This window comes from Stegastes partitus, unplaced genomic scaffold (assembly GCF_000690725.1).
Source record: "Stegastes partitus isolate 25-593 unplaced genomic scaffold, Stegastes_partitus-1.0.2 Scaffold1920, whole genome shotgun sequence".
Taxonomy (NCBI): Eukaryota; Metazoa; Chordata; class Actinopteri; family Pomacentridae; genus Stegastes; species Stegastes partitus.
This window is the reverse complement of record NW_007579651.1, coordinates 42,839-107,678: the sequence shown is the minus strand read 5'-3', so window position 1 is coordinate 107,678 and position 64,840 is coordinate 42,839. Positions and strand designations below refer to the sequence as shown.

General features: G+C 39.7%; 3 protein-coding genes across 8 annotated transcripts in view; 2 read left to right on the top strand and 1 right to left on the bottom strand.

The window, feature by feature from the left end:
• Positions 1-6,180: 6,180 nt before the first annotated feature.
• Positions 6,181-33,223, top strand: epb41l4b (erythrocyte membrane protein band 4.1 like 4B; the record flags this gene model as incomplete). The annotated part of the gene is made up of 22 exons (XM_008303028.1): positions 6,181-6,285; positions 6,373-6,415; positions 6,803-6,881; positions 7,103-7,147; positions 9,094-9,146; positions 12,121-12,241; positions 14,851-14,938; positions 15,025-15,113; positions 17,660-17,729; positions 17,802-17,971; positions 20,445-20,554; positions 21,202-21,235; positions 21,495-21,528; positions 23,661-23,764; positions 27,707-27,846; positions 28,704-28,825; positions 28,926-29,039; positions 29,126-29,181; positions 30,651-30,803; positions 31,008-31,128; positions 31,278-31,411; positions 33,160-33,223. Coding segments are annotated over 22 exons (2,049 nt in total), but the record flags the coding sequence as incomplete, so codon positions are not given.
• A 4,158-nt stretch (positions 33,224-37,381) lies between these two features.
• On the bottom strand, positions 37,382-58,552 carry esrp1 (epithelial splicing regulatory protein 1). Of its 5 annotated transcripts, none has more exons than XM_008303021.1 (16): positions 58,225-58,552; positions 56,447-56,605; positions 55,131-55,247; positions 54,677-54,788; positions 54,175-54,318; positions 52,918-52,972; positions 52,710-52,820; positions 52,467-52,599; positions 52,295-52,337; positions 49,430-49,749; positions 47,104-47,328; positions 46,760-47,012; positions 44,158-44,341; positions 41,046-41,187; positions 40,512-40,601; positions 37,382-38,479 (listed from the first exon to the last, which is right to left on the bottom strand). In XM_008303021.1, exons 1-16 carry the CDS (start codon positions 58,354-58,356, stop codon positions 38,345-38,347), a joined length of 2,355 nt encoding a protein of 784 aa, XP_008301243.1. In that variant the 5' UTR covers positions 58,357-58,552; the 3' UTR covers positions 37,382-38,344. The 5 variants fall into 5 exon arrangements, with proteins under 5 accessions (XP_008301243.1, XP_008301244.1, XP_008301245.1 ...); XM_008303022.1 differs by having other exon boundaries at positions 46,772-47,012; XM_008303024.1 differs by having other exon boundaries at positions 38,394-38,479; positions 40,479-40,601.
• Positions 58,553-59,812: 1,260 nt separating this feature from the next.
• Positions 59,813-64,840, top strand: part of virma (vir like m6A methyltransferase associated) — a 27,178-nt gene continuing 22,150 nt past the window's right edge. For both annotated transcript variants that reach the window (XM_008303020.1, XM_008303019.1), the window contains exons 1-3: positions 59,813-59,875; positions 60,358-60,470; positions 63,598-63,684. In XM_008303020.1, the coding sequence (XP_008301242.1) occupies positions 59,813-59,875; positions 60,358-60,470; positions 63,598-63,684 (263 nt within the window). The remainder of the gene's footprint in view (positions 59,876-60,357; positions 60,471-63,597; positions 63,685-64,840) is intronic.

The following is a 64,840-nucleotide window of genomic DNA, read 5'->3' as shown; positions in this document are numbered from 1 at the left end:
TAGAAAAAGGCTAAATTCTCTCATTTCAGCTTCTTAAATGTGAATATTTTCTGGTTTCTTTCCTCCTCTGTGCCAGTAAACTGAATATATTTGGGTTGTGGACAAAACAAAAGATTTCAGGATGTTATCTTGGGCTTTTATCAACATTTTATCACTTTTTTTCTGACATTTTAGAGACCAAATGAGACATATAGCTCATAGCAGAGCCAAATTGGCCAAAGTGATTAATCGATTAATCAGTTTGAGTCATTTTTTTAAAGAAGAAAATGAGGAAATTCTCAAATTTCAGCTTCTCAAATGTCAATATTTTCTGGTTTCTTTCCTCCTCTGTGACAGTAAACTGAATATTTTTGGGTTGTGGATGTAACTAAATGAATTTTTGACCGTTTTAAAGACCAAACGAGTCATCAAACAAGAAATCAAACCGTTAACTTCGGCGATTAATCGATTAATCGTTGAGGGATTCTGGGTTCTCGGATGTGAACACATCTTCATTTCTTGTTACATTTGGACTGTTGGTCAAGCAAAACATCTCGAGCATTAATTTTTGTCATCTTTCACTAAACAATCGAATCAATGACTGCAACAAATTGATCAATCCGTGCAGTAAGTTGCGTCCTGAGTTCAGATGTGTGGCACACATCTCCCCAGAGTTCCCTGCCTGGTAGTGCCACAGTGGCCTACATAGTGGAGAGTCTCTGGGTGTGGAGCAGCAGAGGGACGCAGCTCCAGATGGTGTTGTGATCCGCCGATTCATCACGTCGCTTCCCGGCTCTGACTGCAGGCAGCTCAGACGGACCTGAAGCTGCCGCCTCCTCCTGTTTGCAGCATCTCTCTCCTCTTTATTCGTCCTCTGAGCATCTCCCCTCCGTAATCTTCTTTTACGCTCCCTCCGCGGCCTCACCGTCTCCCGCCTTTTTCCCCCCCTGATCTGATTTAGCACCGCGGGGACTCGAGCATCAAGTGTGTGGGCACGTGTGGCCGCTCGGCTTTTGTCGTCGAGTCTTTCTCCTCTCGTCCTGCGGGAAGGTCGGAGCGGCGGCACAAAGCTTCTCCGGAGGTTCAGAGTGACACCCGGCCGGTCGGGGCTTAGTCACAGGTGTGACTGGAACAAGTTTGTTCATGTGCTCTGGTTTTCCCCACAGGCGCCGATACAGGTGCGCTGAAACTCGCCTATTAGAGCTCATTAGTCTGTCACTTCAGGCTGAAACACAAAGCAGCAACGGGAGGAGCGGAGTAATCACAGGCGCCGAGGCGATCCGCGAGATTTCAATCAGCTTCTGAAATCTGTCGCTTAGTTTCTCGAATGGTTATTAGCTGTTTGGGTCAGAAAATGGTGAAAAATACTGTCAGAGAGGAATAAAAAGCTGCAAAGAGTCACATTCAGAAAGCTGCAATTAAAGAAATCACACTTTTTCTTCTTGCGTTCATTAAGTCGTTGACAGAAACATGATCTGCAGCACTTTCAGTGATTAATTGGTCATTTAATGATTTAATTTTAGGACAAAAAAGGCAAAAGTTAACAGTTTCTATAACTTGAATGTTTATATTTGCTGTTTTTTACACCAAGCTGATTAGTTTTGAGCTGTCAGATCGTTGTTTGGTTCATAAAATATCCAAAAATGTGAAATTACTGTCACAGAAAAGTAAAGAAACCAGAAAACAGTCAATTAGCAATGAGAGAATTTTTTTTCTTCTTTTTCTTCTTGCGTTCATTAATAGGTTGATTAGAAACATGATCTGCAGCAGTTTCAGTGATTTGATTCATAAAATGCCCAAAAATTGTAAAATTACTGTCACAGAAATGTAAAGAAACCAGAAAATGTTCACATCCAAGAAGCTAAAATCACAGAATTTAGATGTTTTCTTCTTTTGTTCATAAGTAGGTTGTTAGAAACCTGATCTGCAGCAGTTTCAGTGGTTAATTTGTCATTTAATGATTTAATTTCATGACAAAAAGGCAAAAGTTAACAGTTTCCATGACTTGAATATTAATATTTGTTGTTTTTTTTTCTGCCTAACTGATTAGTTTTGAGATATCAGATAGTTGTTTGCTTCGTAAAATATTTTAAAAACTGTGAAATTACTGTCACAGAAACGTAAAGAAACCAGAAAATGTTCACATCCAAGAAGCTGAAATCACAGAATTGAGATGTTTTCTTCTTTTTTTCATAAATAAGTTGGTAGAAACTGATCTGCAGCAGTCAACTGTCACGTAGTTGTCTGGTTTCTAAAATGTCAAAAAACAAACAAACAAAAAAAAAAACAGAGAAAAAGACAGTCACAGAGTAAATTAACCAGAAAACATTGACATTTAGAGAAGAAGCTGCAATGGCATCATTTTGACTTTTTCTTTTTTTGAAAAGTGACTCACAGATTAATTAATTAATCAGAAAGGTTTATATTTGTTTGTTTGTTTATATTTGTAGTATAAAATGCTCGTTTAAAAAGATGAAACTAACAATAGTCTACACTTACATTTGTGTGCTTTTACATCCAATCAGTAGAGTGTATATGATATATATATATATATATATATATATATAACAAAACGTGTAAAATTTAGCAAAAATCATCAGTTTATTAACCAACTGATAGAAAACAACAACAGTTTAAGTGGTTAATTAGTTATTGAAGTATTTCTTATGGCAAAAAAGGCAAAAATGTAAAATGAACACCTTTAAAATGTTAATATTTTTTTATTTTTTTTCCACTGATTTTATTAGTTTTGGGTGTTTGAACTGTTGGTTAGTTGTATTGTTCATAAAATGTCAAAAAAAAGAGATGAAAAATACTCACAGTGGAGGACAGAAACCAGAAAAGATTTACAGTCCAGAAGCTGGAATCAGAGAAATTAGACTTTTTCTTCCTAAAACGTGACTCAGAAATATTGACTAGTTACATATGGAATGGTTAGTGTTTAATTTAATAGTTTAATCGTTGCAGTTCTAGTGTAGAATACTAGTTATTTGAAATAATATTTAATATAACTACAAATAAAATACACATAAAGCAGTACAGTTTATCTGAATACAACTAAATTAAAAATAAAATTGATCAAAAAATAGTCAATTTATGAATCAGTTGATTGATCTAAGTGATGATTTGGTCATTTAAATATTTTTTAAGGCAAAAAAAAAAGGAAAAATCAAATAGTTTCCACTTCTTAAATATTAATATTTTCTTTTTTTTAAATACTGAACTGACTCTTGGACTCTGTTTTTGCTGATTACAGATGCAGCTCATGATTATTTTAATTCTGGATTGTTTTCATGATTGTTTAGATCCATGCAGCGGAAACACAAGGTAGATAAAGAGGAGCCAAATACTCACAGACTCTGTGCTACGATTTCAATCAGCGTCTCTAAACTACGAGCTGCAGAATGAGCAGGAGCGACTTCTTTTTTCTTCTCCCTTCTGTCCTCAATCCCTTAATACCGGCGATTTCCTCCAACATTCATACGCTCACCAGGAAGTTTCTGCCGGTTATCAGCATCCAGAGTACAAGGCTGTCATCTCCGCTCACCCGCTGGTCTCTATGTGGGTCAGGCTCGGGTCGCGTCTTCACACGGGGCGGCCGAGTCCAGATGAAGTTCAGGAACGAAATGCTGCAGTTTGTGCTTCACCGGCTGGGATTCTTCTTCTCCACCAGGCCTCCCTTATCGAGGTTGCCTCAGGGTTAACTTCAGGGTTAACTTCAGGGTTAACTTGAGTGCATCTGGTGAAGTCTGAGACAACGGTGTTAAAAGAACAGACCCCCACTGACCGGCCGGTTGTCTTAGAAAGCAGCTTCGCCAGCCGTAGAACATCCTGTGGAGTTAGAATGAGGTTCTCTGAGGAGGTCACGAGTGTTTTGTTTCCCTGAAGAGCAGAAAAATGAGCCATATAGATTCTCAGTGGAGGAAACTTCACTTTATTTTTTTCCCCTGTTGACTTGAAGAAGTTTTTTTGCTCCACAGGCCTTTGTGGAGCGATTTATCCCTAAAACAGACGAATAAATGACTGAGCGATCCTGAGGTTTATAAGACAAGAAGAATAGGCTCCATTTAAACAAAACATATCGGGAAACACAACTCTATCCTGATTGTAGTCGGAGCTGCTCGTGCCTTGATGATGGTTTTATTCACAAGAAGAGCTGCAGAAAATTAGCAAAAACTTCCGTTGCAATGTCGTGTTTTTCTCCGATATATATGTAGATGTGACCAAATACAGGAGTTCTCACAGACTCATGACTTGCTGATTGGAAGGAATTATTATTTATAGAACGATGGGAGGATTTTGTGCATCTGCATCGGAAATAAGTCATATAAAAAAATACAATTAACTGATTGACACTCGTGATGCATGATGTTAAAATTTCTGGCCGATACCGATATCCGATGTCAGAATTCTGATATCGCCGATAACCGATGTCACCGATGTCGATATTCAATTTTCGTTCACACCGACAAATGAGTATACGTAAGCACTGTGAGAACATGAAAACTATTCAAAAGAAGCCCATACCCAGCTAGACCACATAGTCTACTTGATTACATAACAAAAGTAAACCATATTTAAACATATTTTAACATATTTAACGTTCAAGTCCATTTAAGTAAAAACATCTGTGAAATAGCAACAATATCAAATGTAGGAATGAAGGTGCTTAGTCATCGGTTTTTCACATCGACTACATTTGTTCATTGGACCAGAAAAAAACGTAGTATCGGCCGATACCGATGTGGTCGCCGATATATCATGCATCCCTAATTTAAACTCTTTGATATAATGGAAAACACAGCTGTAGCCCGATTATAGTCGGAGCTACTTGTGCCTTCATGTTGGTTTTATTTATAAGTAGAGCTGCAGAAAACTGGCAAAAACTTACGTTGCAATAACTTGTTTTTCTCTAATATATATTCAGACATAAAAATACAGGAATTCTCACTGACTCATGACTTGCTGAAAGAATTATTAATTATAGAGTGAGTGCATCTGCATCGGAAACAAGTCGTTTAAAATCTAATTAAATAAAATTACCTGATTAGAACCTACCTCATATAGTGTTACAGAGGAACAGATGTCTGAGCTAGTAGAGCTGCAACCAACCACTATTTCTATCGTAGATTAATTAGTCAATTAATTGGGCAAAAATCACACATTTCCCACTTTTTTAATATTAAAAATTTCAGTTGGTTTATTTTTTACGCTGAGTTGATGATATTCGTTAGTTGTTTTGGTTGTTAAATTTTCGGAAATTGTTGAAAATTTTCGTTTTTTTGTCCTCACCCCAAGGTTTTTCGTTTTCTTTTCTTGGGGGGGCAAGGAATTCGGAAACCCTTCCCTTTTAGGAGGTTGGGTTCGGGGATTTTGGCTTTTTTTTTTGCCTTAAAGCCCAGATAATCGCATGATAAAATAGCTGATGATTTATGAAAATAGTTGGCAGCTAATTGGTTAACCAGCTAATTATTGCCTCTTGAGATGAGAGAAAGGCTAAAAGGGTCTGAAACGCCGACTTATGCCTTAAAGATGGGCAGTGATTTGATTCATTTGTTAACCTTATAACTTTTTTTTTTTAAACTAATTCCTTTATTGTCGTTGCATAGTGCATCACAACGTTAAGTAGCAATCAGAAGCATTTATTTAAGTACAGTAAGAAAAATGCAAATATAAAATATAAAGACCAGTGTAAGCTACAAAAACAGCTTATTCTTGTAAGAGTAGCACATCTGGTGTATTCAGAACTATTAAACCAGCAGAGTGTTGCACATTTCTGATCATAAGCAAAAATAAAATGACTTAAAGTGGCGCCAGAAGAGGTGCACATGAGGTGGAGGAAGGTGTAGAAGCTGTAGATGGATTTCCTTATGGACGGCTTGATTATATTTTTAATTTAGGACCATAGTTTGTTCTTTTCGTGAGGAATTCTCGGCTCCATGTTTGGCCACGCTTTGACGTGAACCTTCAGAACCAGATCCAGCAACATTAGCTCAACTTAGGTAGTTGATAACCAGCTTATCATGACTGTTGGGCTCACCGACGCCACATAATGAAAAGATAACCTGAATGTGTTTCCTTTGCTGCAGCTTTCAGACTCTTTCATGCCTGAATCTGGCAGCTTCGCAACTCCTAACTCAGCTTGTACATCAGAGAAGATCTAAACTAATTCCCTTTTTTGTTTTGTTTTCTCTCTTATAGAGCAAATCCAAAGGCCAGGACCTGTTCGACCAGATCATGTACCACATAGATCTGGTGGAGACCGACTACTTCGGGCTGCAGTTCATGGACTCGGATCAGGTCTCGGTGAGCAACCAGCTCCTGCTTCTCTACTCCGCCGTGCAGCTGATAAAACCTCATTCTCACCTCCTTGCTCTTGTCTCTCGCTTTCAGCACTGGCTGGACATGTCCAAGCCGATAAAGAAGCAGATCCGAGGTGAGTTCGGGCGGCCTCGGACCGTTTTCTGATTAGACCTGTTTGTATGTGCATGTGCGAGCAGGTAAGTGGGGGAGCAGGTGGAGCGTTATCGAGTGTTGACACGGCGATTAGTGCGTGCATTAGCAGCCGCGGCCTTGTTTGCTCTGCAGATTGTAGCGGAGGGATGAATGGAGCAGTGACGGATGGATGTCTGCTGCTGGGTGGCTGGTGTTCAGGTGGAGCTGGGAGGAAATATAAAAGTAGAGACGTACGAGTGGATAAAGATTTCTAGCCTGGTGATGGATGGAGCGGATGAAAAGAATATACAGTGGAGAGATGGGATTAAATGCTCGAAATAAATCATAGGAAGGTCTCCCCCCTCCCTCCTTTTGTTTCTTCTTTCAGATGGTTCGCCATACCGACTCTTCTTCAGAGTGAAATTTTACTCTTCGGAGCCAAATAACCTGCGTGAGGAATTTACAAGGTAAAAAAAAAAAATCATCCACAGTTTCCTCTGGAGCCTCCGGTGTCGAGGTCCAAAGGGGACGTGGGGCTAATTACTCTGCTGCTGTGGGCAGATTCAAATCAAGGCCGGACGGACAGAGACTTGTTAAAACAAATTACGTGTCAGAGATGAGGAGAGGCTCGTGATACATCGATTGATTTATGTCTCGCTCACGTTGTTTGTTGTTTGTGCGTCAACAGGTATCTGTTTGTGCTGCAGCTTCGACAGGACATTCTGTCTGGCAAGTAAGTCTGTTTTTCACACTAAAGACACAGATTGACACACACGTCAGCATCATGTATACGGTTAAGCTGTAAAATTATTCATACATGTGCCAAATTTTGATTTATGGTGAATTTTTATTCAACCAACAGCTTCTTTCTAGCTGCAAATGACATAAACGAGTTAAAAAACACAATAAAATGTTGTGTTAGCAATGTTAATTATCATTTTTAACAATTTATATGTTATTCTTTGCATATTTTTACTAAAAATGCCACGACTAGAGAACTACTGCATCAGCTGTTCTTAGTTTATGGTGTTTTGGAACGCTCCAGAACACGGTAGGACCGTTTGGAATCATGTAGAAGCTGCATTTTCTCTAAACTTCATTTGAAAAAACATAGAAATAGTTAAAATTCATAATAACTTAACATAACATCTCTAACACAGTGTCTTACTGTCTTTTTTTCTGACTGGAAATTACATAAACGAGTGAAAAACACAGCAAGATGCTGTGATGAAGATGTTAATGATACATTTTTAACTATTTAATGTTATTTTTTAACATTTTACGAAAAAAAACACCACATCCAGAACTATTGATCCCCTTGTCAAATATTTTTGAGAAAATGATGCATTTCCTCAAAAATACACAATATTTGAATAATTTTGGACCAAAAAAAAAACAGAAATACTTCAAGTTCTTCATTAACACCTCTATCACAATGTCTTACTGTCTTTTTTTCTAGCTGGAAATGACATAAAAGAGTGAAAAAAAAACACAATAAAATGTTGTGTTAGACATATTAGTGATAAATCTTAAGTATTTCTATGTATTTTTACTAAAATGTCATATCCAAAATTGTCCAAAAAAATGAGAATATGCAGCTTTTGTACCATTTCAAATGCTCTTAGTAATTTAAATCATTTTTGCCCGTCCAGTGGCCTCTCTCAGTAGCAGACCCGTTATCCACTCTAGAACATGGTGGGACCGTTTGGAATCATGTAGAAGTTGCATTTTCTTCAAAATGTGCAACAACTTCATGGCAGTTTTAGTACAAATGCAAAAAAAGACCTCACAGAAGTAGTTAAAATTGATCATTTTACATCGCAAACACAAGAATTGCTGCCCTTTGTTGCTTGTTTATGTCGTTTCCATCCAGAAGAAACCTGATAGTGAAATAAAAATCCACTAGAAATTAGTTTGCTTTGCTGTGTATATGTATATATATATATAGGAGTTTGCCATCATTCTCATGTTTAGTTCAGCAGGGAGGAAACAGCTGCAGTTTCAGCTTTTAAAGTTCCTTATCTGTGCTATGTTTGCATTAATTTCTGTGCTTTTGCTGCAACACATCCAGTCAGTGCCGTTTATCTTCATAAAACTACACAACACAATGTAAAGTCGAGCCAAAATAATTAGTTTATTATCCACCTGATGGATCTGCAGCAGTTTCTGGTTTTTAAGGCTGAAATAGCACAAATGAAACACTAGCAGAGGAGTTCGCTCGTGTTTAGGAAGCAGCTGCAGCACAAAGAATCAAATCAGAACGAGTCGGTTCGAGCTGCTTCGTTTGTCCGGAGGTCAGCGTCAGAAGCACCTGTAGCGGCGCAGCAGCAGCAGCAGGTCACATTCACCCGAGTTTTCTGGGACTCGTGCACGTCGGCGGGCGGCTGCTCCTTCCACGCAAACACAAACCCCCCGCCTGCACAAACACACACTTCAGCCGCCTCCCTCCTCCTGCCTCTATCTGGGCCACGGGTCCCCAGAGTCCAGCTCTATTATAAAGCTCAAGATCAAGAACAGCAGAGGGCTGCTTATTTTAGGAAGAGGGTTGCTCCTCTCCTCCTTGACACACACAGACACACACAGTGGAGGGCATTCAGACACTTCCACATCCAACACATGGTACACATGGCATCATGGAGACGCTCTGACAAACAGCCCACTGTCTGTGTCCTCCGTCAGGTTGAAGTGTCCGTACGACGTGTCAGTGGAGCTGGCGGCGTATTGTTTACAAAGTAAGTAAACTTCTTCTCACTTGTGTTCATTTATACTCTCGGCAGAGACTTTTTCACGCCCCCTTCTCTGTAATCGCTTCAGGAAGCCATTAATCTCCATCGATCCCACTGTGGTGTGGAAATTATTATTCATTTTTGGTGCAAATGCAGCTACGTGCAAGAGCTGCTCTGACTTCTCTGATTGGAGAATCTGCTGCCAAAAAAGTACAAGAAATCCATGATAATATTAATAAAAAATCACCTTCATTTATTCCCAAAACAAGGTTTTCAAAGTGACTTACATGTTAAAAACAGGAAAAACAAAAGTATGAATCATAAAAACAAAAAGAACTCCACATAGAATAAGCAAAAAACAGAAAACATTGAAATAAAACATCAAATTAAGAAGAAAAACTGGCAACCAAACAGTGATACAATTAATATAGAGTCACAAGAAGGTGAGAATAAGGACAAGATTTAAAGAAATAAAGAAATAAACGCTGTGATATCCTCTGATTTTAGGACCTCGGGGCCTTTGATGGAAAGACGGTCAGAAATAGAGCTTTTAAAGCCATCAGGAAGATGTCAAAGGTCCCCTATTGATCTGCTTTTTAGCAAATTAATGAAAGTCTCACGTCTCCAGGATGTGTTTCTCAGTTTTAAGCTCAAAATCCTGCAAAAATTATTTATTCCAAGTCATTGTTCTGAACAGAGTGAATGTTTTAGGAAGAAGACTCTCTCTGCATCTTTGGTTGACAGATGGTGTGTGTGACTCTCTGTTCTTCTAGTTTTCTCTCTGAGCGATCACAATAATCACAATAATCACAATAATCACAACAATCACAACAAGCATGCTACGATTAAATAAAGAAATGATGTGCGTAATCAGAAAATTAATATTCAAAAACAAAACAAATATGCTAAGAATGACTTTGTGGTCTCATGGATTAAATATGTCGTCATAAAACTGGAATAATGTTGAATTTTAAAACTCGTAGCACAAGCAGAGGAGACTCACTCTGTCAAAGTCACTCAGCAGCACGACTGCATGAGGTGTGCTAACATTAGCCACCATTAGCTCGTATCAGACCCGATAAGGCTGGAGAGAGTGTTGCATTTAACTCTCTCCCTGTTTGTTAAAAAAAAACTAAACTACATTCTCGCTTTAAACAAGTGAACCAGCAGCAAATGATGTGCAGCTGCTCTGGTGTGTGAGCTACACCAGGGCGGTTTGATCAGAAGTGATTTAGCTTTTATTCGTCATTATTAGGTCATTAGGTTTGTTCTTTTCTTTTGTTTTATGGCATCAAGAAAGTTTCTGATGTTTAAGAAGAAGTGATGAAGTTTGTGATGATGTGCTGCAACGACAGCCTAGGAAGATGTTTCACCGTGCTGAGTGTATCTTTCAGTAATTTGTTCCTCTGTGTTCGGTTTTTGAGCCGTGCTGCATTTATTTTATTGATTCACTGTGTTTTATTTTGCTTTACTTTTTAACCCTCTGAATCCCAAACAGTTTCTTTGCTCCTGTTACGTTTTTATTCGCTTTGGGCTCATTATTCATACGATATAAAACCCTGCTCCCAATAAAACAATATATACTATTTGCATTTTTAAAACCTCTACAACCCAGTAGACACGTCTGTGAAGATTCTCAGTCATCCAGGTCGTGGTTATTCTGGTAGATTAATGGTAGCAACTGGACTTGCTTGAGTTCCTTGAAGACGTTCCACCTCTCATCCAAGAGGCTTCATCAGCTCTGACTGACTAGTCTGGAGTTCCAGATACTGATATCCTTGAGGAGCCATTAACACAGGACAGGACTCAGCATCCACCTGCATCTTAAGGATAAAGGACACTCATTTGAAGACAGTAATGTACAGATTTTGGCCGGTGAGGACAGATGGTTTGAGAGAGGAGTGAAAGAAGCCATTTATATCAAACTGGAAAGACCATCCCTCAGCAGAGGTGGAGGTCTGAGGCATCACCTCTCACCTGTTTTCAGTCCTAAGATCTCTCCCCAGGAAGATAAACCCATTCACACCTAGCCACAGAAGACCCTAACGAACCCCTTTGTGGCAGGAGGAGCACTAACGACTCACATAATGAGAGGGAGGAGCAACAAGCCCCTGATTGAAACCAAAACTCAGGTGTTAATGGCTCCTTAAGGATATCAGTATCTGGAACTCCTGACTAGTCAGAACTGATGAAGCCTCTTGGATGAGAGGTGGAACATCTTCAAGGAACTCAAGCAAGTCCAGTTGCTACCATTAATCTACGAGAACTACAACCTTGTAGTGTTTCACTCTTCTCAGCACATCAACTCTAGAAAGATGTTTCACCATGCTGAGTGTATCTCCCAACAACTTACTCCTCTGTTTACTATTTTTAACTGTCTTGATTTTTTTAACCCTTTATCTTGCTTTCAATCACACCAATTGTTCCCATCCATCATCTCTCTCCTCTGTGTAAACACTACCTGCAGTTCAACCGAGAAAAAAAAAAATCAGGATTTTTTTTTTTGTTTTTTTACTGAATCTAATGTAAATTGTTCATTTTTCAGGATTTTCTTAAAATGAGATGAGAAATAAAATTATTTCAATTAAATATTACAATTTTAAGCAGATTTTTGGCTGTTTTTGAGAATGGTATGACCGTTGCAAAGCATTTTTTTCAGTTTCTTGCTCTGGTAAACTGTATAATGAAGGTGATTTTTTTTTTCTTTCCAGAGCAGCCGGTGGGTTTTGGGGTTCAGACAGTAACGTGGATATCTGATGAATCACTCTCATGCATGAATCACACACCAGTTATAGCCCACGTTCAGACGTGATCCACGATGAGGCAGACAAAGAAAAATAGAAACGCGTGACGAAAATAGCAAATATTTCAGAGACGCCCCCAAAATTTCACAAGTCGTGTTTCCAGGGGAACTCCTGTCTTTGTTACTGTTGACAGTAGCCGTGGTTTGTCTTTCTTACTTACCTGAACTGTGTTCCAGGTGAGCTGGGAGACTGCGACCCGCTGGAGCACTCACCTGAGCTGGTGTCAGAGTTCCGCTTCACTCCCAAACAGAGCGAGACCATGGAGGCGGACATCTTCAGCAGGTGGCTGGACCTCAGGTGAGAATAAGGCTGCAGTGTTTATCCTGCACTGTAAAAAAAATCAATGAGTTTTTGGTTGTTTTGTTTTTTTTGAACAATTTACTGTTATGTTACAGATTTCAGCTGTTTTGTTAAATTACCAACAGTCACAGATAAATAATAGCATTATTTATGTGTTAGCTGTGAAACAAATGGGCCACAACTGAAAATATTCAAATCCAAATCAGCACTTTTAGAAATGGTCATTTGTTCTTTCACAACATTTGACCGTCAAACTATACTATTTTTTAAACTTTATTTCAATGAGACAAAAATCTCCTCATTTTCAGATATTTGCAGTTATTTGATGGAAAAAGTTGGTGTCCTGAGTTTTGACATTTTCAAAAGAATTAAACTTTTATTTTACACAGAAATTATTTGCAAAATTGATCGGCTGGGTGTACACTGTAAAAAATAACTTAAAAAAAATGTTTTAAAAACATTTTTAAAAACAATTGCCTTTTATTTTACTGTCTTTTTTCATGGTTTATTAAATTACTAATAACAACTAGAAAGAAAATATAAATTTTTGTGTTGTTGCTATAAAAAAAAAAGGCGTAAACTGTACACAATATCCACATCAAATTGTATATTTATTATTATTATTATTATTATTTCTATAAATGATCATTTGCTCCTTCATATCGTTTGACGGTAAAATTACACTATTTTACTGTATTTAAATCAGAAAAAAAAGCGGTTACTTTACAGATATTTATCTTATCTGAAAGAGAAATTAAAAAGTTCAAAATAAAATGTCAAGTCATTAACTTATTCAAAAAAATATATATATCTTTTTAAAATTATTTTCTACTGTAATGTTTTTGGAGCTACTTATTTTTTTGGACACATTAATAATGTATGTTTTTACAAAGTAATTTGTTCTGTTACAATGTGTGACTGTCAAATTTCACCTTTTAACTGCATTTAAATCAGCTGAATCTCATTATTTTGCAGATGTTTGCTGTTACTTTCACCATTTCATACAGTCTCTGAACATCACAGTATTCCACTGTGGTTTTTTTAATCATATTTTCTGGCATCTTTGCTGTCAGATTTCACTGTTCTTTTAAGTTCGAGGTTTTTTTTTTCTTTTTGTAACAGTGTGGACAGTTAAAGCCCTAAAATAGGAACCTTCTTGTGCACTAGACCCATAAACATTTGTGCTCAGCCATCTGCACTAGTTAACCACAGTACTTGTGCTGTTTCAAAGCAGCTTATTGGAGGGCGTCCAAGCAGCCGGCAATTTGACCCGAGCTGATTTCCCTCCTCGCCGGGTGGAACAAGTGGGGCAAAAAGCCGAGCGCCGAGCAGCAAAGGAAGTCATTCTGCTGTGGCCTTTCAGCGCCGGCGTTTTTCACTGACAAGGGCGTCTAATTTCCCTCTGCGCTCTCCTCGCTGGTCTGCGTGAAGGATTATGGGTTTAATCCCTGAGGGGTCTTGATTGATTCCAGGCAGTGTTTAACCCGGCAGCGGTCCTGATTGCTCCCATCTCGGATTAGATTACAAACACGTCGGCCGCGCTTCGCCGGACCGGCCGAGCCACGCAAGGGCAGTTCACAGTCATCCTGCACACCAGGCCAAGGCTGAGTCGGGTCGCAGCCAAACCGTCGCTCGCTGAGCATCTCCCTCTGAGATTACACCGATTAGCGGTCCAGGTCATGCAGCAAGTGTCTCTGATGCTTTTCTGTCTTATTTGATGTCCTCAGAGGAAAGAAGACAGAAAAACTGTAAAAACAGAAACAACCTTCAGATTTTCAATCTTCTGTAACATTTAGTTCTGTCTGTAAAATTGACCAAATCTAAGTTTAAAATCATAACATTTCAACAAGAACTCGCTTTATTCTGCATGTCTTGTTTCAAAATATGTACATTTTGCGCTAAACGTCCTCTGAAAAACTAAACATTCTGAGCTTCTTGGTGCAAATGAGAAATCTCGAGTGACTCAACTGTGGAAAAATATTCAGAGGCTTTTCGGCTGAACTGCAGGCAGTGTTTCCACAGAGCAGAGAGGAGACAAGTAGGGACACAAATTAAACATGTAAATAGATGTGTAGTATGTAGCTCCACCTTTATTCCTGTTGTGGTAACGCCTGTGGACACTTTGATGATTGTTGTACATGTTGGTTCTGGATTTTGCACATTCTGGCAAAATAACTAGTTAAATAAATTCAACTTTTTCCTTCCTTTAATGGTATATGACATGATAACTGTGACATACTGCACAAAAGACTTCTCTCTACTTTTGGTCGTGGTTGTTCTGTTTCCATAGAGGTGCTGGACTTTATATTGCAGTGAAAAACGAGCTCACAGTGAGGAAAAACGTTAAAAGGAGCAAAAAAACATCAAGAATCTGCCTCCAGTTCAGAGAGTTAAACTGTAACCTGACTTTAGACTGCAGCTTTGTTGCTCTCTAGCGTTCTGACTGTAGTTTTCGTAATGATTATGTTCCCCTTAACCCTCCTCTGATGTTTGTCTCAGTAGAGTCACTCGCTGAGCGTCTCCCTCTGAGATCACACCGATGACCAGTCCAGGTCGTGCAGCCAGTTTAATCTCTGATAGTTTTCTGTCTTGTCTTCTGTCTTCAGGGGAAAGAGCCCGTCGCAGGCCGAGATTTCTTTTCTCAACAAATGCAAGTGGCTGGAGCTTTACGGCGTAGATATGCACTTTGTCAAGGTGCGTATCATAAAGTGTCATTGAGTCACTGCATCACAGGTGTGTCACAGAGCTAAAGATGTTGTAAATAAATGTCGTGTCTGCAGGGCCGAGATGGAGGAGAGTATGCACTGGGTCTCACTCCGACGGGCATCTTGGTGTTCGAGGGCTCCAACAAAATCGGGCTTTTCTTTTGGTACGTACATCCAACCGAAGATTAAAAATGAGGCAACAGTTATATAAACTACAGACTTATATTACATTTTAGGACAGAAATGAGCCCTGAACATCAGAATCTAATTAAAAAATATAATACAGAAGGAAGTAAAAAAAAACTAAATAACATCCACATCAAATGTCAGTGTTTTTATAAGATTATAATTTTTTCTTTTACAATGTTATGAGAATGATAAATAACACGGTTTGAAAAATTGTCACAGAGCTTTTAAAAAATATATAATTTTTTAACGTCACATCTTCATAACATATCACACATGATAAATCACAGAACATATAATAAAATAACACATCTTTACTGTATTTAAATCAGCTGAAAATATTATTTTACAGGTATTTGCTGTTATTTTCACCATTTGTTTAGTAAAAGTATTGGAACATTACAGTATCCCCATGTTGTTTCATCTCTAATATGATGTGATTCCCAAAATTTGTCCAATTTTTAATAAAATGTATTAAAAACAGAGGCGGCATTTACATAAACTGCAGTCTTATATTACTTTTAATGACACAAATGAGCACTAAACGTCAGAATCTCGTCAAAATATCAGAAATTGTGCCGTTATATGGCAGCATCACACACTTACAGACACTTAAATACAGTTCCTGACTGTTCCAGCAACTGTTTGTATCAATTACAGTTAAAATTCTGAGTAGATTAATTAGGTGATTGGCAGAAAATGATTTGGATAATTGATTATTCGTATCTCATCTCATGTTTTTATGCAGAAATAGTGTAAAGATAACAAACATTTTTCACATACAATTCGTCAACTCAGAAACTTTGCTGCTTTTATTGATTAATACTAAAGTAAATTAAAGATTTTTGGAGCGTGTGATTGTAAGCTCAGGACTCAGTGTTTTGATGATTTATCAGTGAATCTAAATGAATTTCAGTGGATAAATCTGGTCATGAAAATAATAAAACTGCAGCCTTTTTTTTGAGTGATTGAGAATCGGTCTGTTTAATTAAATTGTGGTTTTGGATGTATTGGTGTGACAGGATGAGTTCAGGGACGTGACGCGAAAACCAAAATCACTCTGGAAGCTGCTTTAAAGTGTTTGCAAACCGCAGCTCTCATCATCCCACTCAAACTTCAGGCACTAATGCAGAGTCTTTATCAAGTCGAGTCAGTTTATTTATAGAGCACATTTACACCCAACAAAGTGATGCACAACATCAGGCATATTAAACCATTAAACCAATTACTTATTCCATAGCTGTGGAGCTGCCACCGAGAGTTCTCGGTTAGCCTGAAGTGTCCGTCTACATCCAGGAAACACTAACAGATTCTGATTTAATGACCTAAGTAGGTGACATGGTACATAAATATGCAACAGATCTGACAGGTAAGTGCATAAATAGTGCATTAAAAGACATAACCGAACAGGTAGCCTGTGTCAGGAGGCCAGCATTGGGGAAATATGCTCCAGAGCCACTGCAACCAACCCGGTTCATTTTAACATGCAAAAAACTGCAACAGTCCAGTCTAGAAGTAATAAAAGCGTTAGTGACCTTCACAAGGTCTTTGAAGGAAGAAGTTGACTTCAGATAAAACTTTTAGTTTAGTTTTTAATTTAAAAGATTTAAAAATAATGTCAACGTTTTTAACGTGAGGTTTCTGATTGAATGCCATCGAATCAAGATATGATGACATACTGCTGGTGGAAGGCAAGAACGATTGAGACTCAACATCTCATTTTTATTTTCATTAAGGCTGAGAAAAGTTTGAGGGAGACACATTTTTACATCAGTCAAACCAGTGGTTAAGGAATTAAAGAAAAGTCAGTGTTAGGTTTCAGTGGTGGGTATAGCGGAGTATCATCAGCATAGAAGTGTCAGCGCATACCATTCGGACCAAAATTACCCACTTTTATGTCAAATTGTGATTTATGGTGGTTTTTTTCAGACCGGAAATGACATGAACAGTTGACAAAAGACACTAAAACATTGTGTTAGAGATGTTAATGATGAAATTAAACCATATTTAAGGAGTTTCTTGTACTTGTTTACGGACAACAAGACGGAAAAAGGCTATAAAGTCACATCCACGTAAAGACTGATGTGGTGGCAAATAGAGTTTGCCATCAATTACTGAGGACCATTCTGAATTGTGAAGAAGCTGCATTCTTTTTCAAAACATTTGCAACAATTTCATGAATTAATGAATAATTTTGGACATGACATTTTTAATGAAAAGGCTAGAAAACATAGAAATTGTTCAAATTCATCATTATTGTGTCATTGTTGGGTTTTTTTTTTGTCATTTGTTTATGTTATTTACAGCCAGAAAAAAAAAGTTTGTTGGTCAAATAAAGACTTTACTATAAATTAAATATTGGTATGAGTATAAATAATGTAGGAGCTAACTGTATAATGAAAACAAAATAGGACCCAATATGGACCCTTGAGGTACACCACAAGGGAATGACCCGTACTGACAGAAAATTATTTTTTGTCAGCCGCATAACTTTGGTTTTATGCATCTTTTTTGTGTTTGTCAGGCCAAAAATCACCCGACTGGACTTCAAAAAGAGTCGACTCACATTGGTGGTGGTGGAGGACGATGATCAGGTTTGTTTCCTCCGTATTCTGGCGGCAAATGCGTACGAACCTACTTACAAATCTGGTTGTTTTCCCGTGCAGGGCCGGGAGCAGGAGCACACCTTCGTGTTCCAGCTGGCCAGCGCCAAGAGCTGCAAACACCTGTGGAAGTGCGCGGTGGAGAGCCACGCCTTCTTCCGGCTACGACAGCCAACCACGGGCAAGGCGAGCCGCAGCGACTTCACGCGACTCGGTTCTCGATTCAGATTCAGGTAGGAACTCAGAGCTGCTGTAGGTGAACTGGAGGAGGCTCAGCCAGGTAGTTGCGGCTGCCACTAGTTACCAGCATATGGGGGGAATTGTGTGTCACATAAAACAGAGCCTTTGTATCTATGGTTACAGTGTATCTATGGTTACATGGAGCTGTTCCTATGGCGACTGAGATATTCCCTTCATATTGTTTGTTTTCTTGTGACTATTATCAGAGATGGTCAAAGCAAATTCTCCCAGCTGAAGGGCATCTACCTGTCATTAGCAGGAGCGGCCAAATCAAAGCACAGAAAAAAGTCCTCGGCTTTACATTGAAGTCGGATAATAACTCGTTTTTACAGTGGCGGGAGTTAAAACAGGAACGCCTGCACAGTGTGTCATGTAATCCAGGATAAAAAGCCAAACCAGTGTCACCTTCAGCTCTTTATTGTTCACTGTTAATCATAATGCGTGTCAGTGGGTGTGTAAGTTCGAAAGTTCAAGTCAGTTAAATGGAAATACATGAAAAACTGGTCGGACTGAGAGTCATTTTTGTATTGTTTCTTAAATGTTCTGTTAAATTACAATGTTTACTAAAGTCTAGTCCAAAATATAGACTTAGTTTAACCTTAATATCTGTTACAGTTAATCCTCTACCAGTGAACTATAAACCAGTGTTACCAAAAATTTTTAAGCCGTTAAAACTGTCAAACTGTTTTTGGGTGTTTTTGGCTCATGTCACATTTTTACACACTGTGGGCTCATTTTTTACTGCAGAATCAAGTCCTGCACCTCTGTGGAAGCAGTATAACCACAACTAGGAGCAAAAGAGAACTCAGACATGTTTTTTTATGTGCAGCGTGACACAGTTATAAGGACAGGAATCACGATAAAGGGAGAAATAATAATAATAATAATAATAATAATAATAATAATAATAAACTTTATTTATATAGCACTTTTCAAAGCAGGGATACAAAGTGCTGTACAGATTCAAAGAGAAGTGTAAGGAAAACAACATTAAACAACATTAAAGGAAGTGAAAAGCAAAAAATACATAAATAAATAAATAAAAAATGGTGAAGGTGAAGCACATAAAGCATGAAAGACAATAAAACAATATAACAATATATAAGAAAAATAAAACCCAGTAAAAGAAGACAAAAGACAATAAAGGAAGGAATAAAACAGTTAGAAGATAAAATGTACTGCCCTTAATACTGCCATCAAATGGAGTAAAAGTCCACTCATAAAACAACTCCTGTAAAAATGTGTTTTTAAAAGAGTTTTAAAGGAGGATAAGGTGCTTGCAGATCTGATCTCCTCAGGGAGACTGTTCCAGAGGGTGGGGGCTCTTACAGAAAAGGTCCGGTCACCTTGAATTGAAAGGTTGAATTTTTGTGATGATTTATTTTGCAGAACAAAACAAAAGCAGGAATCAACATGTACAACATTTACTGAGTGTCTACAGCTGTCACCAATGCTACAAAGACATTTTATGACTCTATATTATTATATTACATATTACAGATATTTACGTTTTTACAAACTCCACCGTTTCACCGTGCTGAATGCATCCTCCAACAACTTGCTTCTCTGTTTCTGAGCCATGCTGCATTTCTTGATTTTATCGTGTATGTTTCGTTTCCTCCTCTTGTTGTCTCTCTGTGTAAACACATCCTGCAGTTCATCTGAAAACTTTGCTTTCTGGCTGATAAATGGTGTAATTTTCGCACTTTATTATTCTTTCAAAACCTGCTGACGGTTTTAAAAGAAGTGTTATGTTAAAAAAAATTACCTAAGAAACTGTAAAAACCGAAAGAATCTTCAGATTTGCAGCTTTCAGGTGGTCCTAATCATGTGTGACGTGCAGCACTGTCGGGAAAATTAACTCAGTCTAAGGCTGAAATCATTATGTTTCAATAATTCGCTTTATTTTATATGTTTCAGCTGAAAGTTCCTGAATGAAACCTTTTGCACTACTCGCATCCTGTAACAAGCAAAAAATTCTGAGCTTCTCGGTGCAAATAGAAGAGGCTTTTCAGCTGAACTGCAGGCAGTGTTTACGCAGAGCAGAGAGGAGACGAGTATGGGAATAAAAATGTAGACAGTAAAATATGTATAGTGCGCAGAGCCACCATTGTTTACAGTATTCAAAACATCTGTGGGCTCTTGGAAAGATGTCGTACATGTGGATTCCAGGTGTTTTCAGTTACATTTTGTTATGATTTGTTGCATTATAGCTGTGTTTTACAGCACACAAGACATGTCTGAGGGCTCTGTCCTTATAGGCATGGTTGTTCTGTTTCCATAGAGGTGCAGGACTTTAAAATGCAGTAAAAAATTAACTCAGAAGCAAAGAGACGCCCAGAATCTGCCTTCAGTTTAGAGAAATAAACCCTGTAGCCTGAGCCAGACAGCAGCGTGGTCGCTCTTTAATGCTCTGATTGTTGTTGTTTTTTTCCCCCCTTCGCCCTCCTCTGATGTTTGTCTCAGTGGGAAGACGGAGTATCAGGCCACTCACGGAGGCCGACTGAGGAGAGCCAGCACCTTCGAGAGGAGGCCGAGCAAGAGATACCCCTCCCGAACTCAGTCGCTGGGCAAAGGTGAGTCTTATCAGCGCCGACAACACGAGTAACTAACAGCAGCTGTTTGGTCCGCTGTCATAAAGGTCACGTGCAGGTGTTTTCAGGTACATGCGGCGTATAGAATTGCATTTGAACATATTCATCTGTGAACACATCAGCCCCTCCAAAGGTTGCTCTCTGAAAAATGTCTCACATTAAACGGTAATTTGACAAGTCCGACAGACTTAAAAGCAGCTCTGGTTTCTCTTTTAAAGAAAGTGCTCAAAATTCCAGGTTGTTAGACTGAAGCGTCACCTTTCTACTTTGTCAAAAGCACCTGCTGTACTCTTCACTCCTCCATAATTTCCCTCCTTCTGTGAACCACAGAGGCTTGGAGGCCCGCGAGCTCGCAGCTCAGCGCCGAAACGATCAGACGCTGATTACAAACCGTATTTACCCCAAAAGACTGTCAGAGTCGGTGTCAAAACACCTTTTATTTATTGGATTTGGATTTGTCACTCAGCGCCGGAACACAAATGAGTGAAGATTTGAGTTTTTGGCAGCAGCTGAGCAGCAGAATAATAACGTGTCTGGACTCAAGTGCAGATAAATGAAGATAAACTGACAAACCTTCAGTGCTGCTTTTCATTTCTCTGTTTTTGTTCGACTTTTTGTCTCTTTGTCAGTCGCCATTTCTCCAGCCAAGCCGCCGCATATCAGGTACAACACATGCACAGAACACTCACCTGCACCTTCTCTCTGCTGCACTAGTTATTGCATTCACTCCTTATCCTCTAACCTTGACCTTAATCCACATAATGGCCTGGATAATCTTTACTCTAACACAGAAATAGCCTTTTGTAGGGGTTTCCTGCCTTTTTCTCACTTTTCAGCTCATGTTCTTGCACAGTGCACTCAGTAATCACTTATTATGCAAATCGGCTGTCAGTTATATTAATTACATGTCATTGTTTTGCAGCTCTCACGCCAGCCCTGAGCCCAGCCTGCATCCGGTGAGCGACCTCACGTAACCCACTTTCATACCCCGTTCCCTGTCGCACGTGAGCTGTATTGATCAGCCGTGTCCCAGTAAAATCTCATGTTTGCTCCTTTGTTTGACAGTAGATTCACTGAGATTGATAGTAACCGGAAAAGAATATATATTTTTTTCTAATTCACATTGTCAAAGCAATGCAGTTTAACCCTCTGAAGCCCAAAACCTGCCGCCGAGTTTGATAAGCAAGTTATGTTTAAAAAAATTACACCATTTATTGGGGACAGAAACTATTTTTAAAAAAAGGAAAAAAAAACAATGCATTTCCAATGGAGTTCTGTCTGAACAATAAACCACATCTACGTTTAAAATATTGACATGAATCACTTTATTCTCTGTGTTTTGTGTAAAAGTTTGCTTACCTACATTTATAAAAGTAAAGAGAACTAACTGGATGTCTTGTTTCAGAAACAGGCTTGATAGACATTTTATCTTTAAAAAAAAAAAATCTAAATTATTCCATTTATTAGTGCCAGAAACTACAAAAATTACAAAAAAACATCTTTGGATTTCCAACTTTTACATGGTCCATGAACTAATCATGTGTAAATTCCTGTTCTTTTGGTACAATTAACCAAATCTAAGGTTAAAATGTTAATAGTTAATTTTAAAAAATTGGAATAACTAGATTCTTAGATTTTAAAAAAACATGAAAGCCATTAGAAGCTCGATAAACAGTAAAAATTCTTTTGTTTGAAGAACCGCCTGGATGTCCCAATCAAGTAACAGGCTTGAAAGACGTGTTGTTTTTTAAGAAATCGCTAAAATTACACAATTTATCAAAGCCAGAAACTGTAAAAACAGGACAAATTGTTGAATTTTTTTATTCTTTCATATGGTCTTTGAACTTATGTGTGCGACATGCAGTTCTCTCGGTAAAATTAACTAAATCTAGAAATCTAAAATCAGAATGTTTAATCATGATAATTTTCTTCTGGGCAGAAATAAAGATTCCTTAAAAAAAAGCAACACATTCTGTGCTCCTCAGTGTTTTCCCGAGAACAGCAGTGACTCAGCTGCAACCGACAGTAAAGTGACAAAGATTCGGGGAGTTTTCAGCTGAACTGACTCAAGTGACATAAACAGTGACTTTCTTCCAAGATGCTGGAAGTCCCCGTTGAGTAACTGGCTTGAAACACGTGTTGTGTTTAAATAGAATCACCAAAATGACACCATTTAATCAGAGGCAAATGAAAATAGAAAAAAACGTCATACAGCCCTTGAACTAATCATGCAATTCTGTCTGTAAAATCCACCAAATCTGAGTATAAAATCTCTTTATATTTACTATATGTATTTTTAAAATCACTTTATTCTACTTTATTATCAAACGAGATTCTGTAAAACACAGAAAATCTTGAAGCCATGAGGGACTCAATGAACAGTAAAGTGACCAGAACTGGGGGACTGAGTCTTCTGCTGAACTGAGTCAACTGAAGTAAACAGAGCTCAATGTCTCCGTTGACCAACAAGCTTGAAACACGTGTTGTGTTTACAAAAATCACCAGTATTACACCATTTAATCAAATAAGAAATGAAAAAAAGATGTGGATTTCCAAATTTCAGACACTCCTTGAACTAATCATGTGAGATATGCAGTTCTGTTGGTAAAATTAACCAAATCTAAGTATAAAATCTCTTTATATTTACTATGTTTTGTCAAAATCACTTTATTCTGCTTTATTCTCAAACCAGATTCTGTAGAATACAGAAAATCTTGAAGCCATGAAGGACTTAATAAACAGTAAAATGACCAGAATCGAGGGACTTTTCAGCTGAATTGAGTCAAGTGAAGTAAACAGAGCGACATTTATTCCAAAAACTGTCTGCATGTCTCAGTAAAGTGGCAGACTTGAGCCACTGAGAGCAGAAAGACGAATGATTTCACACCTCGGACTGATACACCAAGCAGAGAGTCAAAGCTTAAGGTGCAATATTATGATGAAGTAGCAACAGTCCAGACTATGTACGGGGGCAACTGTGACACGTACTGACAGGAAAAAGAAAAAGAACATGATTTGGGACACGGGCTGAGTTTGTGCAGCAGTAGACTTTTATGTTTAACTGATCTGGCTTCCGTCCTCCCTGCAGTACCAACACAACATTCCCATCGGTCACGAGCCGTGGCTTCCCCCCCACCCGGCGCTGACGCCCCCGGTGTACCTGCAGCCGTCAGGACACACACCCCCACACAGGTGAGAGCGCATGCAGGTGAACACTGCTTCCTCACATGGGCGGGGGGTCCTCTGTCATCTTTCACACATTTTCTCATCTCACGTCACTCATGCACCCTTTATATCTGTTTGTCTACGTCCATGTGTGTGGTCCTCCATCTTCCTGTCAGGCCTTCCTTTGAGGCCGCGAGTCCCGCGTCCGGCCATCCCCCCGTCCCGGAGCGAACCACCAGCGCCTTCCCAGGATCCGTCAGTTTGGTTTACAGGGACAAAGTCATGACGGCACTTTGACCTCCGTTTAAACCCGGGGAAAAAAAATAAATAAATCAGTTTCCAGACTCAGATGTAGAGCGACGCCCCAAAGAGAGAAGCTCTGGACTCGTCTCCATCATCCTCATCAGTCCCGTCTCCATCCATTTGTCACCTCCTCCCCACCTCCACCCCTCTGTCATGTGTTTCTTAAAATATCCCACAAAGTGCAAAAGGACCTTATCACACAGAGCAGACGCTGAAGGGGGCAAAGATGGCATGTGAGGAGAAAGGGAGCGCTGAAAAACACCTGAAAATCATCACATTTTTGAAAGAACTTCTGCTCCAGCCATCTCTGATTTGCCTGAAATTTTTATAGCATAAAATATGGATGTTTATAAAGAAATGTGTGAAGTTTCAGCTTGATATATCGAATATGTTCTGAGATACGATCGCCCGTTGACCCACTTTCGGCACACTTTTGCACAATGAAATTTGAGCGACGGGTCTCAGGAGCTATTAGAGATAAAAGCCTGAATTTTTCACTGTTATTTCTCATCATGGCATTGATTCAGAATCTTCACAGTAATAAAATACTTGGTCCCAATAATGCAATTAAAAGTACTTTTGGTCGAATTTTCATTACTGATTGAGCAGGTATAACAAGTCGTACCACAAAAACAAAGATTTTGCTCGAGATCCTATTTTAAACGTCCACGGTTTATGATAAAGAAAAGCTTCAAGCAAACGAGAATAGGTTGAGCAGAAGATGAATTAATAATCTGACTTGGACCTGTTGTAGTTTTCCCGCTTATCAGACTTTACGCTTCTCATAGAGGCAGTTTAAAGTGACTGCGCACATTTTTTTGCAACAATTTCCTCCATCTACAGGTCAGTAAGATCACGGTGTGTATGGATTCAGTGTCAGGGGTTACAAACAGGAGCTGCTTCCATCTGATTCTGTGTTCTTTTAATAGTGTTAGAGGCCAAAGCCAAGTTGTAGCTCACAAATATAAGCGCAAAAATGTTCAGAGCAATGACAGTTTTTTAATTTAGTGAATTTTAATTCAACTGATAGGTTTCTTCTGACTGGAAACGACATTAGCAAGTGATAAACGATGGTAGCACGTGGTTTTTCGAGATGTTTATGATGAATTTGAACTATTTCTGTAGTTACAAAAGCAAACATTTTTATTGTAAAAGTATACATAACCTTGAGAAAATGCAGCCATTCCAAAATGTCCTGGTCAGTTCTGCTATGTTCTTGGTAGTTCTTCTAAAACTGCATCCACAATTCTCAGTTTGTAGCCAATTAGAACAGCCTGAAACATGCTAGAAATGAGCAGGAATATTTAGAATGGTATATAAGCTGCATTTTTGTCGAAATTATGCAATCATTTTAAGGCCTATGAGTCATTTTGATCATGGCATTTGCATAACAAATGTGTCTTTAACATGTCTATCACAGTGTCTTACTGTCTTTTGTCACTTGTTTATGTCATTTCCAGTCAGAAGAAACCTGTTGGTCAAATAAAAATTCATGATAAATCAAAATTTGCCACAAGTAAGAATAATTCACTCATCATTATACCTCTTTTGGGAGCATTTCAATTGATCGGAGCACAATATGATGCCCCCAAGTTGAAATAAGATGGACTAATGATACAATAATTGTATTTTTGTTGCACTATTAATTTTGTTTTTTCCATTCATACTCAATTACCCGGCGTCGTGCTTTCATATAAACTAAAAGACGCAACCGAAGCACAAATAAGACAAAGACAGGAGCAGGTTTTAAGAGCTTTTGTGCCTTGCTTTGCTTGTGGATATTTTTTATGTAATCATGGTTGGTGTTTTAATCCTTCAATATGTTTACTGCAAGATCTCGAATCGGCCTTGAAGATTACATTTTTATTTTCATCGTGTCTTAGAAATCTCGTGACAGCTAAATTATTCACTTTAATCGGAGCGAAATGAAGTGATGTGATGCCGAGTGAGGTAATTCCCAGCAGGTGGAAGGGATCCAGTGCTGCACATATTGAATGCTGGTTTAGGGAAGAAGCTGCTTTATGTTTTAGTGTGTAGCTTAGTGTGTGAAGTAGAAACATGAAGAAGAATCCTGCCTTTGTGGTGTCGCGCTTTCAGGTTGTCGAATAAACATTACATTAATGTTGCGTCAGGTTATGGATTTTGCTAAATCAACCGAGTGTTTACAGAAAAAACTGTCCTAGTGTGTGTGTTTGTGCCTTTTTGCTTTTTGATGTTTACTCCAATCACATGATGCCTTTAGGGACGTTTGCCATATTGCTTCTAAACTGAATAAACTGTTTATGAGTTGAAAATGCAAAAACTGCAAACATCTGTCCTTCATTGTTTTATAACCGAAGCTTATTTGTGACAGTCACGTATTTTCTTCTACAGTCGAGCCTCAAATCATTCATAGACATGCCAGAGTGAATTTTTCTTTTTTCCAGTAGGTTTCTTCTGGCTGGAAATTACATAAAAAAGTGACACAAGACAGTCAGACAATGTGTTAGAGATGTTAATGAGACATTTCAACTATTTCGTTGAGTTTTTGGTTTTTTGTTTTGCATTTTTACTCAAAATCTAATGTTGAAAATTAATGATAAGACTTAAAATAGTTGCCACTTTTTGAGAAAGTGCAGCTTCTACACCATTCCAGATGTTCCTGGTGATTTCCATTTTTCTCTGCAACGTTCAAATACACTCTGAACTGAGAACAGCTGATGCAGTAGTTCCCTAGTCAGGTACAAGTCAAGGACAAAACCAAGGAGCTGATTGAGGAGCTGTGTTGTGTATTGTTGCTGCTCACAAGATGTTTAAAGGCTATAAAGTCATATCAAGTGTTTTCAAGGTCCAGTGTTCACAGTTTGAAGCTCCATGAAGAAGTCTCACTGTGGAACATGTCAAAGGGCTGCAGGAGGACAGACTTGAGCCCTGCACTGGAAGAATGGTGGAGGCCCAGAAGAACCCAAGGACCAGCACCAAGAGCATCCTGATCAATGTGAGCAGTTCTGGTAGCAACATGTCCATCAGACACTCCAGCAGACCAACAACAAGGCTGGTCTCCATGGAGACAAGGAGGATCCACTTCTCCAGGACAAAGAAAAAAGCTGCTGCTCATCACTTCATGAACATGGAGATGTTTGGACACAGAGAAAGGAGAAGCATTCAAGGCCAAGAGCAGCATCCCCACGGTCCAACATGGTGGTGGAACGTGATGCTTTGGGGCTGTTGTTGAGCCGACGGACCAGACAGCCTGGTCAGAGGAAACAGCATCATGAGAACAGAGGAGAACATCAGGAGGTCTGCAGGAACACTGCTCCTTGGGCAGCTTTGGAGCTTCAACAAGACGATGATGTGAAACATGCAGCCAAAGTGGTGAAGAAACGGTGAAGAGGAAACAATGTTGGATCCATTCAGAATCTCATCTCTAACACGTTATCTTACTGTCTATTGTCATTTTGTTGTGTGAATTTTAGGCAAAAGTAACATATGGGTCAAGTAAACAGTTTCTATAGATCAACTTTTGGCATGAGGCTGAATCATTTTGGGCTCAGTTGCACGTTCAAAGGCTTTTTTAAATAAGTACACTTCAAAAGTTCACAGTGATAACGATTCATTTGTAATATTTAAGTGGCTTTTTTGGGGGGGTTTATTGGGGGGTTGTTTGACTGCATGTGTCGTCTTCAGTTTCCCGCTGAGCGGTCCTGCTTCAGACCACCAGTTCAGTGTCGAAGAGAACGAGAATTCGTATTCTGGCAAGATGCACCACCGCCACCGCCGCCACACACACAGCCAGGACACGCTCTGCCACACACACACCAAGAACAGTGAGTACTGTCAGAGTATCTGCCATGTGTCTCCTCTACACACTGATGCTCTTTTTCACGCTCGGTGCTGCGCGTTTGTCAGCAACATGGGATTTTTCAGTTCACCCACATACTGAAACACAAAAAGATGCTGAGGGTTTCAGTCCAATGTTTCCACTGCAGCACATTTGAGATGAATGCAGTTCAACCTAAACACTAAAGAGATATTTAAAAACTCAGAACTAACAGCAAAAATAGCCTCCTGTAGGTACCAGTTGGTGTCTCTTTATTCTTTTGTGAGGCAGTAGAACTAAAAACATGCATTTGTGGTATTAGTTTGAACATTTGATCTGCTTTTTTGGGGGAAATTCCCAAAAAGATTTAATGCTGTGTGCAAAGACATGCAAGGAAATTGTTCAAAGGAAACATGTTGCTGCTTTTGAATGTGATAATTGACTATTTTTAAAGAAAGTTTTTGCACTGAGCCTTCCATTGTAGTGGGGCTTCAAAGAAAGTTTCCGCATATTCTATTTGTTGCTCTGCAGTTCTTTATTGGTTCCATGTACGTTCTGAAGAATCTACAAACATAAATGTGGAGCTAAAATGTTTGTCTAATCCCATGTAAGGCATTAACAGAACTAACTATTTGGACATTCATTTTCCAAAGCCACATCAAGCCCTGTGTTGTCCAGAAAGGTGAATGTTGATTCAAATGCGGAGCTAAAAACCCAAATGTACTCATCCCAAATTCCAGTTTTTGATTATTTTTATTCAACTAGTAGTTTTCCTTGGGCTGAAAAAATGACTCAAACAAGACATTGTATTAGAGGTGTAAATTGTACATTTATTTCTATTTCTTTGATTTTGTTCTCTTTAAGAACGTCGAGCTCCTCACTGCCCCGCCGATGAGATGGAGATCTCTCAGTCTCTGCTCAAAGCTCTGGAGTCAGACAGCGATTCTCCTCCTTGGCCTTCGCTGCACGTCAACATCGACAACAAGGTCGGACACGTTTCCCCACATCTTCTTATCTCGTCCTGTACGCTAGCTGAGATTTTTTTTTTTTCTCTCTCTCCTCACCTTTCGACTTGTTATCTGGCAGGGAGAGGAGAAGCAGCTGTCGGAAAAGTCTCTGCACCCTCCTGCTTCTCCAGCAATGCTCCCCGATCACCTCAAATGTAACATCCTCAAGGCCCAGATGGAGGCAGCGTTCAGGGTCAGTGCCGAGCCTCCGTCCCCTCACGCCATTTGACCTCCATGTTGTTTACTTGTAACTAACCACCATTTTTCTCTGCAATGAAGAAGGAAGCTCCAACAACGCCCAGAGGGAAGAACTCAAACGAGACCCTCAATGACAGGCCAGTACTTCATTTTTATGCATATTACAAAACACAACAGAACTAAGTGCAACCCTCAGCATGGAGGATACCAAGATCCTGGAGAGATGTTGTGCCATCCATCACAGACTATTCAGGGGTTGTGTTGCTCTACGTTTCTCTTTAAAATACCCTGAAGGTGATCCACTGAACTCAATTCATAATTGTTTAGGTTGTAGTTTTACTTCTGTAGAAACTCTTGTGTGATTTTGTTCTTTGGATGGTTCTCCTGCTGGAACATTCCTCTTCTTTCAGTTTCTGCAGACTGGGAGTCATCTAGTCAGACAGTGTTCTGGTTTATCCTCAGACATTCATCTATAAATGTCATCAACAACTTTTACACTCATGTAGCCTCATATCATGATGCTGCCACCTCCGTGCTTCACTGTCAGGACGATGCATCCACTGTGGTGGTCCTGGTCAGGTTCACACCAAACATCTGGACTCCATCTGAGCCCAACACATTTATCTTGGTGTCATCGAACCAAAGCACATGCTACGAATGCTTCTTTTCATATTCTTTAGCGGTTTGGTGTTGCAATTTTGTGCCAAAGAGGAAGCAAGAGTAAATTTTTGGGCATCCGTCCATAAAGCCTTTATCACATTGGGTTTATCTGCTGGCATCCAGTTTACCATAACTGTATTGCTTCCTTTCACTTCTTTCTATTCTAATTCACCAGTTTTTCTTTGTAGGTAATGTTTCTTCTGTTTTCTGGCTCAGGTTGAATATTTAATTCTCTCAAATATTGTCTTCGTTTTCTTTCTTGACTAAAACTGATTTATGTAAACGTTTTTGCCTCTTTTGAATGTATGAACTCTTCTTCACACTGTCTGACCTTCACAAAATTCAGATTTCCATTGATAACCCCTGTGCCATGTCTAAAGCAGCTGTTGTCTGGTTTTCACAGCTACATTGTGAAAGTAGTTCACTGTCTGTGGAGTCATTTTAGCAGGACAACTACTGCAGCCCTGATCAGTGCTACTATGGTTCCTTCTATGCCGCCTTATTGCTGCTACAACTGTGTCTCATTTTTAGTTGATCTTCCTGCATCCTTTTCCATCTTTGCAAAGTCTCGCAATCACATTCTTCAGTTCGTCTGGAAATGCTTTTACATGCGGAGCCATGATGCAGACATGCAGATAGATGCAGCTCATAGGTCAAAAACTGAGAAAGTGCTGGACCTTCCAGCTCATTTATAACAATGTTCACACGGTTATGCTGATTGGAAATCAAAGACCAATTCACTTTTGTTGGAATTTCTACTTTTGGGCCTGTTTTTTTTAGTACAGCCTTTCTAAAGTATTTGGTTTTGATTGTTCATAGGACAAAATACTTCACTGTTCGACTCAGAAGTGACGCAGTTTAGAATCATTTTACCTTTTGGTGATATTACACAGGGCTGTGCTAACATCGGTTGTATACTGTGTAACTGACTCTCCTGTGTCTTCAGGTATCAGAGTTCGTCCCAAGATTCAGCTGCATCCAGTCTGACTGCTGATAAGACGCCCCATCGGCAGGACCGCAACCCAACGCCGGAGAGGCTGCAGCCCAAAGCCAACGTGAGCACCAACCGCAGGAAACGACTGGTCCGACAGTTCAGCTTGTGAGTACACGTCACCTGTGATTACAGCTGACGGGCAGCGTTGGTAGCGAGCTCTCGGGCCGCTGATGAGTGGGAAATTGTCCTCCTGAAATGAATACTCCACGGAGCACTTGAAGCGAACGCTCTGCTATCGCTGCTGTGTGATGGTAACGGCTTGTTCAGAACATATCAAGTCATTCAGTCTCTCAATTTGTTGATCATTAGCAACCATGAGGATGAAGATAATCTCCCTGAAGCACTTGCAGCCATCTCCTCGCAGAGCACAGCCAAGTCAGGGTCCACCAGCTCGTTGGACAAACAGATTCAGCCATCTATATACCCACAGGTAACACACACCCGGAAAACACCTCAGAATGCATGTTTGTCAGTGCACTACTTACGGGGTGATTTATTGATTTAATTCAGCCTCCCTGCATCATCTGCAAGTAAACACAGGCATGTCTGTGTGTTTGTATACACTGATGTGTATTCCAGGTGGATAATATGCCAGCACTGGAGCTGGGTAGTCCTTGCTGTCCCTCTCCTTCGCCTTCCCCTCACCTCTCCCCTTCTTACTACCGTAGCTCCATCCCTCACCTGGCCCCTTACCTTGCTGCCCATAACGACAGGTAACACACCTGCACTCTGCTCTCTGGAGCACATTTATACTGACATGTAGTATAAATGTGAATACGTGCTTAAGTAACATTTTTAAGGCACTTTACTTGTATGCTACTTTACGCTTCAGCTTTTAAACTAAAATGTTTTATTTTTTTTTTTGCTTCACTAATTAATTTAACAGCTGTTGAACACACATGCAAACACTTAATAAAATAAAATGCATTGTAAAAAGATTAAATCTGTGGTTCCAAAACCTCTCAGATGGTTTAATTTCAGTTTAATTTCAAGTTAATTTCATCCTAACTGGTTAATGTTTTAGCTTTCCTAGCATTCGACAGCTCTGCATCAGGCCAAAACTATTTTTTTTGGGTCAGAATAAAGACAATAATGAGATAAGATAAGATAAGATGAGATGAGATATGCCTTTATTTATCTCACCGTGGAGAAATTCACATTGTTGTCAGCAGCTTTACACATAGAGATACAATCCTGTTCAACCATGTGAAAATATTTAGCCACAGAAAAGCAGAATAATTGAAAGAAGACACCTTATATTTATTAGAACTAGAAAATAAAAATGTAGCACTTCAGCTAATTGTGGCGAGCTGTGGCTAAAGCACACGTAGTACTCTACTTATTTGTGGCTAGCTGTCCCAAGAATTTGCTCTCCTAATAGCACACAGCATGTCAGTTTATTGCAGCTAGCTGTGGCGAGTACTTCAGCTAATTTTGGCTAGCTGTAGCTACAGTGTTGTGGCTAATTGTGTCTACATTGCACTTAGCTCTTCAGCTAATTGAGGCAAGCTCTGGCTACAGTGCTGTGGATAGCTATGTCTGAAGTGCACTTAGCTCTTCTACTAATTGCAGCTAGCTGTGCCTACAATCCACTTTACACGTCAGTTACTGTGGCTAGCGGTAGCTACAGTGCACTTCGCACTTCAGCCAATTGCAGCTACCTGTGGCTACGGTGCATTGAGTGTTTTAGTTAATTGTGGCTAGGTGTGGCAGTCCACTAACACTTTAACTAATTGTGGCTAGCGGTGGCTAGGTGTGGCTACAATGCTCTTAGCTCTTAGGCTAATTACAGCTATGTATGGCTACAGTGCTGTTGCTAATTGTGTCTATGGTGCACTCAACTCTTTGGCTAATTGCAGCTAGCTGTGGCTGCTTTTTCCTTTTTTCTGTGACTTGCCCATCAGTTTCAATCATCTAACATTTTTAAAAATAAATTTGTGATATTTCATACCTCAGACAGTAGCAAAATCTAATCATAAAGGCAACATTAAAAAAAAAAAAAAAAGTAATACTAGCTTAGTCACAGGGAGGTCATGCTAAAATTAGCATAGCTTAGCAGAGTAGCAGTAACCCCAGTGAAATTCACTAGATTTGTCCTGGTTAAGCTACATTTAAATTTACATGAATGTTTTAGTTAGACTATGTAACCAAGCTCATTTGTCAAATTAAAGTGCAATATTTAAATAATCTCTTGAAAGTTTTATGTAAAATCTGTGATTTAAAAACAGCCTAAAAAGCATACAAAAAAGGTTTTTGAATTATTTATTTTAGGTTATCACAATGTCAGTTATAGCTACTCTCTCCTTTTATAATGCAGAGTTTACGCTTTAAAAAAAAAAAAAAAAAAAATTAATTAATTAATTATTGTTGCTAAAAATGGTTTTATGCAGAAGTTAAAATGAAATTCAGTTCGTTTAATCTCAGTATAACATGAACCTTGTATGTTTGCATGCGTCTGTAGCGGAGAAGAGATAAGGTTGGACAGAGAGAAGATCCTGAGAGCCCTTCTGATGACGGAGCTCTGAGACTTTGACCTTTGACATCGTCATCATCAAGCTGAACAGACGCCCCAAATCAACATCTGTATATCTGCATCACACATTTAGCACTTATAAATATATATTTGCATAAAGCCAATTGTTATATTTGCTTAACTGTTATTTTAGAAGGATGGTTCTTTATATTCAACTGTATAAAAAGCCAAATAGAATCACTCACATGCATTTCAGACATGCTAAGCTGTGACTGGTGCTGCCTGCATGATCAATATGTTTATCTAAATGATTATCTGATTTGCTTTGGGGTTAGGTTTCTATGTGATTCCATCATCACTGTGTCCGTGTTGATGCCTAAACTGTGTTTCAGACGACGACTGTTGAAGCTCCGCACAAAGAAGTGCTGTTGAAGTCACTTTAAATCAGTTTGTTCAAAATGTAAATAGACATCGAGAGCAGGCGTTGTAAATGCTTACTTCCGTACTGTATTTATTATGTGAAGATTTCCATTTTTACATGCTGAAACACTCGCAGCGTCTGTGTTTTAAAAAAAAAATCAAAATTCTTGAACAGAGTGAATTGAAAGTGAAACCAGACGTGAGTATATAAAAGACACTGGAGAAACTGTGCAGCTGCAGTCTCAGGCTGCCCACTAGACGGAGACAAATCTACAGTCGGATGCTGATCCTGAGTTACAGGTTGTCATGAGGAACAGATTAGCTATTTTTCTACATGCAGTTTTCATCGCAGGTCGAGAGCAAATCAGTTCTCAGAAATCATGCTCTTGAAAGTAAGGCATTAGTAAGCGTAATCCTGCTGCTCGACAACTTTATTTCAGCCTTTGTTTGTCACTTTCACATCTGAGGCAGACCTGCCATTGTTCTGTACGTGTTGATTGAGTTGTTCCTGCCCTCGGCTGGATCTTAATAAAGGCCACACCATCAGTTTGACAACAGCAGCATCTCTGGTCTCTGACGGGGGAATGTGGATCGGCCTCGCCCTGACGCCTGTTTGTTCAGTTTGTATGCAGCTCTACCCTCCCACTGAGGGAATGTTGTTATAAAGGACATTACCGATTTATCTGCCACTGCACCTATCAGGTGCAGCACAATGAGTCAGCCTCCTAATTGCTCCTCTGTTGTTCAGTGAGCCACTTTGATAATTCATCTTGAAGGCGACATGCAGCAGAGCAGCTGTGAATGAAGGAATGTGCTGCTAATGTTTGCACCTCAAGCACATTGCATCATCCTGCTTTAGATCCTTACATATGAACACACAGTTAAACACAAAATTATTCATCCTCATGCTAAATTTTGATTTGTAGTGAATTTTTATTTAACCACTCGGTTTATTCTGGCTGGAAATGACATAAATAAATGACAAAACACTGTAAGATATCATGGAGATAAGAGTTAATGAGACAGTTTTGTGTTTTAACTAAAAATGCCAACGTTGGACACCTGGAGGAACAACATCCCAGTGGAGACATGCAGACAGACACTGGAACAACTGTTGGACAGATGTGGAGGAAAATAAAGGATTTCATTCTGATTATCAAGAGAGAATGAATCATTTTGCAAATTGCATTTTTTGTGAAAATGTAAGAAAAATACAGAAATATGTCAAATTCACAATGTCGGTCTTTAGTCATTTGTTTTTGTTGTTTCTAGCTAGAAAAAAAAAGCAAACGATAATTTACTTTAAATCAATCTTTGGCATAACTATGTATATGTTCACTGTATGGAAAGTATTAGAGAAATCACATCATCCTCCACAAAATGAAGTAAACTTAATAAATGAACTGGCAGCTGCACATTATGTCAACGTTTTACACTTCATGGTACTTTTATCTTCACCACACTTCTGTTGTAATGAGCAAAGACAACTGATGATGTTCAATTAATATAAAGTCCTATCATTAACTACAAGTAAGGCCGTACCACAGAGACATAACTATTTTCACACTTTTGCCATTGAAACAAGTATTTTGATGTTTTGTTTCTTCTTTTAAAGTAAATCTCACAAGGAAACGATGAAATAAAATATAATCTGAGTCTTGGAAACATTAAAGACCGTCTCCTGCTCTCCCACAAACAAACAACTAATCTACTTTTCGGGAGAAAGAACAAACCCTTCCCCTTTTTCTGATAATTAGAAATCCCAAATATGTCGTGGATTATATTAGATTAACTGTAATTCCTGAACTCGAGCTAATAATCGTGTGCTAATCGTAGTTTTAAGAGTTTCTATAAACAGCCACCAAATGCAAAGTTCAACACTTGGAATCGACTCCGGACCTTTGATCGGCTCAGTTTGTCCTGAATTAACGAGGAAACGGGCCACACCTGGACATGAAGCTGCTCATCGGTCCACTGCCCGGTCATGCAGAGCCTCTGGTTAATCCACAGAGCTCATTAGAAACACATTTCCTTCCAGGACAAGTTCATCTAAAACACTTGACGGTTGGGTACTGAGCTGCGTGAAGGATTCTGACTATGAGCTGCAACATTCCACAGATTTTGCTCAGGTTTTGTTTTCATAAAACTATCTGTGATGCAAAACCTGACAGGTAAGAAATCAGATTTTTATTTATTTATTTTTTGGTGTAATTTGCATGAACTGACTCTTTTATTTCACACTGATTTTACAGAGGAGTCATATAAACAAATGCTATTTGCAGGAAGAAATGTGAAAACTTTAACCTGTCCGTGGTATCTACTTGTTATTTTCACACAACTATTCAGTCCTGGACTATAAAATGTGAAGATTATCCATTTTTCAAACATCAGTTTTACAGATATGTTGAGAAATGTGTGTAGAACACAGATACCATCATGTATAATTGTGTAAAAATTGATTCATGTCGCAATATCATCAATTTGTACAATGTTTTTGACTAAAACAAGCTGATCCATACTTTTTGGAGAAAGGATTCTTTGAGATGTTTTGGATTGTAAAACTTTTAAACACTTTGTCAAAGAGAGAAAACAAACAAAAAACTCAGTAAATACTTGATTAAGTGTGATGAACCTACAATACTTTTGAGTCTGTTTTTTAAAAAAAAAGGAGGAGGGGGGGAAATTATGTGAAAAAAAACATCTGTAATCCTAAACGGTAAATGCAATAAATGCAATATTTGTGTGAAATCCCTTGAATTAAAGCTGAAAGTTTGCTTTTTAAACTCATCTTAATTCCTTAATTTTAAATTGTGGAGTACAGACGCAAAACTACAAAAACTGTGTCACCGTCCAAATACTTATGAATCTGAGTGTACACTGTAAAATATTTCGGTTTTTAATAGGTTTTAACTTGAATTTGTAACTTTTTGTGGAGTGAGTGCACACTTAAAAAATAACAACAAATAAAACATTTTTAACTGGTTTTTAGCTTTTTTCATACAGATATCTCCTGTTTTGCCGAATTACAAATAGTAAAATTTGTCCAAATACTTAAAGACCTGAATGTGTCATAAAAAATATGAAGGTTTTAACTTGTATTTTACAGATTTTCCCTGTTTTGTTAAAGTATAAATAATGTCTTGTAAAACCACAGAAAAAGAAGTATCAATTTGCACATTAACCCTGAAAACCAGACCTAAATTATAAACATCCATTTAAAAAATCACTATTGTCACAAATTTTTATTTATTCTTTAACTATGTTTAAATGTAAAAATTACAGTCTTACTGCAAAAAAATAGCTTTATATTAATATAATGTATATATTTCTTACACAGTACTTTTCCCCAGTAACTCTGCCAACAAAGTACTAAAAGTTAATTAGAAAATGAGAGGTATTTAGAGTCCTGTCGTGTGGATAATGTCGGTGTTGCTATGCTGGTTTGCGCAGTGTGTTTTTGTGAGTGTGTTTAAAAAGGATCAGGTTGGGTGGGGTGCACAGGCTTGGATTACACAATGCAAAGTCTGCCCCGAGGGGGTCTGACATGGTTTCATCCGCCTCCCTTCTCTCTGGAAAAAGAAGGCCATCCTCTCTCATATAATGTGTTTTAGTGTGTCTCAGCGACAAAAGTTTGTTCACTGCGGCGTTGAGTGAGCGTGTGGGGAGAAATGAGGAGTTTCCCACAGTTTGTCCTGGAGCCACGTTCTGTCATCTCCACCTGGGTGTTTGCACTGCTGCACTTCAAAACCTTCAGACGGCACAAAGTGAAATCAAACAGCTGGAGGCCGACAAACTTCACATGTTGTGTTTATTGTGTGTTTCTTTTTCTTTCATAAGAAGGTCTGCAGCAGGACGTCCCGAGCAGGAGCGACTCGTGCTGCGGGACAGCGAGTTTGCAGGGCACGAACGGTAATTATATTCACAAGGTGCACGTCAGATGTGACTTTTTCTCTTCGACTTTCCTCAAAATCTGCACATGAATGAGCATATTTCTGCAGAGAAACAATCGTATTGATGGGAAAGAAGACGAGAAAACTCTGAAATCTGATGCAAAGTATGCAAATAAAACCACCTCCGACTCCTGACATTTACTCAGCAAGTAAGTTGACGGTTAAGTTAACGAGAACTTGGCGTAACACAACATGGAAACACACCCACACAGGGCGCTTAACGAAGGAAACAAAGGGGGCTATGAAAGCGTGAGGTGTGGAGCCTCACAGTGTAACATACAGTTCATTCAGAGATACTGCTATTATATTCAGTAGTCGTCTTATTGATTAGCAGTGCATTGATATTTGGCATTATGTAAACATCTTAAAGTTTTACTACTAACTTCTTCATGCACTAAAGCTTCCAATACAATCACTGGGTATCAAATGTATATAAACACAATAAAATGCATTAACAGAAAAGGTAGTAAAATCTCTTTCACGCTCACTTTCACTCTTCACAGAAAAGCTTAAAGAAAAGATTTTTTAGCTCGGTTGCTACGAGGGCGTTCTTCTCTAGTTTGGCTAGCAAATATATCATAATGATTCATAACATGTCTTAAAACATCTCTATAAAGCTTTTAAAATACACTCTGTGCAATATAACACAAAACTGCTATTTATTTTTGGCTAAGGCCACAAAGAATTTGGTATAAAATACATTAATTTCTGTTCCTAAAGATATAAATAACACATCTAAAAGACTAGTTTAAAAAAAAAAAAAAAACTAACAGGTCTTTGTTGGCCTGTGTGTATGTGTGACCCTACAGCAGGGTCAGATCCAGGTATTGACCCCCAGGTTTGGTCATGAGAGCCGGGAGGGACATGAGAGGAGCTTCGCCTCCGCTGGACTGACCGATCAGACTGCTGCTCAGGAGAGAAACTGACTCCGCCGGACCCTGAGAGGTGAGGAAGGGTGAGGAAACAGTGGGGGGGGAAACAGAGAGACGGAGAGTTATTTTGGTGGAAAAGTGACAAAGAACAAAGAAGAGCCCTCGCACCAGCACCACATGTTACCCATCACCTCCTCAACCAGCTGTTGTTACCGTCTATTATCCTGTTAGACTACGACATCACCAACTGACCGCCAGCTAGGCCCCACCGCCTCAGTCACTGCTGCTGTCGAGCTTTTTATTTCTGCACATGCATCTAACAATAAAAGCTGGAACTCATCTGATTTGAATCACCTTTCAGTTTATTTTAACCCTTTCGTGTATAAATTATTCACAAATTAAGCAAATTTCCTCCAAAAACAAGACAAAAAAACATGCCAATTGTTTTTCTTTTCCCCTAAATCTGTTACTCTGAGCAACTGTCCACTATTCTGGACGCCATGCAGCAACAATTTCAATTTTAACAAAAATATCACTGTGAAACTAAACACAGATCATTTGTGCCATTAGGGCAATCATTTTTTGTGTTGCATTTCAAATATGAAAATGCAGCATTTAAATTAAAATAAGACTTAATTTTTACCAGATGTTGCTCAGAAAAACTAAATTACATAACATGAGAAATGCAGTAGAAAACAAACGACTACAGGCATAGTAAGAAATAATATGATATAACTTCCAGAACAGAAATCTACAATTTGGATCAAGTCAGGGTCAAAATTCTTGTTTTATTTGTTCCCATATTAGAGCTCAGCATGTTTTATTTTTTGTTATCACTCCATTGATAAGAAAACACTTTCAAAAGCTTGAAAAATCTATTTTCGCCATGCTTTAATGACAAATATGTGCAAATCATATGTGCAAAACTGTCTGTAAAAAAAAAAATCATAAAACAGACAGGAATAAAACTGGAAAGGGTGGCAAAGTGGATGTTTCTGGCTCAATGGATGAGGAAAAAATGCTTTTGTAAAATTAAGTTCCATCCATCCATTATCTATACACCACTTAATCCTCACTAGGGTCATGGGGGGCTGGAGTCGATCCCAGCTGACTCAGGGTGAAGGCAGGGGACACCCTGGACAGGTCACCAGTCTATCACAGGGCTACACTTAGAGACAGACAACCAAGCACATTCACATTCACACCTACTGACAATTTAGAATCACCAGTTGACCTCAACATGTTTTTGGACTGTGTGGGAGGAAGCTGGAGAACCCGGAGAGAACCCACGCTGCATGAGGAGAACATGGAGACTCCACGCAGAAAGATCCCGGTGTCCCCACGGGGACGCGGACCGGCGACCTTCTTGCTGTGAGGCAACAGTTAATAGTTTCTTTTAAAAAATAATTTAAATATTGATTTTCCATTAATATACAGAAAATGACCCGTTTTTCTGTTAGTTCACAAAATATTTGATTTGGGGTTTTTTATTGGGTAATGTGCTTCCAGTACACTTGATGTTTTTTTTGTACTTTATTTTACTTTTATTTATTGAAGTGTAGGTCAGCTGGTCACAACAACATTAGAGCTAATTAACACATTTTCGTCTTTTTCTCACACTTCTACTGTCGTCGTTTCTGTTTTAGGAGGATGAGGTAAACGTCAAACCGAGGAGCTCCTGAGCAGCTGTTATGAGACACACCTTCCGCTGTGTTTTGGCTTGTAGAGAAATCACAGCCTGACGGTAATTAGCTGTTATTGACTTGGCTAAGCTAACGGTCAGTTGGCTCTCTTGGCTATGACTGTGTTCACTTTCTTTAGAGGACAGAAATGCAGAAGTCAGTATGAGACAGAGTGAAAACTGCCCCCCGGTCCAAATGATTCCAAACAACGACAAAAAAAAATCCCAGAAAACTCGTCCCGATCAATCAAACACATCCCCCGTATATGTTGCTACAGAACAAAGAATTCCCCGTCTACACAGAAAACTGTGGCGTCGAGCCCCCCGGTGACCAAGCCAAAGCTAGAGTGAATCCCCCTCGCTGAGCGCTCAGCCAATCCTTACCTGCCACCCGCCTCAGACACCTTAAATACACACCCATTCTTTGGGCTGCGTAAGCAATGTCCTGGCCGGGTCGTGAGCGTGCACGGGCCCGTGGGCGTGCATGAGAGCATCCTCGGGAGCGTACTGTGGCATTAAGAAGGGGGGGGGGGGGAGGAACGACAAAAACACTGAGACACATGAAGCCACAGATTCTAACCTAACAGGCCTGCAACATCCACGAGGAGGGAACATTAGCTTTAAGTTCTCACACATTTATGTCACATTTGATCTCATACAGTCATTCACCTTCATCGGGATTCTTCAGCGGCTAAATAAGACTCGAGTTGCTTTGGTTCAAGTCGAAGCAGGCAGCAGATCGGTGTGACAGAACAGGGAGAGTAGACAGGATAAACTAGTTTGATCGCCTCGGGGCGAGCACAGTGGATGCCTGACGGTACACACCCACAGCAGCAGCAGCAGCAGCAGCACGTTTAAATGCAGCATTCAGAAAAGCATGTGAACTCTGAAGGCGCACGATATTTGCATGTATGGGAGCCACATTAGTGAGATTTTTAAGCATTTTCTCACCTGGTATCCCTGCACGGCACTAATGAGGTCCTTGACTCCGTTGCTGTTGTAGGTCAAACCCGGCATTCGCACCAAACCGCCCGGGGAGGACAGCGAGGAGGGGGAGGGGAAGAAACCTAAGGTGGTGGGCGAGCCAGGTGGGCTGGAAGGACAAGAGAAGGAAGGTAGAGACGAGAGTGTTATCATGGAACGACCTAGAAAGGCTTCTCAACAAACACGGCACAAAAAGTGAAAAATCATGAGACTGGGAGTAACTCTGGGTGTTGCCTTTAAGTGCTTTCTCAATGACACACGGCTGACCGGGGAGAAAAGGAGGTCACTCGGTGTTTACTGAGTTCTCTGATAACACAGTTTTTCAGTTATTAACTAACCTTGTCCGAGCATTTCAACCAAAGGCAAAGAGTTGCTGTTGTTTTTCCCCTCCTCCCCACTGTGAGTGACTTTATTTTTGTTGAATCAAACAGAGTCAGTGCAAAAAGTTCATGATTATCGCAGCAGTTTTTGTTTTCAAAAAATTAAAGTCCTTTGTGTCATTTTGCAGTATTTACAAAAAGTAAACTGTGACGAGAAAGCTGGAGTTTTTAAGGCCTACATACCATATTATAAGAAGGAGGAAGGAAAGCAAAGGAGTGTGAAGGAAAAGAAAGGAGTTAAAGAACAGAATAAGACATTGAAGGAAGCATGGAGGTAGGAGATGAAGTGAGCTTGTAGGAAAGATAAACAGAGAAGATGGAAGTATAAAAAGAAAGGAGTGTAAAGAAGGAAATATTTTTGCCAATGACGTAATGCATCTGAGCTCCAGAACTCGCTGGTGGGTTTGAAAAGCATTTTGTCTGCTTGAAAAAAAAAATGCAAAAATTAAACCATTTCTCAAATCCACAATCTGTAAAAACAGGAGAAGAATGGCAGATTTTCAACTTCAACACTGTTTTAAACTACTCATGTGTAACATGCTGCTCCGTCAGGGAAATTAATCCAATCTAAGCTTCAAATTATATTTATCTAATTATTCTTATTTTTAAAAATTGTCAAAAATAAAGTGTTTGCGTTAGCAAGATTCTGCAAAAAACAAAAAATTCTGCCCTCTTTAGCACAATTACAGAGCTATGGCTGATTCGGCTACGATCAACAGTCGTGGCAAAAAAAATCAGAAGCTTCTTGGCTGAACTGCAGGCAGTGTTTACATCTTTCTAGAGCTGATGTGCAACTTTAGTGGAAAAACAGAACAGAGGTTTTAAAAATATCTATCGTATGTAGAGGCACCATATTTTTCTATTATTAGTAACACCTGAGGGCACTTGGGAAAATGTGTCAATTCCAAGTTTTTTTTTATTTTGGCAAAATAAATAATCAAAAAAATTCAACTTTTGCTCCTTTTTTTTAACGATTTATTGCTTTATAACTGTGTCATATTACACAAAAAACTATTTTGATTTCCTCCACTTCTAATCATGGTTATGCTGTCTAAATAAAGGTGCAGAACTTTATATTACGGTGAAAAATGAACTGACAGTGAGTAAAAATGAGCAAAGAAAACAGCCAGAAACTGCTCAGAGTTCAGAGGGTTAAATGCTTAAGTTGACTAATGCTCTCCAAGTTACCATAATACTAGCTGTGCAAACAGAGGGCTCAGAAAATCAAACGTGTGAACAATACCAGTTTAGTTTCTCCCTCGCTTACTCAGCAGCTCACTGCCCACAAGTAAACACCGTCTGACAGCCTCGGCGTAGGAAGTCTGCTAAGTCTATTTATAATAGCCCTGGAGTGGTTCTTTATATGTGGAAAAGTTAGATTAGCATGTGGAGTGGCAAACACCTCTGATCTGACTGTTTAGTGTGACACTTTTAGGAGAGCAAAACAAAAGGAAGCACTCACAGAAACATTATGGATTTAACAAATGACGGTAAAAATGTTGTTGCAGCATCATTTCAGCATCAGTATGAACGCAAAGGGTGATCAAAAGGTTGTTTGTGGAGTGCGTCACGGTCACAGGTCTGTCTCGAGTCAGGTGATAGCATGACAACACTATCAGGACCAGCTTTACAGATGTTTTTGTTAACACCCGCCAGTACAAATTTGCAGTTTCACCATAGAGCAGAGAGCAAACATCCAATTCTGTGTTAGTTATCAGCCAGATAATCCAAACTTCATGTAGACGATCATCACTGGTGACTAGAGGTGGGTCTGCGGCTACCACCAAGAGGAGAAACAGCTATTTTTTTTATGTTGGAAGAGGATTGAAGTTTCCAAAACTGAACAAGGAGAGTCACATCAGTTGTTTTGACCCCTAAAATCAGACTTTTTCAGGAATAAAAGTTAATCTGAGTTTTACTGTAACGTCCTGAGGTGTCTGAGGCAGAACATTCAGAACAAACCATCTAAACTGTTGTGCAGTGGTGCCAATTACACAGCTATTTTAGCCACGACAACACAATCGGCACTCTCCAGTTGTCCTATTCAGTAGCTTTGGCTTCCAATGACTTCTTTTTGGCACCAAAACTGAAATTCAAGTTGCAGTGTTGACATTTTGACAGTTTAGGAAACTTATTGCAAATGGTGTCCGACATGTTTACACAACAGGAGAGGCGAGAGCAGCGAATCCGACAGTGATGGCGGCAGTGCTGCGACTGCTCAGGTGTTCTGGCCACAACAACCCAATCGGTGTTGCAAACCCACCCTTTTGGCTGGATTTGGATCACAGGAACTTCTTCCTTTTTCCCCCAAAATGAAATTGAGGTAGAAGTGTTGACAGTTTTATTAATTGCAAAATGCTGCCTGACATGTTTACATAACAGGACTTCCATGGAGCGTTACAAGTGTTGCAGGAGCCCTAGGAGCAGTGTGTCGCTGTGCAGGGAGACAGCAGGAATGGTGGCCAAATGTAAATCAGATGCGGTTTTTGTTATTCATAGGTGCACTCTCTGAAGTTTTATCATCACCCCTTGCAGTTTCACGAGAAAAAAAAACATGCATTGTTGGCGCCGTTTTGGTAAAATTTAGCTTAATCTTCATTCGCGGGTCATTATTATTACCCACAATATCTCTTTAGAGAAATTTGCCATCATGATACAGTCCGATTAGGATTCAGAAGTAACCTGGTGACCACCGTTACCTGGGGTAGTACGCTGTGTAGTTCATGTATAGCTGGGCGGAGGCGGGGTAGTAGGCGTGGCCTGGTGGCAGTGGGCGGGGGGTCAGTAGCACCTGCCCGATGGGAGGGTAAAGGGCAGCAGCAGCAGCCTCCGTGGGCAGCACGGCTGGAGCAGGGGTGAAGGAGTAAGACGGTGGAGATAAACCTGCACGGGACAGAAGACGACACAAATGATTTACAACCACACAAACAGCAGCAGGAGCACACAGTCATGAAGTCTGGTCATTGTTTGTTTCTGAGAGGCGCTCATGCAAAATCACAAACAATGACCAACAGTGTAATCACTCAGCACCTGACACAGGCGTGTTTTTGTGTTTCATTCGTCGCCATGTGTGTAGCTCAGTTGAGGGGGTTAGTGCCAAAGTGGGCCAAATCACATTTACTAGTTTTAGAGAAAAACGGGGTCAAAATTATGTGTTGCTAAAAAAAACAAAAAACAAATCCTGGTTGTTGGAGGAGTCATTATATGCATCCAAAGATGATCCAACACTGTCCAGAGATAGAACCAGGTTGTGACACTTTGTGATGACTTGTTTAGGTTTTACTTTTGCCTTTCCTTTTGCTGAGTGCCAAAGTGGGCCATACCACATTTTCTACTTTTTGAGAAAAAAAACAAAACGATTTAAGGCTTGTCTTGCTAAACAGCATTGAAGAGTTTACATCATGAGGAACTAGAGATACTTTTGAGGACCATGGGGTAGCGATAGATGCTTGATGGTGGTTCATTAAGTTGTTATTCAACCTTACGGTACCTACAAGTTCAGTTTTCTCGGGGCTTGAGGTTGCGCCATCTTGAATCGCAAACACGTTGCAACTACCTGCGCCCACGATATAATGGTCAGAAATTCCTGTAGCTTGGTCCAGTTCGCAGCTAAATTTTCACACCAAAACCATTATGGGCCAAACTTTAAGGTCGCATTGTGACATTACTAGTGGGCTGTTGGTTGGACCACTTTGGTATGAACTAGTAGACCATAAATATTTATCAAAAAAAACAGAAAAATCAACTTTGGAGTTTTTGTGGTTTGGCCCGCTTTGGCACTGAACCCCTCAATTGGTAGCCAACTTTCAAACATGTAACGAGCTTCTGATCGGCTCGAAAGTGAAGTTGTTTAACTCTGTGAGCGTTTGCAGTTTTTAATGTAGTTCTACAGTCCAATAAGTGTGAATTAACCCTCTGAACCTCAGCAGGCATGCAATCTTTAAAAACATTTACAAAAAAACCTGCAAAAATCGAAAAAATAAATACATTTAAAATTTGAACATATGTGATGGTCCTTGAACATACCATGCGTGACCTTTAGTTTTGTCAGAAAAACTAACTAGATCTAAGTTTCACCAAAAACACATCATTTAAAATTTGGCCAAAAATGCATCATTCACACTAACAAGATTCTGTCAAAAAAAAATTTTTTTTAATTCTGCTTTCCTTGCCACCAATGAGAAGCAGAACAACAGTCACCTGACAAAAACTGAGACTTCTCGTCTGAACTGCAGGCTGTGTACAGACAAAGATAGTATATAGAGAACACAATAAAACATACTTGAGCAGTTAAACAAATGAGACCACAGTGAATAAAAAAAGTGATAGCAGCAAAGAAAATGCCATAAAAACTGCTTGGAGTTCAGAGGGTTAAAATCCTAGTAGCGGGTGGGTGTGGCTATATTCTCCAGAAAAACAAGTTGTGGTAAGACCTGATTTATGACTTATAATCTATACTGTTATAGGCGTAGTTGCCACATGAACACTTCCCCGTAGACTCAGTAGGATTTACAGACTGGTTAAGTAAACTTGCTGTAAAGGTATTTTTTAATCATAGCTTCATTTCACACATGTCCAGCTGTGAATCCCTGTGCTGTATCCCTTCCACTCATGTGAACACTTTACATCAAACCATTATTAATTGTGCCTCTTTTTTTTTGTTTGTTTTTTGAAGCGCTCAGAGTGCACATTTACTGTGAAGGACTACAGACACGGACAACAAAGCAAATCTACGCACCAGCGTTCAGCTCTGCCCACCTCTCGCGCAGCTCCTGATTGGACAAGCAGAGGCGACGCACACACCTGAGGCGCGCCGTCAGTCTACTGAGGCTAAATCCCACAACCACCACTACCCATCTGACAAGATTAGAGAGTTGTAAGCCATGTTGCCACATTTGTGTGCTGGTTGGGATTCAAACTGTGCCGCTTACACTTTTCCAACCCTTTCAGATCCTTGTGAATTACCGAGGCAGTGGTAAGGGAGGAGAATTAGGAGTAACAAACATGCCGCTGAAGAAACAGACTACAGTGTTCAATCAGAATGTGTCGACACAGGTGGAGTTGAAAGGTTTCTCAGGGCATGCAGGTGGGTAAATTTAATCACGCTAAATTACACAAGAGGAACCACACACACCGACACAAACTCTCACACACACAGTTTTTAATCCTCCTGGTTAGACCAGGTGTCCCCCGTCCTCCCACAGGTTCTAGATTGGACAGAAACCAGCAGCCCTGCCCCCCACGGCAGGAGCCCACCTACCCTGCAGTCCCGAAGCACCCCCAGCTCCCAGCAGCACTTACGTCTGGACTTACATGGCGGCGGGCTGAGCCCTGTCCCACTCCTGCTCCGGGTGTGTGTGTGTGTGTGCGTGTGTGACAGCGAGCCCCCCATCAGAACCAGGCCCATCTCCTCGGCACTGCAGGGGAACACCTCCACGTAGCGGCTGTTGGCGCCGCGCTGGCTGCTCATCACGTGTTTGTGTAGCCGCTGGGAGGCCTGAATCGCCCGCTCGGCTGAGGTCATCTGGATGAAGCAGTCGCCGGATGGACGCCCCTGAAAAAAACAAGTCAGATGTTTTTCTGCAACTTCTGCACGTTTGTGTCAGAAATCTCAGCGGGTGTGTCGGTGCGGTTGCTGCATGTACCTGCTGGTTAAGGACCATGTGCACACCATGCGGTCTGATATCGTGTGTAAACTCGCCCAGGAAGGTGAGGATGTCTTCGATGCTCGCCGTGTAAGGCAGCCCCCGGAGCCTCAGGCAGTCCCGGACACCGCCAGGAGGGGGCAGGAGAGACATGGTGGGCAGCATGGACACCAGGGGGGCAGGGGCCACGGGGATCAGAGGGGCCGACGAGTACCGGTTCAACACCTGAAACGAGCAGAACAGAGTTTCAGTTGACAGACTCTGCCTCAGGTGAAGCGGGCAGCAAGGTTCAGGAGAGCATTTCTACGCCTTGTCACATCATCGCAGAAAAAGAAAAAAAGACTTTCAAACACAGTTAAAATTCATTATTTAAAAACATACAATCCACTTCCTAATCCTCTGAAGCCAAAACCGACAGCATGTCATCTTGAGAGAAAACAAATTACCAAAATTCTACCATTTATCAGAGCAAGAAACTCTACAAACACCAAAAAAATATCACAGTTTACTTTTCCAATGGTCTCCGAACTAATCATGTGTGATGTACGGTTCAGTTGGGCTAATTAACCAAACACCAGCTTAAAATCATGATATTTAATCAAAATATAACTTTATTCCATGTCTCATTTAAAAAATTTGCCAAAAACTAAAGCAGTTGCACAAGCAAGATTCTGCAAAACATAAAATAAATTGCCCACAAGCATGCAGCCATGAAGCTATGAGGACCTCAGCTGCAAGAAACAGTCAAGCCAGAAGTATTCAAAGACTTTTCAGCTGAACTGCAGGCAGTGTTTACATAGGGGACAGGTATGGAAGCAAATTAAAAATGTAAGTAATAAAATGTACTGTACATCTGTAATCTCATAATCGTTTTCATGTATCAGCATGTGAGTAGCTCACTGGTTCTTCCAAACATGCAACATGCTTTGATTGACTCAAAAGTCGAGTACATCAACATGAATTAAACCTCTGAATCCCAAAATCCACGAGAAGGTTTAAAAGACACGTTATATTTTAAAAAATCACTAAATTTATACCATTTATCAGAGCCAGAAACTGTAACAACAGAAAGATTCGTAGGATGTTCAACTTTTTTGTTGTCCTCAAACTCAAAATTCTCTTCATTCTACATGTCTCATTTAAAAATGAGTCAAAAATAAACCAGTTGCTTTCAACAGATTCTGCTACAAGAACCCTAAAATTCTGCCATCTCTAACATAAACATGAAGAGATCAGTGACAGTCATGCCACAAAAATTCAAAGACGTTTCCACTGAACTGCAGGCAGTGTTTACACAGAACAAATGAAAAATCATAACACAGCTACACCCTTTTTTCCACAGTATTTGAAATTGACCTTTTTTTTTTTTTTTTTAAACGATTTATGGCATTCTAACTGTGTCATACTGCACAAAAAGACATTTCTGAGTTGTTTCTCCTTCTAGTCATGGTTGTTCTGTTTCCATAGAGGTGCAGGATTTTACATTGCAATGAAAAATGAGCCCACAGTGAGTAAAAAAGAATCCAAGAAACACGCAGAAACCACTTGGAATTCAGAGGGTTAACAGACATCTTGTGTAGGTCCACGTGGTGTTTAAATGCACTGCAATGTCATACAGGAGCTGGCTGGCTGCCAAACAGGACACCAGTGTGTTTGCATTTCTGGAGAGGACCAATAAAAGCGCTCAGATACCGAAGCGTGAGGGAAGGCCTCTGCACAGATATGTATATGGGTTGTAAAGTTATCGGCCCAGAAAGATAAGGAAATGAATCCTCATCTCACGAGACGAGGGAGCAGCAGAGGACAGACGAAGTGAAAGAAAGTACAAAAGAGCAGCTGGAATAAGTGTGCGTGCTGGAGGGAAACATGCACACAGTTCACCTTGTTATACAGGTCTCCACCCATAAGCCCTGCTGCAGTAATTCCTACAACTAACCGAGGAGATAAGAGGCACACCCTCACATTGTCACTCCTTACTGTGAGCCCACACAAAGAGACAGAACTCCTAAAAGCAGAGCAACAATTCGAAATGAAGGGACAGAAGATTTTCTACAAGCTACACCATTTATCAGAGCAAGAAATGGTAAAAATACAAAAAAGAAATCATCCAGTTTTCAACTTTCCAAAGGTTCTTGACCTAATCATGTGTGGCACATGATTCAGTCATGACAATTAACCAAAAACTGTGAAGCCATGAGTGATTCAGCTGCAGCCAACAGTCACCTGACAACAATTCAGAGACTTTCCAGGCGAACTGTCTAAACCCATAAATTCACATTTTGTACAGAGAGTACAGAGAACACGCCCACATCCACACCTGACTCACCTGCTGTACCTCTGCTGCCGTGCTTTTAAACAGCTCGATGTATCTCTTCCCCAGGATCTCCTTGTGTTTCCTCAGAGCGCACTGAGCGTGCTCCTCGCAGGAAAATAAGACGAAAGCGTCGCCGGTGGGACGCCCATCCGGGTAGCGGACAAACAGAATCCCGTCCTTCCCGCCGCTGACCGGACACATCTCTTGAGTGCCGTCACCCGGCGAGAAGAAAGCGAGGACCTGCTCAGGTGTGGCGGTGAAAGGGAGGCCTCGCATGCGCACGATGATCTGATCCTCACGGGACAGAAACATGGCGACCTCGTTGGAGGTACCTGACACAAGGACACAAACACGCCTGTTCAGCCACAGATCAACACACAAACTCTGTCATGAAGCAGCAGACTGTGGGGTGGTTTGGGGAACTTTCTCTGGTGCTGTTAGGCCATTTTCTTTTAAAGTTAATTTTAAAAAAATGCAGCTAAACTTAACTTGAATCCAAGGCCGAATGATTTGGGGAAAATATCTGGTTGTAATTTTTTTTGCACAGACATGATTAAGCCTTGAAACCCCAACACCTGCCTACACGTTTGCAAAGTATGTTACCTTTTTAAAAATCACAATATTAGACCATTTATCAGAGCCACGAAGTGTAAAAACAGAGAAAAGTGTTAGATTTTTTTTTAACTTTCTGACAGTTCTTTAACTAATCATCCGTTGGAAAAACTAATCAAATCTAACAATGATGTGATATTTCGTCAAAATCCCTTTATTCTTCAAAAATTATGAAAAAATAAACAGTTTAATCTAAGCAAATTCTATGAAAAAGAAAAAAATTCTGCACTTGTTGGCACAACTGTGAAGTCATTAGTGACTCAACTGTGACCAACAATCACACGACAAAAATTCAGAGACTTTTTGGGTAAAATGGGCTGAGCTGCAGGCTGTGTACATACACACACAGCATACAGGCTAATATAACTAATAACTAGTATCACGAATATAACTAGTAACTAACTAAATGAAAGTGAGAAAATATCTTTCATTTGCATGTGAAACCAGCATTTTTTCTAGTACTGGTAACACCTGTGGGTTCTACATGTAATCTATGAAATGAAATGTTTTTTCTTTAATTTATGGCATTATAACTGTGTCATATTGCACAAAAGACATTTCTGAGTTATTTCTCCTTCTAATGATGGTTGTGCTGGTTTGTTCTATAGAGGTACAGGACTTTATATTGCAGTAAAAAATGATCTACTTGGAGTTCAGCGGGTTGAAACATCAGATGGATCATCACAATATCGACTGGTTTTAAAGATATGAACTACTTCCAACATTTCTTTTACTGATATTTGGCACCGAGGGAAATTTCTGGTTTGCTATTTATTTGAAGTTGAACATAAATAGGGGCATTTCTGGTTAACAAAAAGAAGAAAATAAAGAAATCGTAGCTGAATTATTGGTTTCATCCCTTCATGACTTTGAGAGATGATCCAAACCTTTTATCTTTATGATGATGAGCGTCAGCAGCATGTGCCGATGAGGTCCTTTTCCCACATCATATGAGTAAAACCTTAAATATGCAGATCAAATGACTCAGCCACTGCGTGCGTCTCGCTGAAAACTTGTTGCCCTCCTAAAAGGCCACATTGCCATTAATAAACAAACGGCATCACTGACTCATAACTGCCTGCTTTTTCTGCAAATTATCATCTCCCCCGATAGACGTGGAAACATTCATCAAGATGCTGAGAATCCTTCAGAGCCTAAAAATCTATTTTAGTAAACACACAAATACTTGCACGGGGCATTTCCCGGCTTCTCTCCAATTGATTCTAGGATTATTTAAAAATCCCTTTTAAAGCTTGTTTTGATCTGGACATCAGCGATCAATGATGACTCCTTATGAGCCAGTTCGAAGCCTTCGGGCTAATTTATGCGCTCTGCGTCACCAAGGGTACGTGTGATGTAAATGACATCATCAACACTGACTGTACATGTGCAGGAAAAACAAGTGGTTTATGATTTGTAGAGTTGTATTTGAAGTCGTCGCTGCAGGACTTGGATTTGTGCAACAGAGCCCAAACGTAGCGGGAAGCTCTAAAATCTCCAGATATCCCGTCCTCGACACACTTGGGGAATTATCACATTGCCGTGGTTTTATAGTCTAATCTGTAACCAGCTTCAATATCCTCTAAAAAGTGCAACCTTTACGTGTTTTTCTGTTTGACTTGAGGTGGAAATGCCCATCTGAAGCTGACTGACGCTTACTTATTGTAGTTGAAGGAGAATCGTGCAGGAGATGCGACTTGCAGAATCACTTCTTTTAAATCACTTCCCGAAACCCGTTTTTACGTATCTTCTTTAAATGTTACGTCGTCTTTGTGTTGCACATTAACATTTTATTCTATTTGCATGTACTACTGACATATTGCATTTTGTATTTTTTTTGCATCTTTTGTCTTCTTGTTTTATCTTAATTTCACTTTACTGTTGGTATTTTCTCTTCTGAGTATCCTGCTTCTGCTTTGTCTGTCAAAGCATTTCCATTTATAATTCGAAATGATGAATTTTAAGAATTTTTTAATGATAGGAAATTCACCAGAGCAGCACCACCAAAGATCTTCACATGTAGTTAAGTATTTTCCTTCAAGACACACAAAAAACAACAACATAATGACCTTTTTTTTCTCTATATGTGCACAGGTTTCTGCTGTTAAAGGTAAAATAATCATTTGCAGGGTCAGTGCACAGTTAAAAGTAATGGCACCAGAGTTAGCTAGCAGCATATTTGCATCCGTTCCAGGTACAAAAAACAGGAAACATTCAATATCTGACATAAAACAATACAATGCACATGTGGATGTATTTTCTCACCTCCTGCTATCTTCAGGAAATCCTCTCCTGTTGCTTTATAAACCTAGAAGGAAACAAGGGCCTTAATTAAGAGTCGCTACAGGTGTAGAAGCTGCAATAGGACAAATCAGATTAAGTCGAGACAGCGTAGCGAGTTTCTTAATTAGCAAGTGAGGCGGCTGCAGACTGGTACCTCGATGTATCTGTTGCCCATATGGTGTTTGTGTCGCTGCAGCGCCAAGTCTCGGTGTTCTTCACTGACAAAACGAACAAGAGCTTCTCCGTTTCTTCTCCCCTGAGCATTGAGACACAACGCAGCCCCTCCCCTGCAAACACAGCACACGGAGGGTTAAAGCACTTTCTAAATCTCTTTAAACAGGCAGTCAAATTATAGGAAAAACGCGCAAAGTGATGCTTTAATACATCAACAACGTACTTGGCGATGTTGAGGCCTCTGAAGAACCGAGCGATGTCCTGGTCAGACGACTGCCACGGCAACCCTCTGGCTCTGATCACAGTGTTGTCGCACACCTTCTCCATCTTACTGCTGCACAAACACACACGTGCACAAAAAAACAGTAATTAGCGAGAGTTTATTTTAGATGCAGAGGACAAAAAGAAGCGCTTATCTCGAACATACTCACCAAGTGCCGCCCTCGAACTTCTCGCTGACTCTCTCGGGGTTAGAAAACGTGTGGTCTGGAATGAGAACGTTGGGTTTTTAAAATCACTGCCGGCACGTAAATGAAACAAAACGAGACACTTTGTAATCAGGATGATCGCTATTGAAAGTCTTTTATTAATGCTCTCAAAGTTTCCTTTAAAGAATATTCACTCTTTGTCTGCAACTAACACTTTATTCATTATTAACTAACTGTTATCCTGAATTACGTTTCTGGGTGTTTTTTACTCCTGTTATATATTTCTTCACTGTCGGCTCATTTTTCACTGCAATAATAAGTCCTGCACCTCTGTGGAAACAGAACAACCATGACTAGAAGTAGAGAAAACTCAAAAATGTCTTTTGTGAGGGATGGCACAATTATAATGCCATAAATCTAAAAAGATTTTTTTTAAATCCCTGATAAATTAAACCTCGAATCAATGCAATTAATGTGTAAATTTTTTTCCAAGTACCCACAGATGTTTCTAAAACTGGAAAAAAAATAAATAAAAAGGTTCCTCTACATGCTATAGATATTTCATTATTTACATTTTTATAAAATCTACCAACTTTTTCTCTCTACAAAGATGCTTCCCATGCTGAATGTATCGTCCAACAACTTGCTCCTCTAATTACCGTATGTTTTGGAGCCATGCTGCATTTATTTAATTGATCTAGTATGTTTGATTTACCTCTCATATTCTCTTGTCGTCTCCTCTCTGCACTGTGTCAACACTGCCTGCAGTTCAGCTGAGAACGCTCATTGAGTTGCATTGGGGGAACACGAAATATTTTAGCTTTCTACCAGATCAATTTAGTGCTAACGGTTTACTTTCGGCAATTTTTGGAAACGAGACGTGTAGAATAAAGTGATTTTGCTGAGCTATTGTGATTTAAATGTTAGGTTTGGTTGTTTATACTGATAGAACTGTATGCCACACGTGATTCGCGGAAAGATTTTACAATTTCTGGCTCTGAAAACTGGCATATTTTTCACATTGCTTTCAAGATGACTCGCTTTTCACATCTGGTGACAGGTTTCAGTGGGTATATCTTTATGAACATCTCAAAACTTAGAAGAATGTCTTGTTAAATCCAACCGAGAGAGGCTAAAACGATCAAACCAGCTTTATTTACCTTAAATATCAGCAGCAGATCTCTTGAATAATTTGGATCTCCCCTATAAACTCATAACACGTGTTTTACGTCTCATGATGTAAATGAATCATATACTCACCAAATGGATCAGAGAGCAGTGCGAGGACGATGCTGGCCATAAGCTGGACCTGCTGCACGGCCACCTCTGCGGGCAACGCGGCCGACGGATCCTCTGTGGCCGAAGGATCCCACATGTTGGACCCGTCAACAGGTAAACTGAGAGCTGAGGAGGAGGCAGTTCAGGAAAGTGGACGAGAAAAACCCGACAAAGCCAAGCGTTGTCGCTCGGGTGTGTGAAAGGTAAAATGAGAAAGAAAAAACACAATGTTGGTTTTCCTGCGGCAGTGGGCGTGTGGCGTTTGCCCTGTTCGGCTAAACACACAGTCTTTCACCGAGAGCTTAGGAAGGTGCTGCCATTCTTTCCTTATTTGCATTTCAAAACCTTTAGCCCTGCAGCCAACACCCCGCCGCTTATAAACTTTTAATGTGTGTACTGTTTTGTGGAAAAAAATGAGGAAAAAAACCCACACAGGAGCCATTGGTAAATAAGATAACAGTGTCAAAGGGAACGTAAAGGATACACTCTGCCATGAGATGTGCATTCAAAGCCTTGAGGTCAGATGTGGTGAAGTGCTTCTTGAACTCCTTCCGAAGGTCGAAGAAAGAGTAGAAACAGTCGGGGACCAGGATGTTCTGCAGAGAGAGGGGATTGAAAAGAAGAGGATGTGAACAGGTGGTCCATCTACAGCTGCCGGTTTACTGCTCTGCTGTTTGCTTTTTTAAGTGTGAACACAAGCGGGAGAGTTTCCTCAGTCTTTATGAGCACGGTATGCGCATGGGCGTGAGTCATTGGACAGGTTTGCAGGAGCGTCTCCCTCCCGAAGATCAGCTTTCACCTGTAACACTAAATTCATCTGGGAAACGCAGTGCTGACACGACGCTTCCCTTTGTGTGTGTGAAGGCGAAGGTTCCTGCAGCAGCCAGAGAACATCCGCCCTGGCTGCGAGGCGTTCACCCGCCCGGCAGCTTGCTCACCTTGCTCGCGGCTTCGGGGTGAATCACTTGACGGATGTGAAGTTGCCCGTCTGTACACAAACACACCGACGTGCCTGCGCCCGCGCTGTTCACCTCGTTTGTCAGGTGTAGATGAAACTGGGAAAGCAAAACATTAAAAGGAGGGGGGGAAGAAAAAAATCATGATCAGGCATTTTAACCAGAGTTGTATCAACCCTCTGAACCCCAGAAGGAATCTTATCTTTTTTTTTTAAAAAAAAATCACCAAAATTACATCATTTATCAGAGCCAGAAACCATAAAAGCTGAAAAATTTGTAGGATTTTTAACTTTCAGCTGGTTCTTGAACTAATCAATGTGTAACTTTCAAAAACTTCACTAAATCTAAGCTTTATACAGATATATTTGATCAAAACCACTTTATTCCACACCTCTTTTTAAAAATAAACTTTTTTCACTAACCAGATTTAGCAAAAAACAAAAATATTGAGCTCCTCAGCACAACCATGAAGCCGATAATGACTCTGCTGTGGCCTACAGTTATGTGACAAACATTCACAGATTTTCAGGTGAACTGCAGGAAGTGTTTACACAAAGCAGAGAGGAGGCACGTATGGAAACTAATTAAACATGCAAATCGTAACCGATCTTCAATATGTAGAATCACCACTTTATTTTCTAGTATTAAGGGCACTTGGAAAAATGCTCCACATGTTGATTCAGTGTTTCTTTCCAATTAATGTACAGCAAATAATCAAAGAAACTCCACTTTCGCTTTGGCATTTTTACGATTTATGGTGTTCTGACTGTGTCATCCTGCACATTTCTGAGTTTTCTCTACTTCTAGCCACGACTGTGCTGCTTTCACAGAGACACAGGACTTTATGTTGTAGTGAAAAATGAGCCCACAGTGGGGAAAAATAGGACAGTAGCAGAAAACGCCTGGAAACTACATGCAGAGATTCAGAATTACAATGAAATGAAGGGCTATAAAGTGTATTTCTAGCAATTTCAGCAACATTTTTTAGATTATTGAACCTTAAATGTGCCACGTTTTGGTTGCCTTCTCTGATTTACAAGTAACAGCCAATCAACACTGACAGGAAAATGTTTTTAATTAAAGACATTTTAAGCAGATTTTGTGTTTTTCTCAATTTTTACAGCAGGATTTTCACTTATACTGCAAATATCTATACATATCTTAGATCCAAACATTACTTATCGCTCTCCATGACTACTATGAATCAGTATTTGTATCGGCCCCCATGTTGCATCATTAAGTCTAAGTAGTAAAGGGCAAAAAGACTGTATTTCTAGTGACTTCAGACAGACTATTACCAGGTTTAAAGCAGCCTCAACACTCGTCGTCGTGGAGACACAGTCGGCTCCGGATCCGCTCTCCTCTTCCTCACCCTCCGCCACCACATCCTCCTCCTCCTTCTCCTCTGTCAGGTCTGCGAGGTCTGGCTTAATGAGGAGCTCATTCACCTTGCTCAACTGGTTCGCAGAACACAAGAACAAGTTAGTCCTGAAGCAAATAGAAACCCACGAGCCTCAAAGGACTGGAGCAGCAACTGCAGCGTTGCAACTAACGATTATTGTCACCGTTGACTTTTCTCGTGATTAATTGATTATTTGTTTGGCCTATAAAATCTGGATCAGTGTTTCCCAAAGCATAACATGACAAATGTCTTGTTTTGTCTGCAAAGATGTTCAGTTTACTGTCACAGAGGAGGAAAGAAAGCAGAAAATATTCGTGTTTTGACTCAACTCGATTAATCAATTAGCAAAATAGCAGCTCTAATGCAAAAAAAAGGTGTCATGGGACAGGCAGTAATCAGTTTTTTGGTCATTTTGGAGGCTTTGGAAACACAGCACTCAGATATCATCACCTTTTAAGTTAATATATCAACATCATCATTGATCATAGTTCACAAACAGTAACAGTACAAGCTACAGCCATTATTATTTTCATTGACGATTAATTGATTAGTTGCTCGGTCTGTTAAATGTCCGAAAACAGTGAAAAATGCTGATCAGTCTTTCCCATAGTTAATGGGTAACATCAAAGATAGAACAGAAATAGAACCAGAAAATCTTTTAAGAAGCTGCAATCGCCTTGTTCTAAATAAATAACTTAAACCGACTAATCAAATAGTTGCTGATTAATCGATTAATCATTGCGGCTCTCCTGTCAGGTGTGTAAACCTGCTGGATTTTAAGTAGTTGTGATGGTAAACTGATTATCTTTGGATTGTCAGCGAGGAAAAAAGACAAAACTAACTTTTTTCACTATGTTGTGACTCTTTATAGTCGAAAAGAATTTCTGTTGGATCGAGGAAAATACAGTTGGGACCAGAATTGATCCAGAAATATTCAGTTTGCTGTCGTATAGGAGGAAACAAATCAGATAAAAATCACATTTAAGAAGCTGGAATCAGAAATTTTTGACATATTAACTTCAAACCCATGAATCAATTGTCAAAACAGTTGGTGATTACCTAATCGACTAATCATTGCAGCCATTGTCTCAGGTGTGTAAATTTGCTTGTTTGTTAGCAAACTGGTTATCCTTGGACAAAATTAACTTTTTTTCCCCACTAATATATCTTGACCAAATAAATAACTGTTGGGATCTGAGTTACTCCAAACATACTCAGTTTAGTGTCTTCGAGGAGGGAAGAAACCAAAAAAATATCCACATTTATGAAGCTGAAGCTTTTGACTGTTTTTCCTTCTAAAAAGGACTCAACCAGGAGAAGCAACGTAGCAATTAACCGATTAATCGTTGCAGCTCTAGTCAAATGCCTGTAAAATAGTGTTTATTACACAGCTGTTTAGACACCAATGAGCAAGAAAAGCTAGAATCTGTTCAATCAGCTCACATTAAGATGTAAACTACCGCATGTGAGTTTATTTTCAACTTTTTTGTGATTTTCGGGAGAGAAATCGTACAAAAACTCACTTGGTTCACCTTTTAATCGAATAAAGGTGTGAGCGTGGTGTGATACTGTTTGTTACTTCTGTTTACCTGTCAACTCTTTACACTACCTGTTGCGAAATCCCTTTAAAAAAAACAACCAGAAAGAATTTCTTTTTAAGAATAATGTATTTACCGTTTTGTTCTTCACATCCACGAGCTGCCAAACCAACCGCACGAGCTCCTTCTCGTCGGAGCCCAGCAGCTCTCCGCTCGCGCCAGATGTGGCGGCGAACAGCACCGCCAGGTAATCTACCTGCGCCGTCATCCTGGCACCGAGAGCCGCAAAACTGCCCGTGATACTGCTACACAACTACCGGACAGCGGCGGGAGACACGCGGGAGGAGCCGCAGGTAGGAAACACACCTTCACCGAGACACCTGAGCGCAAAGGTGAGCTCCGTAAATCCGAGTTTTGTCGTCGCGTGCGCCTGGATTTTTTTTGTCTCTACGTGAAGCCTCCCGCAGTCACCATCTCGGAGTAATGGCTGAACGCTCCCCGTTTTTGTAGTGAGTCTACCTGTGTGACCACGTGACTCCCTACCTGCCCCCTTCCTCTTTCAGGTGGCTCAGACATAAGGACGTGGCAGCGCATGGAGGACACTAATAGTAGCTCTAATTCTTCATGTTTAGCATTTATTTCCGTTTTTTTGGCTTCTTTTTGGTTCTTTGAAGATGTTTTAACTTAATCTAAAAGGCTTTTTAGTTCTGTTTTCAACAACATGTGGAGTAAAATGCACAGATCTACCTGCCACATAATTCGCCTTTAATTCACTATGAAACACATACATGAATTAATAATTATTCCTACGAAATAACGAAAAATAGAGACATAAACTCTCAAATCAGAAAATGTGGCATGAGGAAAAAAAGTCTAACATAAGTCATTTTTAAAATAAAAACGTATTTAATTGTATTTATCTGTATACTTACTAAATTGTTTCTATATTATTTCAGGATTTATTTAACGGTTTATTTTTTTTTCACATGTTCTGTTTATGTGTGTATTTGTTTAATGTTGACGAAAACCATAGTCATCTAAAGCAAATTTTGATTTTGTCCTGAAATACACACACACACACACACACACACACACACAATTAATAAAATTATGATATAAACCCTTAAAAAGAGATCAACTGTCGATTCACCCTTGTTTACCTGATAAAAACATATACGGTTATATACGATCTACAGATAAACATGCATACATCTAATATTATCAGTTATTTAATCTGGAACGATGATAACACAAGAGGAAGAATAAGAAGACAAATAGTGCTAAAGAGTAATGACAATAATAATGATAATATTCAATTTTTTTAATTGCCATACAACAATAACAACGATTGTACCAATGTTATAATATTTTTTTAATATATGTATTTATTTAAAGTTACATAAGTTTGCTCCTGTTTGATGTTTTGCTAATTTGTTTGTTTTTGGAAATAGTAATAATATGAAGTAGATTAAAATGATTTTTTTCCCCAAATTTTGCCATGTTCCCATACCTCTTTTAAAAACGGAAATGATTGAGTTAATTTAAAGCTTAGCTAAAAAAAATGCTTATGTTTACAGCTCCATATAGTAGAAATAGGAATAATAATTTAATAAATGTTCAAATATTTGTTTTTGTTTACAGTCGTTTGTCGGTGATTGGTTGGCTTGCCCCGGAAGTATTCGCCGACCCGGAAGCTTACCCCTGGCCCGGCTAGCAGCAGCAGGATGGCGGGGGACACTTCAACGGAGCTTCTTTTTCTGGATACGTTTAAGCACCAGAGTGCAGAGGTAAGATTTCTGACGCCTCGACACACTCTTGTGTGTTTACTGCAAAGCTGCCTGCTTTAAAAACTCTCATCGATTGTTTTAGGGAGTTTTGGAGAATGATGTTCAACTTCCAAGCTAACGTGCTAGCTGGGCTAACATTAACAATTCGTTATTAATAACGCTGCAGCTCACAGCTTTCATTTCACTGCACACCTGCCTAATTTTACACTTAACTCTCCCAAACACGTTTACTAAAGGTGACTGAATTTAGATAATAGCAAAACTCCACGCAGCTGCTCCTGTAGCATGTTTGCACGGTTTGTTTGCTAGTTAGCCAGGTGGCAAATGCTAACTTTAACCTGGCCGTGTTTACCTCCCAGCCGGAAGAAAAGTAACTGTTCTCGTCTGCAGTGTTTGCTGTGGCCGATGCTGCTAAATGCAACATTATTAAATCAATTTTGTTTAACGTAACTATATGAATTTTGATGTTTTGTGCATTTCAGTTAACCAACGTGGATGTGGTGCGGTTTCCTTGCGGGGTGCTGGTCACAGAGGTTCGGGTCATTCCTCCAGGGATCAAGGCTCACAGCAACCTGCCTGACAGCAGAGCGTTTGGGTATGAACTATAACGGGACCCACAAACATTCAGTGACACACACACACTCAGCTGAGGATTACACTCCGCTAAACTAAAGCAGTTTAATCCAACAGCCCTGCTGCAAATACTGAAAAGTGTAAATCTTACCGTAGCCCTTTTCTGACCTGGGATAAGTGACATTCTTGCCTGAATCTGTTACAGTGACGGCATTCTGTCATTTAATCATACGTCCCTTTGTCGCAGGATTAGACAATACAATGACTGATGTGTAATGCATTACAATAAACAAAAATCTAACTGATAGCAGCAAACTCTTCAAATAGCCAACCTACTTTATTCATGATTGATGGTAGCCAAACTGGACCTCAACACAGCTGCGGTGTAAGAAGTTGTTTATCTGCAGCTGATAAACTTTGACTCTGTGTGATAGCTCACCTGTCTGGGGTGAGGAAAAGTTCACAGTGTGACCTGCTGTTATATCCTGATCCATCCTGTCTCCATGTCGGGGATCATTTAGAATTATACGCAATTAATGACGTTAACTTCCTCCCACGCTCATATGGATGCTGCTGCTGTCTGATGCTGCATGAATTCAACAAAACCCTGTGGAAAGAATCCTTAAAAAACAGCTGGATGCAACAAAAATTTCTATTGATAATAGATGTAAAACCTGTGGAGCAAATTGAATGAAAAATGTTGTTGTGGTTTTGGCAGCAAACTGTGTCTGTGATGTTCAAGTCTGTTGTGTCATACTTTGAGCATGTTTCTTTATGCAAACTTGGTATGACGAATGCAGGTCAGGATGCATCAGTCTGATACTGAATCATTGTTGAACTTGATACTGACCTCATTACGCCGACTGGGTGTTGACCAGTTGTTTCACAACAGATGCAGATTCTCTGTTATGTGACATTAAGGAAGTCAGTGTGTCATCAGTTGTTTTCTTGCTGCGTTCATTCATTAATGGCAGGCTGCTGACATTGTTTACAGTGCTACAGCATTCCCTGCCCTCATGTTGCTTAAAATAAACCAGACAGTCAGTATGCAGATTTCAAATTTAGGAAAACAAAGAGTAGCACGTATATCTGATTGTTCCTCCGTATCAGCACATAGCAGCCATCAGATTATACCGAGAGGATAAAAGCTGGACTGCTTTGTTCTATATTGCAGGAAATCCTAAACGTTGTTGCTTATGATATATTGCCTCAGGGGGTGTTTGTTTGCTAAAGATACCTGAGATGTATGTGTGTGCATGCAGGAAGTAGTGGGGCCTGCATGAATGAAGAAGCGAGCAAGTTTGACACCTGAGCTCCGTTGTCGAGCAGGTCCTGATTCCCACCGAGCCTGTTGAGTAATGTGTGATGTAATTTAACTGCATGAATGGACTCAAGAATGCAGAGATCCCTTTGTGCAGGGGTGGGCAACTTGGATGAAGCACTCTGCCATGTACATCATTTTATATGGCAGTCTTGATATATCATGTGATAAAGGACATTTTCCGGAAATCACTTGAGAAACTGGTCTTGGAATATTGTTTTGGCCGACAGTTGTGCCATAAAATCCTCTTCTATTCTGCCTACGATGTTCAATTTTGACAGTAATAAAGGTTTTACTCAAATTATTATTTAGATTACAAGTATTGGTGGGGATGTTTCGTATATTAAGAAACGGAGAGAGAAAACACGTTTGCTACAAAACCTGTGACCTCAGTAGTAAACAATTTCAACAATGTCAACAAAAACTGAACTTTATTACCTTCTTGAAAGATAGATTATAGGAAGAAGCTTGTATAAACACGCTGAACTGTACATAGTGTGTCGATGTTTTTTGTCCCTGTCCCATTTTTCTGCAATTTAAAGTCCTAGTCCTTAGTGGAAAAGGCACAACCACAGTTAGAAGTAGAGAGAACTCAAACTCTTGTGTGCAGTATAACAAATGTATAATGCCATAAACCATAAAAAAGAAATTAAGAGTTCATTTGCAAAAACCAATAACTCCGTCTTCACAAATCTCCAGAAAACCCACTTTTCCATCGTCTACCTGAGATGATGTCAATCAAACTTAAGTTATCTCTATTTTTGTCATTTCTACTGAGTCAAATCCACTCAACTTCAGTTTGATTGCTGTTATCTCAAGCAAACAACAACAACAAAAAGTTTTCTGAAAATCTACAAAGATGGAGTTATCTGTTTTTGCAAATGAACTCTTCAAATATTAATTGAAAAGGATGTTGAATCCTTATGTCCAGCATTTTTTCAAGTGCCCACAGATGTTAGCAGTATTGTAAGAAATGGTGGCCATACATATTATAGATATTTTGCCGCTAAAAATGTTAAAGTTGTACCACACCTGCCTGTTTTCTGTAAACACAGCCTGCAGTTCAGTCCCTGAGTTTTTTGTTATGCGACTGTTGGTCACAGCTGAGTCACTAATGATTTCTTAGTTGTGTTAACGAACACAGATTTGTTTTTTTTAGAGTCTGATTACTGCTAGTGGTTTATTTTTGGATTATTATTTTATTTTTTTAATAAGACATGTAGAATAAACGATTTCAATGACACAATTTTATGGTTAGATTTGGTGAACTTTTCCAACAGAATTGCACGTCACATACACATTTTACAGCTTCTGGCTTGGATAAATATTTTAATTAGGAGGATTTTTTTATTTTAAATCTTTTACTCATCATTGTTTGTTGTACTTTCGTGTTGGATGGTCAGATTTGACCACGAAGGAAAAAACACTGGCATATTTTAATTTATAAATGCATTTTAGGTTTGCTTCCTCGTTATTTACAGGTTTTTATTTGTACAAAAGCTGGTTACAGTCTGGATCCATTGCTACCGTCTGTTCCTAAGGCTAGAACAAAACAGGGAAAGAAAACTTTTGAATCCGCTGCTCCCTCTACCTGGAACCCTTTACAAAAAGACCTGAAACTGCAAGAGCTGGTTAAATAAAGGTTAAATAAAAAAAATAAAATAACGACACCACGCCTTTCAAAGCAGGTTTCTGGGTTCAGGTGGTTAAATAAGCATTAGATTGTAACCTAATAAAGTGAATTTATCGTCATACATTGCACCCTAATGTTGATGTATAACTTATTCCGATTGTCTCATCACTGCTCTTTGTGTCTCTGTGTTTCCAGGGAGACTTCTCCTCACGCCTTCCAGTTGGAGCTGTTCTTCAATAATGCCGCTAAACCCAACAGCCCCACCTTCCACAGACTGGGCAGGTCAGAATTATTTTCACCCTCTTCAATCTCGTTTCTTTAAACCTCCTGAGTCGCCTCTTTATAGTTCACGGTGAGATCTCAAAAGTGCTTAAGATGCAGAAGTCTGTCTCACCTGTCGAACCGGTCCGCGGTCGCATCCCAGCCCTGTTCTCATTGGCCCAGCGTGCTCCCACCCAGGTTCAGGTGTCTTTGTTCCCCATGCCGGCCGACTGGTCTCTCCAGAAACCCAACCCCACCCATACTGTAGCTGGAAGTGACACGAAAAGTTGGAGGTCTCGGTGAAATGGAGGAGTAGTGGAATGTTTGAGTCAAGCATTTTGATTCCAACCGCCGTAATGACAGAGGTGTGCACAGTAGCACCGGAGCGTAAACCAGTGTTTAGAGCGGCCCATTGTGTCAGAGTTATTGAAATCTGTAAATACGACACACCCGAGTTATTATCTCTGCTGGGAAAGTTGGGAGGAGAGCCTGTGTGACTGCTGCTGAAGTATCTTCCAAATGTTATAAATAGATGTGACAGAAATCTCTCTTACTCAGGGTGCCATAATAATACTTCAAATTCCATTTATTTGTTGTACGAGATAAGCTTTTTTTTGTTTGTTTGTTTTCCTTTTTGGGGCAGGACATCTAACAGCAGAGGCCATGTTGGATCTCAGGATATTATGGTTATGTCGCGTGATTAAAACTAACCTTTCGTAATTGTTACCTTGGTGTCTAATTAGGACAATTTGCATATATCAGCAGGTTGTAACCAGTTTAGCCAAAGAGTGAGTGCTTTATTTGAATAGTTTAGAGAGGCTTGTAGAGGTTCAGAGTTGCAGTTAACCCTCTGAAATCGAACCATTTTAGATCCTTTTTTTACTCACTGTGGGCTCATTTTTTATTGCAGCATAAAGTCCTGCACCTCTACGGAAACAGAACAACCGTGACTAGAAGGAGAGAGAACGTAATGTCTTCTGTGCGCTACAACACAGTTATAACAGCACAAATCGCAATAAAAAAAGAAAAAATCTATATTTTTAATTAATAAAAATGTGGGAAAAATGGAATCAACATGGCTGCAAGTGGCTTGGTGGTTAGCCTCGCAGCAAGAAGGTCGCCGATTCACGCCCCGGGGAGGACACCCGGGATCTTTCTGCCATGTCTCCATGTTCTC

What these genes read in the sequence shown, in the direction of transcription:
- esrp1 (XM_008303021.1), bottom strand. Translation starts at nt 58,356, where the DNA reads ATGACGGCGCAGGTAGATTACCTGGCGGTGCTGTTCGCCGCCACATCT. An exon ending in CGGCAGCAGAGGTACAGCAG is followed by an intron (nt 47,329 to 49,429) that starts GTGAGTCAGGTG and finishes TGCTCGTTTCAG; the next exon opens with GTGTTGAACCGGTACTCGTC. An exon ending in ACATGGTCCTTAACCAGCAG is followed by an intron (nt 47,013 to 47,103) that starts GTACATGCAGCA and finishes TGTTTTTTTCAG; the next exon opens with GGGCGTCCATCCGGCGACTG.